The 72,089-nt window shown below is 39.2% G+C and overlaps 3 protein-coding genes across 17 annotated transcripts in view; 2 read left to right on the plus strand and 1 right to left on the minus strand.

The window, feature by feature from the left end:
- Positions 1–6,609, minus strand: part of celf5a (cugbp, Elav-like family member 5a) — a 235,816-nt gene extending 229,207 nt beyond the window's left edge. For 4 of the 14 annotated variants that reach the window (XM_055016603.1, XM_055016584.1, XM_055016582.1 and 1 more), the window contains exon 1: positions 6,166–6,608. In XM_055016603.1, coding sequence (XP_054872578.1) covers positions 6,166–6,523 — 358 coding nt within the window. In that variant the 5' untranslated portion in view covers positions 6,524–6,608. Of the gene's footprint in view, positions 1–6,165 lie in introns of all 14 variants that reach the window. The other 10 variants (XM_055016591.1, XM_055016596.1, XM_055016593.1 and 7 more) reach the window with 4 other exon arrangements.
- A 22,149-nt stretch (positions 6,610–28,758) lies between these two features.
- creb3l3a (cAMP responsive element binding protein 3-like 3a) lies at positions 28,759–35,703 on the plus strand. 2 transcript variants are annotated; one of them, XM_023289091.3, is made up of 10 exons: positions 28,759–28,919; positions 29,333–29,449; positions 29,627–29,873; positions 30,454–30,587; positions 32,128–32,241; positions 32,323–32,429; positions 32,933–33,001; positions 33,204–33,288; positions 34,267–34,360; positions 34,942–35,703. In XM_023289091.3, the coding sequence occupies exons 1-10, from the start codon at positions 28,899–28,901 to the stop codon at positions 35,256–35,258; spliced, it is 1,305 nt and encodes a 434-aa protein (XP_023144859.1). In that variant the 5' UTR covers positions 28,759–28,898; the 3' UTR covers positions 35,259–35,703. The 2 variants fall into 2 exon arrangements, with proteins under 2 accessions (XP_023144859.1, XP_023144860.1); XM_023289092.3 differs by having other exon boundaries at positions 29,630–29,873.
- Positions 35,704–46,023: 10,320 nt separating this feature from the next.
- On the plus strand, positions 46,024–49,023 carry rxfp3.2b (relaxin family peptide receptor 3.2b). The gene has a single exon (XM_023289093.3). The coding sequence runs from the start codon at positions 46,200–46,202 to the stop codon at positions 47,394–47,396; it is 1,197 nt and encodes a 398-aa protein (XP_023144861.2). The 5' UTR covers positions 46,024–46,199; the 3' UTR covers positions 47,397–49,023.
- The last annotated feature ends 23,066 nt before the right edge of the window (positions 49,024–72,089 follow it).

A 72,089-nucleotide genomic window follows, 5' to 3' on the forward strand; every position in this document is an offset into this window, starting at 1 on the left:
TTTTATTAGCACCAGCAGCAGTAGTAGTATTTAAATTACAAGTTACAAGAGGGATTTTCTCATGTCAAGAGCTTTCAGGTGATTATTTTATCTGCCAGACTTGCCCTCTGCCTCCTCCACCCTCCATCCATCCCGCCCTCTGGTGCCCAAATGGCACCGGAGCTGTCAGAGGGATCCTCCATGTCCCAAGCTGAACCATCACTCTACCCTCCCAGCGCCTGAGGATAAAAGCTACCATTTGTTTCTGCATCTTCGACAAACACTTCATCTTTCCCCCCTCCACTTATCCATCTGTCCAAACATCCATTGTTCTGTGCCATGTGTCTGTCTGTCATTTGCCTCGTGGACCCGGCTGCATACATGTGCCATCGTCCCCGTCCAATCTGTCTCTGTCACATTGGGCTGCATGACAGAGAGGGATTGGGTGACGGTGCTAAGTCATATCTGCAAAAGCTTTGCGTTCGCGTGCACTCGCAGGCAGATACATGTACAACATTTACGCATTGTTCATTCACACCAACATCAAAGGCTCAACCGTTTGGCAATCAGAGAGATGTGACAGCTTGACTAATCTGTGATTGTTTTTTGGCCAAAACACGGGGGTTAGCGAGCCCTCCAAGGGCACAGTACTATAAGGCAAGACAAATAACTTATTATTTTCCAGGCTTGTACAAGGCTTTATCGCATGAGTTCTCCTGAACCATTCCAAAATGGAGAGGGATTATCACAAAACATTGCATTAAAATCTCCTCTCTCCCCTCTCCCTTGTTATTTCATTTTCCTTCTAAAATGAATCTGTGCCCAGCCAGGCTCAAACACAACATTAAAGAGCTCATGCTATTCTAACAGAAACCACCGACCCCCTCCTGCCTCGCTCCCTCCTTTTTTTCCCCTCTGTGCCTTTATAACCCCCCTCATAAGAGTACACTCTGCTCTGTAGGCAATGGCACTCTCTGCTAAGCTACCCATACAAAATAGATAGGCTTCTATCCCTCTATTTAGACGAAGGAAATAGCTGACCTTTGTGCAGGAACAAGGAGGCGGTACACTCCTGCCAACTCTACCTTTAAAGAAGAATTGTGACCTGCAACACACTAAAAATATTGCAACTCAAAAATCCTACCTTTAAAAATGTGAAAATACCGTCAACACACTAAGCAGAGACTAAGGTTTCTTAATATTTTGTTTTTTAGAATTAATACATCAAAAGAGGTCGCCATCCAAAAATTTTTGAGATGCAAAAAACATATAAAGCGTTTTTACACACATACACCGATGCTAGCATGCCTTCCAACACAAAGCCCACAATGTAACACAAAGCTCAAAGTTAATGAAATGTACAGACACTATGGGTTTCATGAATGAATCTCTCTGATAAAGTTGCTCCCTGCTTTTCCCTCAGACCTCAAAGTGCATCTTTTCCATATCTGCCCCGGCTCCAGGCACCATTAAGAGCAAACGTATTCCACAAATGTCATGGAATAACAGCACTTCCAATACACTGGAAGTATAATATACTGCAAACCATAATGAATGTTGCATTGGTGCAGGAAATCAATCCATCTGAAAGGCTCTGTCGGGCAGGGATTAAGGGAGAAAGAAGTGGAGACAGAATAAAAGTCAGGTGAGTCTGGTGCGTGGACACTAACCTCCAGCAGAGCACGGCCTTGTCGGCATCTAAGATTACCAATCTCCTTGGGAAAGCAACAGAAAAAGAGCAGAGGAGAGGGGGAGGTAGCACTCCTCATCCTGAAGTCAAGGCCCATAGCGCCTGTCAGTACCAGTTGAGCTGCTGCATCTTTTATGAGGAAAGCCCTGTTGCTTATTACAATATTTACAGACGTTTAAAGATTGCGAGGGGAGTGTTGTTACTGCATTAGCTTGGCTCGGTGGCCTTCGCTCACTAGCCCTGACAGTAGATTTTATTCTAGATTTGGTAAATCGAATCACTGCACAAAACTGCAAGGAGACTGAGAATTGTTTGTATTTTTTCCTCGTGGCTCGGTGTTCACACACTCGAAACGGAATGGAATTTATTTCCTCTTAAAACCTTTATGAAATTGTTTAATTACATTAGCAGGAATACAATACTGTCAAAGGGCCCAAGTTGCACTCCTCTCTATTAAATCTGTAATGTTATCACAGCCTGTGGTGTATGTTCCATTCGTGTCACATCTACAGCTCTGTTTATGGTCTGTAAGTGAATTTATCCCATCTGTTTTCTCAGGGGTAATGCTGTCCTACAGCAGTGCCGTGATCTTTGACACTATCCATAAGGCACGCACAATATGGAGACGTGTAGATGCACTCACGCTTCCATAATATCAAACAGTAGAACGAGAGAAAGAGAGAGGCTTCAACAAAGCCAGAGCTTAGTTTAATCAATGCCATTCTCTTTAAGATACAACTTTATAACAGAAAACTGCAGTCTCATAGCACTATATCCCTTTGGTTTGGTGCATATTCTATGTTCCAACTATTCCTGTTTCCTTCCTTCCCTCCTATTTAACTCACAGAGAAACCTTATCCATCAGACTGGCTCAAGGGGGGGGGATAAAAACTTGAATAAATATTTCATTAGATTATTCTGTGATTTAATGTGCTTCTGCTTGGCTGGGGTCTACGGCAATATCTCCATCTATAAATGCATTAACACAATGATGCCAGACATGGACTTCATATTGATACTGCCTTGACCAGCAGATTGGAGCAGCATAGGGATTATTTTGTCTGTCTGCTCTGCTGAATCACACATTTGCATTCCATCTGATCTGAGTGCATGTTACTTCACTCAGAGGAGAGAATCTGTCTATAAACTGATGCTTTTCAAAGCTAAATTGGGGGAATAAACAAATAACAGATGTAGAGCATGCAGGACAAGCTAAAAAAGAGCATTGTTTTCTGCATATATGCATGTACGTGAATGACAAAGTGTGTGTTCTGCATGTGCTATAAGTAGAAGCTAATTAGAGTCAAAGGGAGAAGTTTTCACAGTCTGTGATAAATTCAACATCAGGAAATCCTCTACCTATTAATACCAATTGGGCGACAATAATTGGCAGGCCATCGACAGCGTGGGCAGAATTAATCATTTGAAGAGGCAGACTAGACTGAATTTTTAATTGGCAGAGGCAGCCACTGTTTAGGGAGGCAACCAGCTGATCACCCAAGAGACTGCTGCTTCAGACAATGCACATTTGCTAATCCTCTTGAGTCAAGTTATTATGGCCATGCATTATTATCACGCTTTACAAACTAATTCCATGTTTTCCCTCATGGATTACCAAGGGAAAAAATAGTTGCATAAGAGAAGAGGAAATAATAAACACACAGAGCACAATGTGGATGAACTGAAAATCAAAATGACAGAATAAGTGCTACAACTACAAATGAACAACACTTAGTATAATGAAAATAGTATGTGTGTGTGCGTGTGTGTGTGTGTCCATCAATGTCTTTGTGAGTCTGAATATGCCTCTCAGAGGATGCTGTCCTAATATTTCCATCAGGATGCAAACGCCATAATCCGTTTCTGGTTAATAACACAATTAACTATAAAATAACCTCATCAGAGATCATTCACACATTAGTTTGATTATGTATTGTTAATTGTGCAGCCAGACTTCATTACAATTCTAAGTCACTTAATTTGACAGAAGTAGCTAAAATGAATTAGTTGTTTGTAAATGAATGATTAAGGGTAAATACTCACTTTGAGTAGAACATTTAAAATTCATCCTTTTCACTTAAATCAAAGAGATGACGTAGTCTAGCTTCATGCAACCAAGGTAATGTTCTGGATTTTTAAAAAATTATTAATTAAACTGAATACATTTCCACAAAACTCATGATTGACGTAAAAGTTCAATGGATTATTTTTCCTTTTTTAAAAAAGGGATTTCTCTTTGTTACAAGTCTCTTTTGAGTTTATGTTTTGCATTTCAAACTGGGAGATGATCATACAGAGTCTCACTGAAAGCAAGCCTACAACTCAATTACAGATTTAAAAAAAAAGAAAGAAAAGAACAATTTGATTCTCATTCTTTCTGCTTCACCACCAGGAGAAGAGTGATGCAATAAAGTGATGATGCTTAGTGTAATAAGAAGAAAAAAATCTGAGCAAATGTTTCAAATGTGAGAAACAAGCAATTAATTTGCTTTATTAATTAAAAAATGACGACTAATAATCAGCTTTGTGTGATAAATATTTCACTTGAATCTTATGCACATCTCCCTAAATCAGTATTTTTGTCGTTGCATGTAATGGAAACATGTTCTGCATGTGTTATATGTCAAAGAGGCTCTTTTCTCTGACACCGTGATGAGGTGACAATCACTCAGGAGCCAGATACTGCAATCATTATGCAAGACAGGGCAATGACATTTCAGCATATGCATGCACACACACACACAAAAAACAAACTACATAGCAATGAATGGCCAATGAGTGCTCTGGAGGAAAAAATGTCTTCCTTTTCTACAAGCTGACAACATCAGCTGCAGGAGCTGCATGAAACACAGGACTAACAGAAGCTGTGATAGTTCAGTCTAACTGCAGCTACATTGGGCATTAAACCTTCTCAAGCATTTTGTGATGAGAACAGGGACTCAGTGCTGCATGTTAGTGGTGGCAACCTTTGTAATAATAACAAAATTAATATCTTTCGATGGTGATTTCATACAAGACATAACGTAGTGTGCAATGTTTGCAAATGGCATTTACATTACTGTCATACATTATCATTTGTCTTTTCTAAATGTCACTGCAATAAAAGGCTTATCTCCTGCACTAACATCCTTCACATATCAACATCTGCTCTGCAGGAATGCAAGATGAAGAATCCCAGAGAGGAGAAGCAGAATTATGAAAAATAAGAGGCTTTCTGCAGCAGTGTTGTTGCAAAAATGGTTGTCACGGCTGCTGTGTGTTTTGGGTCTGTGAGTCCTGTGGGGCAGCTTTAGAAGCACACAGATTAAATCGCAAGAAAAGCCATAAAAGTTCTGCAAATGCAATAAATATGCCATAATCTTTGTGGTTCTCCCATTGGAGCATGAGTATGGTGTTAAAATTACAGTCACAGTCAAACTAATAATTATGATGCAGTCATGATTATCATAAAAGCATGAATGTCATTTTGTTATTCCAACCAGCACAAAATGTTTTCCTGTGAGCGCAAACAACTAAATTAAAGTTGGTGTATAAGTGTTGATGGGTATTGATGACGATGATAATGATGATGGTGACGTCTGCATTGCGTGGATCAACGTGGGAAGGGGGAGTGGTGGGGGGGTGGCACCTATTGTGAAATGGTTTTCCCACCCAGGCAGTGATCTGCACACCGTATATTCTTCCTAACCAAGTTCATTATGGGAAATGGAAGTTGTCACTGTACATATAAATACACGTATAAAGCCAGCTGAGTGGATTTCCACCTCCTGCCTCTCCCTCAGCCTCCCCTGTAAGCAGCGCAGCATCACTGCTCCTCTCTGCGCGGCGACGTCCGTCATCTTGTGACAGTTCTTGCGCCCTTTGGAGACATCGTAGTATTGAACTGATTCCACCGTGTCGGGTTAGATTTTGCGCCCAGCCCGCTCCATTCCCACATGGGGGAGATGTTAAAGAAAGCATATGGATGAATAAATGATGCCGCCCCTCCGCAAAAAGATGGGACTGGCAGGGGAAGGCTCTTTAAAAATGCATCCTTTCCGAGCGCCTCTGCCCCACTTAGGAGCGCGTTAAGAAAATACTCCTCACTTGCAATAAAATAAAACAAATCCTGACACTGAGAGCACTCTTTTACAGCTTTGTGTAAACCTCCCTTTCTGGGAGGGGAATCTCAAATATAGAATTCTCTTATTAATGCTTAGAAAATTTGTCCAAAATAAAGAAAGAAAGAAAAAATGACAAGAACTTGCAGTTTTACGCACAACAATCACAACTGGGACAAAATTCCAAACCACATGAATGTTGGTTGAAGCAGTGATGAGGAGGATGATACAGACAAAATGTTTAGGCAGGTCATTCCTGGGCTAAAGCTGATGAAATGTAAGAATAAAAGTGGCACATACACGCATTTCGGCACAAATCAGTGGAATAGGTGCAGGTAATAGGGAATAATTAAGGTTCATATGGGCCTCGCGGCCATTCGAGGGGCGACACATTACCTTTGTGCATGCCGGTGTATCGGTCCTTGAGAACTGTCAGTTCGTGGATTTTCCCAAACTGTTCAAACAGGGGTTTCAGGTCTTTTTCCTCCAAGTTCCGCGGTATCTGCCCGATAAACAGCTTAATGGCATCTTGGTCTTTCATGTTGCCGCTCTCCGGATGAATTGAAATGGGTTCTGACCCGTTCATGGGTTTCGGGAATGTGATCTGAGGGTAGTGGTGCTGATGTGGGAGAAGTAGTAGTGGTTGCTGGCTCGGTGGTGCCCCCGGTCCGGTGAAAACCAGGCTGGAGTGAGCGGGCTGGGGCTGCTGTGGATGATGCTGCCTTCTTGTTTCAGTCTGAGTGAATCTGGCCATTCTGAGCTGGGAGCAGAGTGGATAATAATGACAACACACACACACACACACACACACACACACACGCACACACACTGTGAGAGAGCAAGCACTCAGCTGGAAACCAGGCTGACTTTCTATCCGATACACACAACACACATACACACAACACACACACACACACACACACACACACACACACACACACACACACACACACACACACACACACACACACACACACACACACACACACACACACACACATACACACACGCACACATAGTAAGGCAAAAAAAAAGGAAGAGGAGGGGGTGATATTGGTTAGAATAAGCGCACCAGACCGATATGAGACACTCTGGAGCGACACCCAGTGGCATCTATGAAGCACTTCAACTCCGGAAAGCGTATGGGTCATAGAATTGCATGATTTCTTTTTTTAAATTTCTTCAAACTAGCCTTTTTTAATCAGTCGATGAAGAACTAACCCTTTAATTTAGTGAACCATAATGGAAAATATTCCCCTGCAGATATCCCGGTTCATACCCACAGTAGAAAAAGCACCAGTAAATTATTCAGGGACTATATGAATGATTTTCTTGTGTTTAAGAAAATATTTCTATAGCATAGTTACAAAGTGCTTTACAATAATACAAATGACAAATCAGATAAACAGTGAAAACAGCATCTCTGTATAGCCCATCCAAGACAACAGCCGCCATGACAACGTGCTCCTGTGAAGACAGGACCTAAATTTTGCATCACAAAAGCACAAACACTGCAGTTAAGACTCTGAAAGAGAGCTCTATCCAAGCAATCCAATTCATTCATGGTATTTTTTCTGACTGCAGTACATACCAAACCTGAGAACCAACAGTTGCACCAGTCCTGGAGAACAACCCAACCAATGCAACAGTGAAGCCAGACATGACAGTACTACAAATATTATAAATATTATAACTAATTATGGAGATGGTTACGACCAATTTAGATTTTTTTTAAGTATCCTGCACATTTCCTATTTTGAAAAATCATAATGTCTTCCAGTAAGCGTCCTTCATTTCAGATTGGGTTTAAAACCTTTCCTTTTTGATGAAGTTTACAGTATGCTACTAAAGGCCAAGTCTGCTTGAGGATTTCCCATAATGCACTTCTACTCTCCATACATTTATATGCCACCACTGCATGTCTCTGATTTTGCATCTTTTACTCCCACAGTTTTTGTTTTGTCGTCTTTGCAACTCAGCTCCAGAGCAACACATTTCTGATCTATTGTTTCTGCCCACACCAGCCTCCTCAGTGTTTTTTTTTATTCTGTTATACCTGGATTCTAAATGTCGTCCTTAAGCAACTTTCCTTTACCCTGCCCCAAACTAGTTGGAGCAGATGCTGCCCTCCCTGCACCTGGTTCTGCTGAAAGTTTCTTCCAGTTAATGAAGAATTTTTACTTCCCACCGTAACTAAAGAGAACCCCAAGAGGATTTGTTTGGTTTCCATCTGTAATCTAACTTAGTAAAATCTTTAACTTACTACGTGAAGTGCCTTGAAATGAGTTATATTATGAACTGGCTCTGTATAAATAAAACTGAACTGCAACTGAAATTCATTTTAAAACTTGATTTGAAGTAAATAGGAATTGGCAGTAATGTACACATAGGTCACACTAAATTCTTTCAAATTACTTAGAATCAATAATTCAGGTCCTGAGGTGCAAACTGAGCTTGAGTCTTTGAGGAAAAAGATAATGTGCAGTGAAGTTATTTCAGAACTTGAAGACAATTTAATTGACAACTGCAGAAATGTTGTAGATTTCTGAAGTGTGGGGAAGAAAAGCCTCAATTTATTTTCCACTTTTTCTGTGTTTCAATTCAGTCTAGTAATTAAGAAAATGTTCATATTCACAAATCATTTTGCAACGATCCATCATTTTCCAAGTCATAACGATAAAAAACTAATTAACAAATGGCATGTATGTCAAAGTAACCTTGGATACTAACTACAAATCTAAATGTTTGCTTTTTTTGTTTTTTTTTTGGGGGGGGGGGTGTCAGTGAGTGAACTATAAAATAAGGAAATTACTGATATGCAGGCCACTACTCCAGTAAGAAAAGCAGAGGATGGCTTTAATTTTTTTTAGGTGCATCTGGAAATTGACTAACATGTCTGTTGCAGTTATCGTTCATCATTGCTCATGACTAAACAACAAGATTTAAAAGGTCGATGATGCTAGGTCTGTATAAAAATGCATTTTTAAACTCAGCTCCACTTAGGCTTCAACATGTCAAGTGTTAGTCTTTTCAAAGTGAAATTCCCTATTTGATGTTTTTCTATCTACAACACTGCTCAGCAAGGAAGCATGATGTGGTAGAACCAAAAGAGTTTCTTCTTGCATTTGGCAAATGTGTGCTACTAATTTCTAATATTAGACTCTGCTCTCAAATTTTTGCACTGAATAAGGACTGTGGACTTGTTTTTTTTGTCCTCCATGTACTTGTGCTAGTAGGAGTCGTTTGACAGCCAGTGCTGAGAGGAGGAATGATTATAGAGATCAATAACTCTTTCACCGCTTTCATTGTACATTGCATGTACAGTTTTAATGAGCAATGGCATGTGATTGTTGTACAAAGACAGCGTCGAAAAAAATAGAACCAATCCTTCAATAGTTTTCAGGAAAAGAAATGATGAAATATAAATTGAGGTTGAAGGCCAATTTGACAATCACAGCCCATTCATTAATTTATGGTACAACATCCAAAAGAGCTGAGCCATCATCAACCTTTTTTTCCTCACCTGTTCTTTTCCTGCTATGACAAGTCAAAATGTCTGCTGTGGAAAAAAGTCTATCGGTCATCAGTTGGAGTCAAGGGACCAGCAGACATTAACCACAATTAAGAGACTTACTGTAAGTACTTTTCAAATAGCGTGCAGGCTAATCCCCCAAGAGACGGGTTATTTGCATCATTTGCCTTCTCTTTGCAGACACTGTCAATAGCACTCAGATTAAAATCCTTCATGAAAATAAAATACTGAAATCAGGACAACACTGACAAATAAATTTTTAAAAAAACCCTAAAGCACAACAGTGTAGGTGGACTTGCAATTTAGCCAACCTTTAAATAAAACACATCTGCAGGACAGATTTCTAATTACAGCCTATTTAACAGTGGATTAAATGAAGTGATATACTGTCAGTGACAGCAGGCTCAAGGCTGCAAGGTGAATCAATACTGCTGGCTGCTGCTGCTCCTCTTACTGTGGAGCGAACGGCACCACAGGGTGCCCTCCCAGAACTTTGACTTCCGAATATCTGCATCGCTGTGTGAGTGAATTGCCTTCAGCTGTCTCTGTTGTTCTGAGCTCAGCAGCACACCTGAAGAGCAAGCAAAGTCTCACTTCCAAAGGGGCCCGGTGTGGAGTAGAAACAGATTGGTCAACAAAGTTCAGGGTTGAGAGAAGTTTGGGGAAAAAAGACGTGAGCCATCCAGAGGAGATGGAAGTGAGGATCATTTCAGCTTTATGTAACTCTGCTTCAAAAAAAGAAACTTCTTTTTGCAAAAGTTCAGTAGGGAACGACATGAGCAGGCAGTGGCATACACTGACATTACTGGTCAATAAAACAGTGGGTGGTAGCTACACAGACACGAGGCCTTTTTCATTGTAAACTTGTTCTTTTGAAATGTGAACGTAATTCTTTGAAGCAGTAGGTCCCAGAACGCCATGTAAGTTACAGTTGCTGAAATTGCCGTTTGTTTTCGATTCAGGCTCCCAAATCAAAGTGTTATTTTATGCTCCGTTCATCGTGTTATAAATCGATCGATCAGAAGAGGCGGGGTACTGACTGAACGTGGCCGGTCATCTGAATGGGAGCCGGCAGAGATGGGATTGAGAGTAGATGTGTTTGGCGGATGGCTCAGCATGTTCGTCCGCTTACATCTGTGCTGAGGAAACAAACAGGGACGCAGTGCAGCTCGTATTGAATAAGAGCAGCGAGCTGTCATGGCACTGGGCTCAGCGGCCTCTGAGGGTGGTTGGTTGAGTGGCTATTTTTAGGGATGTGGTCAACGCAGGGGGAGGGGTATTGAGAACTTCCACTTCATGGTTTTTTTATTGACCAGTGCCATTAGTGTTTCGCCAAGCTGAAGGGGAAAGACAAGAAATCGATAAAGGTCACACTATTAGTGCGAACTAAAAAGTTACATACAATTTAACTTGCTGCCGTTTTATTCTGCTGCTTGTTAACCAGTCTGGACCCTGAGAAGGAGGCAGTCCGGCTCGATCTTGTTCAGCTTGGGAAGTCTGTGAGGCCCTGAGGGAGACGAAGGCAGCTCAGGGAGTCATTTTGCATTCTGTGTGCTCTTGTCGACATACAGTACAAAACTGACAGACGCACACATGCACAACTTCCTAATTATCCAACATTGTCCTTTCTCTACATTGAGAAACTCGCTTGCTTATTGTGCAAACAGCAATGCACAAAAAGCATGCAGCACTGCATACGAACGCGCAATTTAAAATTCAATATGCCATCTTGGTATGAAATGGAGTCAGTGAGCGAATTAGGAACTTGATATAATAACATGTGCAACACTTTGCTGTTAAGGGAAAAGCTCTTCTCTGCTTGGGCTGGCATGGTGGAAAAGTTTCTCAGTGCAGCTGTGGGTTAATAGGCGGTAAGAGTTAGAGGTGTCCCCCGGTGCCTAATTCACCATTGCACTCCGGTTATGCATTGCAAAGCATGCTTGTTCAACTGTAAGGTGTTGTTTGAGGAAATTAGGGTGTGATGTGATGATGGCGTATCACACTGGAGACAGTTTTATGGACCAGTGACTTAGCAGGCTGATGAGATGTGATAAAAGAGGCCTATACCGTGGAGTCAGGGTGCAGCACCTTCCTCTCCAGGCCTCAGGTCCCTGGACTAAAGGTAGAGGAGAACTCTTTGATATTGGTCAAAGCTTCTTCCACTGAGGAAAGACACTTCAGCATGACATTGGGTCTGTTGTCACTATTAAAGGGGTGAGAAAATAAATTAAAATTACGCTTAAATAATTGAAAAAGTGTAGCCCACTATGGTTTACTTAGCAGAAAGATTGAAGTGGTACTCTACTTTATCTGTTTGAAGCTCCACCGCTCTAAATGACAATATAAAAACTGCTGAACATTCTATACATTCAATATTCTTGTTGAGTATAAATAATCAGTAGACAGAGCTGAATTTCAAAGCACTGTGTGAGCATTCAAGCAACCTAGTCACCTTTTTTTAATTCCAGTTTGGGCATAAGAGTAGTCATTAGGAGAGACAAGGAAGAGAAATGCCTCTTTGAACTGTGCTCAGCTGCCTTAATAATCATCCGCTAAACAACCTTGCTTCACCCTCTATGGAATAAACTATTATTTTTCAGAGAATGTCAGATTTGAACTGCACCAGAGGGCTGTAAAAATAAAACTTTCTCTTTATCAAAATATACCCAAATATAGCCCAGAAACTCCAAGGAACTATCACACATTAAGATGTTGCTCAAATTCCTAATTATCCCCACAGACTTGAAATGTTATTTGATTCTGGTTGGTTTCTGGCAGCCGGCTGATTTGGTTCAAGCTCATTCTGGCTGTAAACAGACCCAAACCTAGTGTGCGACTTCCTCCTGCTTAATTGGTTCTGCTTTATCCACAGAGGGTGTGAAGAAGACAATTTTCTCCTGCTCAAGGTCCCTTGCTGAGCATTATACGACTTGAAGGGTAAGCGAAGAGCCAATCATTGGGAATAATTTTGACATATCGAAGATTAATTTTATCACCCAAACACTGCCTGCGAAAGGATCCTGTCGCCCACCGTGATTGTGATTTTGTTGTAAAGGGGAGAAATAGTCCGCCTGCAGAGCGATCCTGTCTGCTAATCTGAGTCACTGCTGTGATGTGAGTAGCCTCTGAGCTACCTCAATTTTAAGATTGTCTGGACTGCTGCTGTTTTAGTATTAATACAATTATCTCCAGAAAAACATCATTATATCAACTGGCCACATTATGTTCCAGCGGCTTTTCTGAATCCTGGATGCACTTGTGGCCATTTTGTGGACAGATAAATGCTTTTTCTTATGGTACAGAAGTATGTGGCTGGAAAAAACTAAATAAATGATGTAAAGTAACAAGTGAATCCTTGCTATATTGATGCAAGTGTCCAGGTTGATATATGAGATTGATAACAACCCAGTATCTTACAAAATCCTTCAAAAATAAATACAAATCTCTCCAAGAATTATGGAAAGTAGAGGCAATATTGAGACCTTGCAAATGTTCTGATGACAGCCTACATGAGCATGATTTTGAATAAGTTGCATAGTAGATTATGTGGATTAAATAGGCATTGCATTCTAGGGCACGTGCATGCCACCACAGCACAACAGCATATACCACGCAATGACAACAATAAAATCACCTACCTTGTATTGTGTAGGTCCCCTTCATTCCACCAAAAACATCTTTGATCCATCTTGATGCATTAACTCCATGAGACTTCCAAAGACTTTCTGTAAGTTGTGGAAGATGCATAGTCAGGCCCCCATGGATAGGACTTGATCTAGTACATTCCACCTATGCTCAGTTAGATTGGGAACTGGAGAAGTTGAAGCTCAAGTCAGCACCTTGAACTCTTTGTCATGTTCTTCAAAACATTTCTAAACCGTTTTGTTTGTTGTCCTACTGCACGCGATCTGCAACAATTTTTAGGTCGGTGCTACATGTCCAAGTAACATCCAGACGATGGACCTAAGAACCTCTCAGCAGAATGTCGCTATAAGCATCATAATACCTCCACTGGCTTGCTTTCTTTCCAGAGTACATCCTGCTGCAAACAACCAGACAAACAATGCAAACACCCCCAGCTGTCCACGTGATATAAAAGAAAACATGATTGATCAGACCAGGCTCCTTTCTTCTTCTTCTATTGTGTCATGGTCCAGTTCTGACACTGATGTGCCCATTGTAAGTAATAGAAGGGGTTAGCATGGGCACTCTGACCAGTCTGCAACTATACAGCTCCACACACAGCAAGCTATCATAGCCAGCATGAAGGTTTTCAGCAGTTTGTGCTCCAGCAGTTCTTCTGTGAGATCGGACCACATGAGCCAGTCTTTGCTTCCTCCCCATGATAACAGTGAATTTTCGGGTTTCGACTCACCGGTTGTCCTTCCTTGGAGAAATTTTGTTTTATACCAGCCACTGCACACCAGGAAAATTCCACAAGACCTGCTGTTTTAAAGATGTTCTAACTTGGTTGTCTGTTGCAAGGCAACATGAGAGGGTGGCATGGTGGTGCATGAAGAGGACAAATATTTTGTTGACAAGAGTGAGCTGGAAAAGCAGGAAGTAATAAATTCTCTCGTCTCCAAAACAAATAGCAGCCTCCAAATGTCAAAAATGGGATATAATCAAACAGTTACTCCTAATAAAGTAACAACAGTTGGTACACTGAGACAATGAGCTGCACTTAGAGTAGAAAGGTCCCCATTTCCTGTCCTTGTGTACTCCTATATATATAGGATGTGGGGGCTGTCTTCCCAGTTCAAACTGGCCAATCAGGTCAGAACTCAGGAGTGGGCTTGACAAATTTCACAGCAAATGCACAATTAAATAAAAATTCTTCCAACTGTAGTGCCTCACTTTATAGATCTGCAATCAGTCACTATTGCTGAACACTTAAAAAGACACAACATTTGTGCTTCTTTCAGTATTTACCTTAATTACCTTGAATTTCATCACAAAAGTATTGTCCAATCAAACCTGAGACCCCACCTACTCATGTATCAGACAAAATAAGGGATTTTGAGGTGTGGCTCCTCAGAACAAGATGGCTTCCACAAGGAACAAACTCTGGCAGGTAATTACTTTTACACCTTAATTTCTTCTTAATATGATGTTTTTTAGTCAAACAACTAAACTTAACTTTGAGGTGAAGTGCAGTTCTCTCATCACCCATTGGTATTAATACAATAAACAAACAAACAAAAAAACAACAAAATAGTGTGTGGATAATGGTGACCTTTTAACAAAAGGCTTGCATGTAGACAGTGAGGGAGCTACTGCATCCTAACACTAACCATTACAATTTGGATCTTGTCAAAGTAAGATATCGATGTTATTCACTTCCTTTGTCAGTGTGTTTTAATGTTTGGAAGATCTGTGTCTAAGAAAATACCAGTAACTCTTACTATTTTTAATTTGTACGTACAGTTTCTAACCACTGGGTGGAGACCCTGCTCCATTGTGATTTGTTCTCTGCTCCAACCAGTCATGTAAGGACACCTAAGTCTACATAATGACTAACCTATGGTAAATTGTTGCCAGTTCCCCTAAAGCTGTGTCTGAAATATCACATTTGTTAATAATCCAACTCTACAGAATTCATGCAGGACGTGTCAGCCTACAAACGAAGGAGGCTTAGTAGTTTGCTCTGGATATTTGGCCTCCTTAGTTGGCTGGTTATCTCTGTACTTTGGCACCACGTATGCAGCTGATTTTGGAAACATCTCCCGGATGAGGTGTCTAGGAGAAGTGCTGGAATAGGTAGTGGTGCTGGTAACTGATAGCATTTGAAATTGTGAAGTGTGTTTGGCCAAATTGAAATGAGGCTGTTTGAGGACCGCTGAACAGCTGTTAGGCCTCAAGGAGACATTGGTGAAAGATACCCAAGAACAGTCCTCACACACATTTGTCAATATCTGACGGATTTGAGAGTCATTCAAAACTGTATATTTGAGACTAATTCTTGAATGAGTATCATATTTCACTACAGTGGCATTACAAAACACAGCTTTATAGATCTTGTAGAACATGACTTAGTACATTTGCTTTTAAGTGACATTTAAATATTTCCATTCCATGTCATCTTTTACAAATATTTTTACTCAGAAACTGCTGTACTATTCATTGTGCTTTTTTTAAAAAGTTGTTTTAAAATACTCCAACCCTTCACAGGATAGATAAGTGTATAGAAAATGGATGAATGGATGTTTTAAACTACAATACATTGTTTTAGATTTGATTACCCAACTGAATAAATCTAACTTGGACATCAGAAAAGAAGATATTTCCTTTAACAGTTTAGTAATATAAAATCACATAGCACTCAAAGGGACCATTATTCTGTAGTGGGTACTTTTATTTTTAGATTTAATGTAGCTTATACTGGGAACTTACAAGCTTTTAGTACAGTATGATTTTCAATGCTGGACCTTTACTTGTATTGGAGAATCAGTGCAGTGTGTTGCTACTTTTAGTAAAGCAAAGAATAGACTAAAGTGAACTAAAGCAAAAACACTGAGCAAACAGCAAATATCAGTATTATATTCCCAAATGTCTTTCATGTAGCTGATGTCTGGGTAAAATAAATTCACTTTACCATTTTCACAGAAATGCACCTTGACGTTTTCTTTGGGTCTTTGCATTCATGTGGATGTTAGTTTGATATGAACCACTCACAGCAAGACAAGGCACCATGCCAAACTACAAAGACTGTTGAGAAAGAAATCGAGAAAGATGACAAACGGCTCGAGGCGTTGACCCAAGTCCCCACATCCCAGTCCAATTGAACATCCATGTGATGCACTGGAGCCATTCTGATTCACAGAGGCCCCATCCCAACACCCACAGCACCCAAAGGATCTGTTGCCAATGTTACAGTGCAGACACCATAGGACACTCCCAGGGGTCCAGTATGAACGCCCAGATGGGTTAGCGCTATTCTGGCAGCACAAGCGGGACCTACACAATATTAGGCAGCTGGTTTTAATATTGTGGCTCATCACTGTAAACTTCTGGCTTTTTCTTCAACTGTCCTGGATTAAAAGAAGTAAATGCTTTTCACCTTTAATTTGAAATTGACTGTTGGGTAGCATTGTAAATAAAGAGAGCAGAAGATGCAAAAACTTTAAATTAAGATTTTTAGTCCCAAAATCTATATTTTCTTGAAACAGTACAATTTTACTGTCCAACCTGTGTGACCCTGCACTGCTGTGAACAGTGGGATACGTTTCAAGACAGTTAACACATAACTTCAAACTTATTCTCACTTTGTTTTTAAAGTTCTGTTGGTACAAGTATTGTTTTGTCATTTGCCACAGTATGAAGTGAATTTACCTTTACTCCTCTAAATGTATTATTTTTATATCAAGACATTCCGCAATGTTTTCCTGAGGCACTACAATTATTTACCAAGAAAGCCATACAGATCATCATAAAAAATTTAAGTTGGTCTGATTTGTGGGAAGTTTTGTGGCATTCCGTTGCATTTCATCTATAAATATTACTGATATTATTACCTAATACCTTGTGCAATCATGTGCAGGTTTTCAAAAAGACAATGAATCATCAACTAGTATGTTGTTGTTTTGTTTTTTTTGGTTGTGTTGGTGGTGGAGTTGTTTTTTGTCTTTGTGTTGGTCCTGTGTTGAACTATGAACCTGTACAGGATGTTCCTCAGCTCGCATTCACTTTACACTGTATTCTTATAGCAATAAATACTGCAAGCAAGGGATGGATTTCTTTGCAGCTTTGGTGGTTCATATTATGAGGCAGTTACAATATTACTGTAAAAAGAATTACAGCAAAAATACAGCACATTTGCAATGATTATTGCACTCGTGAAAAAATATCAAGTCACCGTCACACAAAAAGTCATAAAATGCCACCTCTCAAAAATTTAAACCAAAAGGTTTATATGACATAAAAGGTGTTACTGGTAGTATGCATATTGCAAAAAATGAAAAAAAAAACAGTGAATGATCAAATAAAAGGCAGGACAAGAGACCAAAATTTCTGCCGCATGTTGCAGGCTAGACCCAAGGAAGAACTGAGATCAGAGCAGAGACTCCTAGGAAAGAAATGAAATGTTTGAAGTTATACAAAACTTGATCTATGGTCAAACATCAAACATTCTCTGAACCACAGGCACAGCTAAAGCACTGTTCAAAGCATCCCAAGTAGCAAAAAAATAGGCAAATAATTGAAACAAATTACCTGTGCTTCCTCAAAGGAGGTACAAGAAACAGATGGACATTCCTTTATATGCAAGGGATCTCAAGAAGACTACATAATTAATGAAAATGACCTCTATGAAATATAAAGACACTGAATTTTTGATGCCTGTAGTTTGAGCGACAGGCTGAACTGAGCGTAAATGCATGGGAGAAGTTCTGAACTTGTAACACCACAGAAAAAATGTGTTTTTAACCACAAATTGAAATTATGAAAAGAAAATTGCAGAGTATATCAAATTAGGTTCAACACTTGTGAATAAATAAGCAGTGTTCTCCACTCTGACAGAAGCTCATGAAAGTTTGATATTTAGTTTGGTTTGCTATGGGTCAAAACAAGGACTGACTGTGCTCTCACAGTAGGTTAGCAGATCTTGCACTCAGCCACTGCTGAGCTGGATTTTTAACTTCTAAACTCACACAAAGTACGTGCAGTATTTCCAGACAGGGGCTTGCTATATTGATGCACATTAGGGATTACTCATGGATTAGCAGTGCCATGCATTTCACTCACAGAATGAGATCAATATAACATTACATGCACTAACATTACATGAAAATGATACTACAATTAGTCCACACCATGTAAACTCATGTTCAGGGGTTGCACCGCTTACAAAATTGATTAGCGTTCCTGTTGACCACTGATACTATTGCACTGAAGTTGTTGTAGCATTAGTCTTCAGTAAGGGTCATGCAAAGTATGATTAGGGTTAGTTTAGTGCATCCTCGAGCCACGGTTTCCGGCCTGTCTGAAAAATCCTGATTACAAAACATAAAAAACTCCACTTTTTAATACTACACAGTCACATATATAATGTGTTTAGACACGAATGTCTTCAAGCAGAGTTAACCTTCAACATTCACGCCTTTAGTAATGTTCTAGAAACTTTACATAAAGCTTGGAATGATGTCAGTGATCTTATCTCCATCAAGCCATGATTTTTTCCCCCAGTTTTCCTGCTCAGGGTCATGGGGGTGGAGAACATCGCAGCACACATTAGCACACAGTAGGACACTTTGACCACACAAGGCGAACATAACAATCCCATTCACACTCGCATTCACACCCATGGGTAATTTTGTGTCTCGGATTCGCTTGACCTGCGTCTCTGATGCATGTGAGAGGAAACCGAAGCACCCAGAGGAAATGCAGACAAAGGTAGAACCTGCTCAAAAGTACTCTAACCGTGCTGAAAGTCACGCATCCTATTTATCCTTTTGTAACGATTTCATCTTTTGGCTATTGGAAGTCAGGAAGTGAAGCAGCATAAAAGCAACCTTTTGTGTTTGCAGCTTTTACTATGCGTCTACATTTTCTTCTTCCACCATTTGGGTATGTGGCAGCCCCTAGAACTGGTGTATTGGTCGTGTAATGCCCTCAGGCCAGAGACACAAAATGATGCAGGCACTCAGTGCCGTGCATCTGTGATGATTGCAACTATAGTTTCTCTGCCTGATTCTCTAGTCGCCACACCCTGAAAAAGGTGAAGGCCAGCATACAATAGTGTTTCTTTTACCATCTCCAGCACACTGACATAAATGGCTTTTACTTTTCAAACCTATATGGGACCTTAAGCTGGATTTTTATGCATTTTTGTAATTCTTCCACCCTCCTATAAATAATTCTTATATCTGCTAACTGTGGGAGGTCCCAAGACTGAGACGTGTCAACTTGTTATATCAGTCTGATTGATGTTTATGCAATATTGGATTTTACTGAAAAATGTTCACAATTCACAACTGGTTCAGATGCTCTACAGATCAAGCCTCCTGTATTAACAGCTAACTTAATGCATTCATTCACCACTTGGCCACTAGGGGGAGCTGCAATAAGTACAAATGCATTGCACCTGGTACTATTCAGTGTGTTGGTCTTACGAAAGACCAACACACTAATCAGGTGACATCATAGGGGATTTCAGAAATGGGACCTGGCAACCTCTCATGTCAGCCAATGGCTGCTTTACTGCCTTTAATCTAAAACCTTGTAAAGCTTTTAGTGGCTATAAACATTGCCAAATATTAAGAGTAATACAGGGTATACAGGTGCATCTCAAAAATTTGAACATCATGAAAAGTTCTAATTTATGTTGTAACTTAATTCAAAGAGATCAGCTTTCAAATATTCTGTATCCACTACATGCAAAGTGAAATATTCCAAGCCCTCAAGCCAAGTACAATGAAAGATGGCAGATTTCCCATTTGTGCCTCAAGCCTTTAAATCCGAAAAAAGAGCCAATAATAAATCAGCTCAAATAGACAAAATGGTAAAATCAGGGCTTTATGAAGGAAACAGTCAAGATACACATATTAATTCAAAATCAAATAAAATAACTTTAAGTGATCAAAAATATCACACAAGAAGTACTAACAAAAAATATCACAATGAGCTGAGTTGGATAATAGACCCAAAACTGTCAGGACCAACTTATAGCTTATAGCTCATGGATCTTACAAATCCAGTATCTCAGATTATTAGAATATTTCCTGCACTCAGTCGCATAGTCAGTCAGAGAATTTACAATACAGAAATGTCCAATTTCTGAAAAGCATGTTCATTTATGCTCTCAATACTTAGTTTGGCCTTTTTCAGCTCATCTATATTTTTCAGTGTTCTGGGTGTTTCTCAGGAGTGGCTTGATATCAAGAATGCTGCAGTTGTAGTCTGTGTTTGATGGCTCTTGATGCACTGACACCAGCCTCAGTCCTTGTGAAGCTTTCACGGGTAAATCGACTTTACTTGACAATCCTCTTCAGGTTACGGTCATCCCTGTTGCTTGTGCACCTCTTCCCTTCCAGTCAACTTCCCATTAATATGTTTCAATACAGTGATCTGCCGATAGCCAGCCTTTTCATCAGTGACCTTCTGTGTTTCTTGTCGAGGGTGTCCATGATTGTATTCTGGAAAATTTTCAAGTTAGCAGTTATCCCCACGATTGTGGTTGCATTTACTGAATATGACCAAGAGGTACTTACACAGTTTGAATAATAATTTACTCAAATCGGAAATTAAATATTCTAATGGCTTGAGATGCTGGGTTTCTGATTTTCATCAGGTATAATCCATTTTCATCAGAATGAAAACAACTTTACTCAGGCAGAAAGTGAGTCCCTCGGCGATGACGTCACAGTCTGTGTTTGTCATTTGACTGATGTTCCCACAAACATCGAGGGATTTACTTTTGTTCCAGTGAATATTTTTTGCTGCTAGGATTCGCTTTCTGACAAAAATGAGTGGACTGTTGAAGGCAGGACAAGTGAAAAAGACTGTGGAAGATGCAGGACGCTTCCAACGTGGTGGAGCGCAAGTGTCGGTCTGTGATCCACCATCAGGACAGGGTCAGCAAAAGAAGAGCTCATGAGATTGTTGTGCTTCCAAAAGTGTGGGCAAATTTACGTGACTGATGTGTGATTGTGTGATTGATTTCTAAGTGATGAGATCCATAAAAGTGAAGGATAAGTGTCATGATTTGTCATTTATTGAAAAATGTTAGCGTCCCCTGGTGGTGCTTCTGCGTAATTGCGTATTTCAAAAAAGACTAGCGGTGTTCATGTCTGTTAATGAAGCCGTGAAGAACATTAATGTTAGTCATCCATGTTTGACAGAATTCCTCCAATTTACTAGATTGATGAAACCAGCAATGCTATGCAAATCATGTCTAAAAAAGGCCAATTAAAGATGTACTACTGAATCACACCCATGTTCAAGCACCACAGTAAAAAGTTTAATTTGAGCCGACTACTAGACTAAATGCAACATTCATGTATGCACAAGATGTTTGCATTAACACCTCCACCAAATGTCACATCTGTCAGCTGAGCTGTTGTGTCATTTCTGGATTATACTCCATGTCATTACAGTACAGATTTTTTGATAGTTTGTTTTTTCCAGGGGAAAGTAATGTTTCCTGAGATTTTTTTTTTAAATTTTTATTTGCTACCTGGGAGGTCTTGCAGGGTGACAGGTCTTGTCAGAGTGGCATTTACTGTAATGATTGGCATTTGGTCTTCAGCATCTGTAAATCTCAGTGTGGTGCTGTTGTCAGAGGCTCATTAGCATATTTTTTCCTCCAGTTTTCAATTAGGAATACATTGTCTTTTGACCCTCATTTCAGATTTCTGGATTATGAAGCACAAGAGAGTAGAGCATTGAAATGGCAAATTCATAGTGCTCTGTCAAATGTCATAACGGCTCATCAACAACAGGCACTGTGCAGTTCATTCATTATGCAGGTTAAGCTTTGATTCACCCTGCAGGATCTCTGCATTGCACAAGGATGGCAACTATCCCTGGCTTTTAAAAAACATCCCACAGGAATGGGAAATGAAATTGTCTCACATACAGTATATTAATAAAAAAGTAGGTCTTGTACTAACCCTAAGTCAAATACCTGACTGCATCTCTCTAGACACCTTCAAATTAATATTTCAAAGTCTTGTCAGGCAGCTGACCTTATAGTTTGAAGACGACGTCTCTTGAGGCACAGGTGAAGACATTTGCACAGCAGTACAGTGTGCTCTTAACATTTATGAATCCCAACCGAACAACCACTTCTCACTCACACACGAGGGATGCACACAGAAATAAAAAGCTAGTTTATTTTGTGAAATGGTATAATAAAATATATGGTGAAAGTTAAAAGAAATTGTATAGCTTTTGTTAGCAGCTGTTTCCTTGCTGCCCCCAAAAAACTCCTGAACTGAGTCAAAGAACAGATATTTAACCAGAAATAAGCAATTTAGCTAAAAGACATCATTGTATTTTTTATTTTCCAATATCATTTGTGTGTTTTTTGGGTTTATCTGTGCAAAAACACTGAGAATATTGTCCTTGAACAAATCCAATGACTCTTTATTTACAACGACCTTGCAAATCTGGTTTGCTTGTCTGCAATGTGCATCTTATAAACTGCAAATATCGTAAGATCCGTAAATAATAGCATGGCCCTGATCTAATGTAACATTGAACAGGACAAAGAGCCCACCACTATGTAAGTGGTTCTGTAAGGCTGTTCTTGGGTACTCCTGAGTTTGAGTTAAATGCTGCATTGAAACCACAAATACTAATTTCATGGCATTAAAGAAAAAGTCAGGAGATCAACAGCATAATGGGAAGCATGATTATCTGTATAGTATATATCTGTATAATAATTTTGCAGTTAGTAGAGAGTTTTATAATGTCTTACCTCAACAGTAGCAGTCACATTTCCAAATTACAATTTGCAAATGTGGCGTGTCTATCACAGATTGAGGTTATAAATGTCTGGAGTAAATACTTAAGCTGAGAGTTAGAGACAAACATAGAAAAAGATAAATGGCAAGAACCAGGCAGCCTGGTGGCACATGAAACACTATGAAACTCTAAGGATGCTCAAACCAATATAAAACTGTGGCAGACTTTGACCTTAGCAATTTCCTACTGTACGCTTTCTCCATGATGGACGTTTCTTTTTAGAGAACCTGTTTTTGCAGAGCTGAGGTTTTCATAAGCAGCTTGTAGAGTAAGGGGAATTCTTGCCCTTTTGAACTGCCTTCCATTAGATAGCAGAGCAATAATGATTACGTGATGCTTCTTTTATGAAAACGCAATGGACTTGTCCTGGCAAGTTGCCTAACTGTGTGCCTTGTCATGTGACTGCTAGTTTATGATACCATCAGATCTCAAGACACTGATGTGGTGTTCTATTTAAAGGCCTTCATGCACATTTTCACTGTTGCTTAAAATGGTGTTTCATGAAAGTCTTTTCGGCTGCATCTTCCACCTACTCAACCTCAGCTATCTTTTGGTTGCTTTGTTAAATTACAGTAGATACGACAGAACTGTTTGCTATGTTCCCTCCATTTTATTGATCTTGTGTTGTCTATTCCATACTAATGCAGCAGAACTATGAATATATGGAAACGTATACAGAAAGTCCATCAATCATATGGATTTTCCCACATTTATGTACGGATGGATACATAAAGTCATACGGATTACAAACCACATATGTAGGGTAAAAGTTAAGTCAGTGGTCTACTACAGCCATTGTGTTGTGCTTTAAAGTTGCAAAGCTTTAGCCCTTAATACATTTTTCAGTGCATCAGATTTGGATGGGCAAACATTGTCATCTGTGGCTGATTCTCTGAAGTAGATTCCTCAGGTTCTAAAATGTTCCTCCACCTTGGTGTCTCACACACAGACTATAAAGTGCAGTGCATCATTTTTTTTAAAAAGAAAATGTTAATATCTAAAACATGCTGCTACTATTTTTGCATCAGATACAAATTTTCTATTTTCCAAAATTTTCCTTTGATAAAAAGTTTGATAAACTTCTAGTATGTCAAGCTTTGCCCCCTGGAGTAGGTTGCTTGTTGGTCACAGCACACTATTGGCTCAAGTTCTATTGTTTTATTCCATCAAGCCAGCAAAATACAATTGTTTTGTTAGTTATTGTTGCACTGTTTTCTATTAAAAATGAGGTTGTTGGCATATCTTCCAGCAAAGTGTAGCCAAAACAGGTGCTTCTCAGCAAAACAGCAAATTTCTTGAGTACAAAAGGGGTGCTGGAACACACTGCTTAATTCACAGCCTCGTACAGTATCCTACTAATTAGACAGGTCCTTTCTTGTGCAATAAAACCAATAATCCTGGTCCACCAGGACCAAGCAGCCTCTTTGTGTTTTTGCTTATTATTAGCTGTTTTTACAGTATACTTAGACTTTTTTGACACTATTTTTGCCTGTAAATATCAGCAATTTTGTCACCTTATTTTTTCGACAAGCACGATTTGCAAGTTTTTTGCACATTCTTTTGTATATTGGTTTCATTATCTTTCTTGAATGTAACATTTGAGCTACTGGATACCTTGAATTTCCCCAAGGGTAAGAATAAAGTATCCATCCGTCTGTTCATCCATCCATCCATCCTCTGCCTCAATTGCTTGAGTACCTCAAGGTTCAATTCTAGGATACGTTTTATTCTCCCTGTACATGCTACCCTAGGGCTCTTCCATAGACACAAGTTATCATTCCACTGCTATGCTGATGACACCCAAATTTACCTCCCTATTACCATCGACGACACCACCACCATTGCACCCATCTTAGCCTGTCTCCAGAAGGTAAAGTGGTTGATGTCCAAAAACTATTGACAACCGAGTGACAATAAGACTGAAGTGATTGTGTTTGGTCATCCCCACCAAACAGCCATCTGTGACCGCTGGCAGTGAGCCTTCAGGCCCATGGCAAGAATCTTGGTGTCGTCTTTCATTTCACCCTGACATGTGACAAACAGATTAATTGTGTTGTGGAACATTGTGCCACTGAAAGCCATTCTCTGTCTCAGTGACATGCAGACTGCCAGCACTGCATTAGTCTCCTCAAGGCTAGATAATTGAAAGCCACTGTTTCTGAGTGTTGCCCACTCCTGTCTGTCTCGTCTGCAGCTAATGCAGAATGCTGCTGAAAGGCTTTTAACTGAGTGGGTGGAAAATAGAAAAAAAGATACTCCAGTGCTTGTATCTCTATACTGGCTAACAGTTAAATACAGAAGTGATTTTGGGGTTCTTATATTTGTTTATAAAGCTGTGCTCAGGTTGGCTCCCTCCTCAACCCAAAGTCCTCTTCAGAACAGCTGCTGTTAAATGTTCTACAATCTAGTCATGTTGGTAGTGTTGGTTCCACAGCCTTGGAACAGCCTTCTTCTTTTAATCAAATCCTCCTTCTGCTCTGATATTTTCAAGAAAAATCTGAAGATGTACATGTTTTAATGTCCTTTGCCTGCTCCCAACTGTCCTAATATTTGATATTTAATATTTTAGATGCCAATCTCTCCTGTTTTATCCATTTTGGTATTGTATTGTATTTTAAAATTTGATTTTGCTCATTTTATCCTGTGTTCATGTTTTGTGCATAATTTTGTCGCTGCCTGTCTGATAACATGGACAACGATTTGGTCAGCTCTGGATGTTTTAAATGTGCTATATATGTACATTTGATTAGTTTTGATAATATTGCACCACTACTGTGTCTTCATCAAAGTGGACAAAGACATAAAAGCAAACATCACAGCATATTTTTTTCTCTCAAGATTACCAAGAACCAGCCTGAACTGCCTTGTCTGGTGATTACTGTAAACTATACACCAGCTGAAGAACATTCCTTCATCCTTTCGTGCTTCCGCCACCACTTATCCAGTCCTACACACCTAATGGCACCTCCAACTGCAATACATGATGTCTGTAAGTGATTAAATGATGGTCACTGGCAGTGACCTCACTCTACCGTTTTTCATGGCAGTGACTCAGAGAAGATACACGGATGACATTTTGATGAAGGGAACAAACCGTTTCCCGAGAGAACTCACTTGTGGTCAGACTGGTGTGCAAGTTTTCATGCTGGTGGGAAGCTTTAAGATTTGATCGAATAGTGTGACATTTTGGCAAACATGCTTTTTGACCTTCTTGCAAAGAGTTGGTTGATAGGATCAAGGACACTTTTATGTCTGTGCAGTAAATATATAATAAAAGCCAGCAGCCACTTAGCTATTAGCACAAAAGGATTGGATCAAGGAGGAAACAACAAACCTGCATCTGTTTAAATTTAAACAAAGGCTGCCTACCATCTCCTCAAAATCTAAATTAGAAATACTGCACATAAAGCAAACTCTGAATTAACCAATTAACACAAATCAAGAAGCACAAAGTTGCCCAACACAGTTCTATTTGTGCTCCTGTTTTTTTTTTTTTGTTTTTTTTTTTATTCTGTTCTGTTTGTTTTCTCTCAGTGAAAATTCATAGAGGTCTCCATCTAGGAATTGATTCTTTTTTTTGTGCAGGCTTTTTTTTTTGTTCGTTTTTTTGTTAACTCAAGTAGTTGCTGTTGACTCTGAGTTTTGGTGAAAAAATAATTAGACCCCTTAAACAAATCACATAGATAATAGAAGATGCAAATTGCTTCTATGTAATTATGTTTTCACCCACTTCTTTGCAGTGCAATCATGGTTTTAAGCCTCCTAAGAACCCGAGGCTCTATGGCATCCACTCTGATTGTTCTATTCCATTCATTTAGGCAATCAGCTACTTGTTTTAAATAATGCTGTGGTATAAAAAAAAATGTAAAAACAAATGATAAAAAGCCCAATGTTTCTCATGTTTCTCTCTGAAAAAAAAAGTTTCTTGCAAGTGATAGTTGACAGTGTTATTATTTCCAGTCTGACAACACAACAATCCTCTTGTCTTACTGTTCCAATGAATGAGCAAAGAGAAAATTATGAAAAAGCCAAGCAGCGTTTGTCAGACTACAGGGTTTTGATGGCAACAGCTCTGAAAATGAAGATGTACTTGGGGGCTATGGTTGACAAGGACTTATTTCAATTCAATTCAATTTTATTTATATAGCGCCAATTACAGTCAAATTGTCTTGAGACGCTTTACAGCGTTATTTGTGTGTCATTTCTGAATAAGAGGATTTAAAAGCCAGCAAACAAGCAAAAGCACAATTTACTGACTCAACAAGCAGTAGCAAATGTCTATTCTGAATGGCGCGATGCTCAAGATATCATCTAAGTAGAATCCCTTATACAGTTATCTCTACCTTTATTTACTGCCTCGACGTTGCCGCTATCAACATGCAAGTAGTATTCCCGGTCAAATTCCCAGTGTCAAGATCCAATAAGTGTACACTTTTCTGGGGAAAAAACATCTTGTTGTGGTCAATGCTGGAGAAAAGGAGAAAAAGGCTTCAAAAATCTGAAAACTTTAAAAGTTCATTTGTGCAGAATCTTGACATGTTGGCTAAGAAGGTTGCAAAAAAAATGTTGTAGATTAAACATCTGACCATCAGCTTTGAACTGCAAAACAGTAAAACGGTGTGCAATAACCACAAACCAGTGACTGTGATCAATGATTACTGTGCTGATAATTTGGGTTTGGTGGATGTCAGTGTGTTATAGAGGGTTTGTGTAAAATTAGATGGTTTTAAACATGGAATGCATTGGTCTCTTTTCACAGGGAAATGATTTATTCTTTTGGTTTTTGTTTTTTAAAACATGATTTTCTGACTAAATGCTAAATTATTAAAAAATTTATTATGAATAAAAAATGTGTTGTAATCAGTTTGCTATTGTCAACTATGTGCCCATTTATTCTACAAATAAATGACTCTTGCAATCCAGTACCCTTAAGAATTGCCATAACACACTACTCTACAGTTTGCTTTACTTCATCAAGCAACTAAATGTAGCTTGTTCTTTTTTTAATTAACCAATATGATTTGAGACACAAACATAACACATAATAACTAAATAAACAACATTGTAACACTGTAAAAAAAAAAAATCTGTAAAACAAAAATAAAACATGTTAGAAATGGTTGATTCCTGTAATGTGTAAACTGTGAAAAAACAGCAAATATCTGTTTTGTTGATTTAAATACAGTTAAATGGTGTAATTTATGGTCACACCTTGTGAAAGAACTAATTACTATTTTTAAGAGAGATTATGCACAGTTTTGCCAGTTTTTTTGTTGTTAGTTTTTTTTACAGTTAACCTGTAAATTGATAGTTTGTTCTGTTATTCAAAAAAACAGAGAAAATCTGGAAACTAACATTTAAAAATTGATATACCATTTTTCAGTCCTTAATATACAGAATTGGTCTTTAATAATTTTTGTAATGGAAAATATCTATGAAAATAATAATATATTTTGCTACTTTAAAAGTAATTTTATGGTCAAACAATGTAAAAGAACAAATTACCATTTGTAAAAAATACAGATATTTGATATGGACATCATGTAGAGATACATGGGAATGAATACTTACTTTAGTTCTGTGATTTCACATGCAAATATGTGTAATTAATAGTTAAAAACTATTTAAAAGTCTTCATTTTTTTGCTGTGCAGATTTTTAGAAACACTCTGATTCTGTAATATCTTTAAGGTTAGTGCTGTTGACTTGTTTTTGAAAGCGCTATTTATTTTCAGTGTGTTATGAATATATGCTAAAGGTCAGAGCTATCCTTATGTCAATACGCTATCAAAAAAAATAAGAGAAAAGGAAACTTTGACCTTTCTGGTGTTTTGCATCTTCGCGGTGACTTCATGTCCTCTGGCTCCATTTAGACTGAGTTGTGTAGTTAGGTAGTCATATATTCTGGACTACCAATCAGGTTGCTCTTCTCATAGCCAATGAGGGCAAAGAGAGCTGGTCGGCTGGGTGTGTTGTGTTGGAGTTTAAACTTTGGACTTGAGAAGAAGAGCTGAGAGATTCAGTGGAGACTCTTTAGGACGGGAGACAAAGTTCCACAACAAAGTTAATTGGATTTTGGCTGGATCTCTGTCGTTCTGGGCTCTTCTTTGGTTTTCCACCTGAGCAGGGAAGCTATGGAGCACTACCACGAACAGGTACAAGTTTAAATGTTGTCATTGCATTGCAGTTTGTCAAATGTAGGTTATTGTGACAGAGGAAACTGGAAAGTCCCACAGAGCAAAGTTCAAACTTTAGAACAAACTACGTGAAGGTCTTAAATCCAAATTAGTACACAAGTGCTTATTTTAGATTGGCATTAAAAAGACAAAAAAAAATTTAAAAGTATCGTTTATTTGTTGAAAAATTTAAAATGATATCTGATGGAATAGTGGAGCATGTTGTCCAGTACATTGTGTTCAGGGAGGATCATGGTGGCAATAAAACACCAGTCCCCAGCTGTGGCAGTGTACCAAACCTTCGTTGTTTTGTTGTTTGTGCTTCTGAAAAACATGACAAATTGCTGTAAAGTATCGGGTTGTTGTCATTATATGTTATGATCCCACTTCAGGGCTGTGACGGCACTGAGCTGCTTGACTGGCTGTTTGATCAAAACGAAGGAATCCTCCGTCATGTGGAAACCGGACACCATAGCAACCATCACTCTTGGCCAATCCAGAACCCCAATGTGTGTGAGATTGTCTGTAATAATGTCTCTTTTATGTGCTACAGAAGCTTCCCACCTCCTGTATATTTCCTTCCTTGATGTACTCTGTAGGTCTGTGTTTTCCAAAGACTGCCACCTTGTTATCGTCTGACGCTCACAGACAGAATAATGATAGCACTTGTGGGGTTTTTCACCCAGCAGATACTGCAGGTGGACGAACAGGGAGATGATTACTTTCTAAATGCCCTCCTGAGTGGAAGTGAGTCTGTGTCAGCCTCGCCACTCTGGTCCCCGTCTCCTAGTGACAGTGGGATCAGTGAGGACCCTCCTTCAGACCAGATGGACAGTCCTGGGCGTCCTGAAAGTCCTCCTGGGGACAATCAGTCCTTTGGCATCAAACCCCCAACCAAGGCAGCTTTGGAAGCCAATGTCTCCATTGACCTCAGTAAGTCACTGTTTTGTTTGTTTGTTTGTTTGTCTTACTTTTAATCTATCATTATTTGGTCGAAAATTGGTTGAAATTGTGAAAAACATCTGTCGCAAGCCCCCAGTGTCCAAATAGAAATCATTAAACGTAGTATTTCTTTTCACCAAGAGTCCAAAACCCTAAAGAATTCAGTTACAAAACAGGAAAATATTCACATTTGTTTGAAAACTCACTGAATCATCATTTCATTCTGATAAAATCATAATAAGTAGTGTATCCATTCATGTTTATTAGTAAGGAATGATCAAAGGAAAAGGGTTGAATTTGAAATACTGCTCACGAATCCCAACATAACGGAGGATAAAGCAGGAGATCATACATTATTTATGCTTGTGTACAAAAGAATACAAATTATGGAAGATGCTTGCGTTATTGCTGGCGCTATTGTTCACATGTTGAGGATCAGCACACTTTTCAGGCTCCAAATGTCTTTTTTGTTGTTGGTTTTATCACAGAATCCAAATAGTGACGCTCACATACGTTACTGATCTCTGTTTGCATGTGCTCAATGTGTTTCATTGTGTCTGTGTGGGTGCAGACGGCTGGGACCTCGGCTTCGCAACAGGCAAGACGAGGATTACACAATATCCTTCTGATGTACACAGACCGCAGCTGTCCTCCGGCTTCCCGCTAACTGTCAAAGATCTGCTGCTATCTGGCACACCGGAGCCAGTAAGTGTGTCCTGGTTGTGTTTGATAGGGAAGGTGCTGCCCCAGTGTCTTATGGGTGGTTTTTTTGTATGTCTCTGCCTGCTTGACTCCTGCTGTTTGCCTTTTCGTGTGCATGAGTGAGTTGTGCCTGTGTACTTTGATGGAAACAAGCGAATGACTTCACTCCCTGAAATCATAAATTCACCAAGGGACAAGGCCCTTTGGAAATGCAAATGAAATTTCTATTTTTAACACTTTTGTGTGGTAGAAGATTTGCTGAACATGCAGCAAATTGGGCCTGTTTTTGAGATGAAAACATAAATGATTTAAGTTAGTTTTCACCGAATTCCCCATGATTGACCGTCTTACAGTTTCACAGTTTGTTTTTTTAAATATTACCACTTTTCATAAAATTATTTGAAGCACTACGATTTGGAAAACCATTACTTTTCTTTTAGCCCAGTAACAATATTGTGTAACTCCTCCATTTGGGACCACTTTTGGAGTGTTTTCACTGATCATGCCTGCTCAGTGCATGCTCCAATATTGGCCATAATTGTAAAACTTTTTATATTTTTACTCATAAAGTATGCCTCTAACTGGGACCATGGTCTATATTTTTAAAGCTCCTATTAGTGCTCATCACAGGAAAAAAAAAAAAAAAAATCTGCCTCTTACAGTGAAAATTAAAAGTTTTATGGAATAAAAAAAAATGGATATTTTTTGACCAAATTTACACCATCATGTAATTGATTTGTATTGTTCTGTCACAGCAGGGTTGTACCATTAAAAACCACATGTACATATAAATGAGTGTGCAGAATTTCAGGACTCCAGCTATATTATTTCTCAAGTTATGACACTTCTTAGATGTTTTCACAAAGAAAATGATGCAAAAATCAATATGACCCCCACTCTGAAAGATTTTACACGTGTTTTACTTAATAACATAGGTATGCACAAAAAATCTGACAAATATGAGATGGCATGAACTTTTTTTAAAATTTGGTGAACTTAAGTGGAATGACTCTATTCTGATGTAGTTGATATTTACCAAAATGAGTTGATTCATATGATTTTTTGACATTAGAACCTCATCAAAGTGTGGAGAATTTGCAGTTATATAGGCTTGCTAACTTGCATTTTGTGGTGAGAAAGCTCATTTCTCCAACATATTAAATATTCTCACTATCATTTAGTTCCCAAGGAAAAATATTTCTACCATCAGGTTGGGATCACCACAAGCAGAATAACATATCGGAGCTTCTGAAACTTGAGGGTATGTGGGGGAGTGGATTTTAGCTCACTCTGGGTTTTGATCCCATCTTCTCAGCCCACTTTAAGGTGAAGGAGAGAGTGGCAGAATACAGCTTAGGTTCTCACACCATAATTGCTTTGAGGTAACCATGAAATGAGAGTGACGAAGGTGGACTGATAGTCATTTACCTGCTTCCTGTGACGCTCCAGGGAGAGAGAGAGAGGAGTAAGAGGGGAGTCAGAGAGGAAGTTTAATCAAACATCTGTGGTGATGTGTTAAATATTAGTATTCGTTTCTCACCAGCAACCCCCACAGCCATCCCAGAAGTCCATTCAAGAGTTGGTTCTCAATGAAGATGAGAAGAAGCTTTTAGCGAAGGAGGGGGTCACTCTTCCCAGCCAGCTACCTCTCACAAAGGTAAACTGCTAAACAATAAAAACAGCTGCTCCGAGAGTTTATACCACAGAGATTCACGATAATAATTCTTCTGTTAATCAGTATGAAGAACGGATTCTGAAGAAAATACGCAGAAAGATTCGCAACAAGCAGTCGGCCCAGGAGAGCAGGAAGAAGAAGAAGGAATACATTGATGGTCTGGAGAGCAGGTGAGGTTCTAATTAACACAAGAGCAACAGGAGAAATTATGGTTTTTTTGCATGTTTTAGCATGTTAACAATAAATCCAATTACATGATAATCTTTTTCCGAGGCATGAAGCAATTGCTTGATTATTTTCCTGTTGTATCCTGAAGGCAGCCCTCGGTCATTCCATTTCAGCAGAGCATGAATGTCACCTTGCCTCAGCGTGATTTCATTCTGGCCTTTGTCATCTATCATTCCCCTCTTTCCTCCGTGTCAACCGGCACTCTGTCATGTTAAATGTCAAATGGTAGCAAATGTTGTTTTAACAATAAAAGCATTTTGAAAAGCAAAAAAACTATCTTGAGACTTGCTTGATAATCTATTTTATCGTTGATTTTCTGTCGAAGTCTCAGTCTTCTATTGCTACAGGTAAATATATTTATGAACAGAGACATGTTTGGAAAAGATTCTGGAATAATGAAAACATAATATAAGACAAACAGTAGATTTGACAATATCCCCTCCAGGATGGCTGCTTGCAATGCACACAACCAGGAACTGCAGAGAAAAGTGTCGCAGCTGGAGAAATGCAACATGTGAGTGATTTTAAAGCAATACTTCCCTTTAAATTTCCTTCCTCTGTAGTCTCTGGGTGATGTTTGTTATGACATTTCTCCTACTCAGAAAGTGCCTTGAGGCATTTTTCATACATTTCTCTTCCCTCAACCTCTTGTTAATCCAGTTATTTCTGTCTTTCTCTTTTCATGTTTCTCCTTTTCCCTGCATTGCTCTACACAGGTCTCTAATGGAGCAGCTGCGCAGGCTGCAGGCTCTGGTCATGAATTCATCCAACAAGCCGGCCCAGACTGGGACATGTGTACTGGTAAAGGAGTCATCTGTGTGGTTGCCAGCCACATCAACAAACAGCCCAGATATGAGTTTAATTTTAAAAAATTACATATATAGCGAGCCAATCTACTATTACCGTCGGGTTAGCCATCGAGAAATCTAGATATGTGCACAATAGACAAAACAGCACAAAGAGCAAAGAAAAAATTTCCATAAATAGAAGTGAAATGAAGCTATTTACTGTCTTTGATTACTACATTAGAATAAACTTGAGGCAAAATAGGTGGAGATGAAACTTAAAAAATGGAGCATTAATCTATAAACAGGAGTGGCAGAATACTTTTGATACTCACACTCAGAATACTCATAATGAGCCAAACAACCATTACAGTTGGATTAACCACTGAGAGAGGCCCGTCTAGATACATACACAATGGACAGGACAGTACAAGAGGCAAAGAACCCATAAATAGAAGTAAACAGTCTGACCTGAAGCCATTTACTGTCTACATTGGAATAAACCTGAGGCAAAATGAGTGAAGAGGAACTTTAAAAACTTATTTTTGAATGTATAAATGTGAGTTGCAGAATACTTTGCTTCACAAGACACAACATAGAAACACTCACCATATGACTTTCCATTTAAAAAGTCATATTCATAAGAAACCAAGCAACCATTACAGCTGGCTTAGCCATTGAGAAATCTAGATATGTGCACAATGAATTAAGAAACCAAAAATAAAAGTACACAGTCTGAACTGAAGCTATTCACTGTCCTTGATCACTACTTTAGAATAAAACCTGAGGCCAACCTGTAAAAGCTTTACTTTGAATCTATAAATATGAGTTGCAGAATACTTTGCTTCACAAGACACACCATAAAAGTAAATCATCACTGTTTCTGGACCTGGAAGCACATTCCCCCGTATTCCATTCATGCCACTGGCCATTTAATAGTTCAACAAAGCAGAAAACATCTTTTATCTAACTCTCTTTTTCATGGCATTCTCAGGTGCTTCTGCTGTCCTTCTCCCTGATCCTGTTCCCCAGCCTCAAGCCGTTCTCTGACACCAAGGTCAGCCAAGGAGACTTCAGTCCAGTCAGAAGTGAGTAACCTTCAGCACCAAGCAGCCTTGTGCAGCAAGCACCCACTAATCCAGCACCTCTCTGTCACAGCTGCAGAGCTTGTTAGAACTGCAGTCTCACCCGCTGCTGGAAAGGTTCTCATCTGCCGAGCCTCACAGCTTGCTCCGCCTGTCTGAGGATTTGCTGTCGACTTAAAACATTAAAGATTAGCGGCAGTGCACAGAGGGCCGGGGCTGTGTCTTATCATTTAGGTTATTAAGCTATCGGTCTGTCAACAGTTTCTAGTAAATTACCATTCATTTTTACCTTATTACCAAATTTATCAGCACAAAACCCACAAAAAATGTTCAATTTTGAAGCAAGATTAGGATTTCCACAGCAGTAAGGTGTAATTTGTTGCAATAAGTCGTTTCATTGGCTCGGAATAGCAAACAATGCTGCACTTTCTCTGACGGCTGAAGTCTGCAAGTTTTTAATGTTTTTGGCTTGAATTTGAAGTACTCGAAAATGTGACACACAGTTGCTTATCATAATTCCAGCTTAGACACAGAGCTGCCCACAGAGACTTGGCCCTTATTTATTCCCTCTTATTCTCCCACAGTCCAGTCACGGTCCCTGCAGAACCTTCAGGCCTCCCGTGTGCTGCACGTCGCTGACTCCCCGTTCTCCACCGAGGAGGAATCGGAGCCTCTGCACCGACATTTCTCAGGAGACCGAGGATTGGAAGATATCACGGCACTGATGGGAAAGCTGGGAGTGAACCAAGAACAGTCCACCGTGGAGTCCATGTCTCGAAACAGCAGTCAGGAGGACGGAATGGGTCATTTCCAGGTAGACCCAATTACCGGTCACATAGCTACTGTGACCCTGAATCCCCACCGCTCTGCCCACCTACAACCAAATGCTGATGACATGTAAGGGAAATAAATAAAGTAGCGTATATAAACGTCCCAAATTGTCCTCCTTCTAATGGTAGAGGTGGCAATTATCAGGGAATTTTGTTTACACAAACAGGGAAATTAAGTTTTAATCATTCCTGTTTTGCCTTTAATACATGTTTAGTCTGTATGTGTTTTCCTTATTTGTGACGCTGTTTTATATCAATATATGCATTTGAATCTTACAATTGCCAGTTAACATGGACTCTATGTGCTTTGCCTTCTGGCTTTGATAAATTGCCAGTGTAAATTTGTGTTAGAGACAGTCGAAAACTGGGTAAATGCAGCTGCGATGGTGTGTACAGTTTTGATCTAAATGGATAATTTCTGAAATGTTAAAGGAATTTGAAAGCATGTTTTCTCTGAAGAGATTGAATTTGTTCATGGATGAAACTGCCTCCAAATAAAAAGATGTCAACACAAGATCACACTGTGAATCGTGGATTCATTCTCTGTAAGACGTTTTCGAGCTCTAATAAATAAAAAGCAGCTCAGAGCACACAGTGTACCATCTCGTGTGACAGTTCTGCCCGGAAAGATCCAATGACTTGGCAAGCCGAGTGTCAGAGGGCTCGTACAGTAGTTTGATGGCAGTGGACATGTTTCACAGAGAGGGACGCTGAAAACTGGGCCAAAGGTGGGACAGATGTCCTCTTATCTCATGAGTCAGACTTCTTACTCAATAATTGACATGTTGATATATTTTCCCATGAAGGCAGGCTGTGGTTTGTGTCCACAGTGATGATTCACTCTGGGACTCATCACTGCCAACCACACAGTCATGGGATGTCTGTGTTCTGCCATTTGAGCCAGAATTCCATCCGACATTTTGATCTGACATTATCTGAGATCGTCCAGACCCAGCTTCGTGGTGGGCATCGAGACTCAGTGACGGCATTATTTGGACCAGCTGTAGAAAATATCTGGTATTTTTTTTAACTGAACGACATTCTAAAAAACAAAAACAAGCCACCATGATTCACATTCACATAACATATTTAATCCAAAACAGGATGATATGACAACACTTCTTTTGCTTGGTAAGAACAGAATAGAACATTCTTCACCTTAAACACTGGCTAAAATTTAAAAATAGATCTGTATTTCATAACTTACCAAAATGCAAAAGGGAATTTTGCAGCCTCCACACTGCTTTTGCTCAGTTGGAGCTCATCTTACAAGCTCCTAGTATGTTGTTGACGTCTGTGGCTGATCAAATCTGCTAATTGACTGGAGTTCCTGCAATTTGCTCAAGTGACGTGAAATGTCAATTCAATCTAATTCAATTTTATTTATATCGTGCCAGTTACAGGTCAAATTGTCTCAAGACGCTTTACAGAACTAATATGACTGAACCCCCAGAGCAAGCCCTTAGACCACAGTGGCAAGAAAAAACTCCCTTGTAACGGGAAGAAACCTTGAGCAGAACACTGCTTTTTATATGGAGGACGCATCTGCCTGCTAGCCGGCAGGTTGAGAGGGACAGTAACATCTACCAAAGCATTATTGCTTCCTCCAGCAGGATAATGCACCCTGCCAGACCACAAAAAGAGCTCAAGGAGAAAGCACCAAGAGCTGAACTTGACCTCCAGACTTCCAAGATGACTCTAAATGTGATCCATGAGATGCACCGGAACAAGCCTGATCCATGGAGGCACCAACCTAAAACCCACAGGACCCAAAGTTTCAGCTGTCAAAGTCATGCACCCAGAAACCACAGAAGATCTCCAAAGATTCACAGCTGTTTTGTGACACAAAGGAATTACCCAATATTATTTAGGTGGTTTCAGTGTTGTGACTGATTGGTGGAACACTGTAGTCTGGAAATATGAATTTACTGGTAATTTAAGTTTCTGAGATATTCCAGTCTGGACCAGAGTGCTGCAGTGCAATAGTATGAATACTTTTGGTGAAAAACTGTATGAAATTGTGCGCCGTTATCCCCACATTTGAATGACTGTAGAATGTTACCTCCAGCTATGACAGCTGGCATTTCTGTCTGCCTTGGAGTGTGGCCTTCAAATATGGACACATGCCGCATGAAATTAACTAGTCTGGCTCCAAGCAATCCCAAACTTTAAGTAGCAGTTTGTGGTTTTTTTTCATTAAGACAAAAGACAAAACCAGTTTCCCACAACATCAAATTCTACTGTTCAGTGTCTCATCTGTGTGGCCTGAGGCTTTCATTCTACCAGTACGGCAAACCTGATTAATTGTCACCTGTCAGTTTATTAATGGCAGACTTAGCTCTGGGCTTGTCGGACATTTACCATCTGTAAAAGAGTTGACTGTATTCTCTAAACTCCCTATTTAAAGCAAACAGGGCTTTAATTTGAACCACGGTGATAAGGGGTGATAACCTATAAACCTTCAATATGCTACATGTCAGCATAAAGCGGTGAGCTAGCTGACTCGGCGTCTCTTTTCCCCTTTTGTCTTTTATTTGACTCTGCCTTCCTTCGTCTTTAATCAGGGTGAAAGTCTCCTGAACATGAGTGTCTCTAATCAGCACCTTAACCCATCGCTTTGATTAACCAGATCCCTACGGAGCCGGGAGGGTTTGTCTGTATACGTCTGCCCCCACTGAGTTTTGGTTTGAGGTAATGTAAGAAAGACTGTCTATCAAAGAGACCGCTCATCATCATCTTCTTTTTTTTAATCTACAAATGGGTTTTTTTCTTTCAAGGTGGGAGGCTGATCTGGACAAACTTATTGTGTTTGGAGTAGGATTCCTAGAGCACCTCTAAACTTTCTTATTAGCAAAATTGCTTTTCCAATGTCAGGGAGAGAAGAAGCAAATTTAAAACAACAAACCACCACAAAGCTAAAGAGGCCACAGTTTGATCGATATTTCACATCTTAACAAAAGTCTCAGAACAATTAAAGTTTAATTTCTTTTGTTTTCTTTCTTGGTTTTATAGGCAGCATGCTAAGTGCTTTCCTGCATTTTCAGAGCAATTTACACTGAGGGCGATCTTTTAAAAGGGGTACAAGAAAAGGCCGTCCAAAATTAGCGACTTGTTTTGGTACATTTAGATAGATAATGACTAAATTAGTGACATCTAAAACAAACGGCTAGGCACTGTAAGTGGTTAGGCAGTGAAATAAAACTCTTAAACTCTAATCACACAGTACTCAGTTTAATCTCTAACACCAAATGGGGTGCATGAAAAGTCATTATGCTGGCAAGATAAGATGCAAAATGTAGCAGATTTTGCTTTCAGCTAAGCTTACTGAAAACCTAATTTTATCTTCTCCACATTTTTTGCAGTCTCTTAAAGCCACTCATTTCCATATTTAATGTAAGTTCTCCAAATATCAGCCGTGTACAACGTCGCGACCCAAAGCTCACGTCAGCACAGGAGATTATCGGTGACACTGGCCTGACATGCATTTTCCTTTAATCATGGTCTCTTTGCTTTGTTGAAACTAAATGGTTAAATATGAATAATCGTACTGAATTCTTTTTAAAGAAAACACACCTCTAATACATTTTATTTAACATACAATTAACATAATCTGGTGAAAACAGTTGGGGTTTTTTTTTGTAGGGACATATTACTCGATCTCAGCCACTAATTTGAATCAGAGTGAATTCGTGCATGACTTAATAGGATACGCAGACTTCTGACATTTGTGCAGCTCAATCGAAAATAATAAATTAGGAAATGACACATACACAATTGCACATATGGAATTGGTATTAATTAATTGGGTGAGCTGGAAAATGTAATTAAATTATGAATTACAGATGGAATCAAATGAAGCGTAAATGCAGTTCAAAGGAAGATCAGCCAACAGGGCCGTATGGTGTAAATTTGTATTAAGTCAGATTACTTCAGTTACATTCCATAATCATGGAAATTTACATTTGGATTCTTTCACATCCATAATACAATAATGTTCTAGTAATCACATATACTATTTGGGTATATGTGTGTGTGTGTGTGTGTGTGTGTGTGTGTGTGTGTGTGTGTGTGTGTGTCTGCAGCAAAGGATAATTTTCTGTGAATATGTGTATATTTTGGGCTGTTTTATGATATTTTGAGGATATTTTCATGGATAAAAACAATGAAACTACGCATAATATGTCATAATAAGTTGAGAGATGTTTATAGATATTACACACTGATTAAAACACATTTATTCAACTTTGCTGCTGTGAAAATGTCTGTAATTAAACAAGATATTTCATACTCATCAAACAAATCAATGCAAAGTTATACAATGGAAATAAAATCCAATGTATGAAAAAACAGCCGAAGACTTGATGCTACAATCTTTTGCTATTTTCATACACATCATAGCAGCCTGCGAAGATACACTTTGTTCCAACACAAAGTCCCTGCAGAGAAGCTGCAAACACAAGATGTTGTGTACAGCTTAATTGTTATATATCTCAGTTTGCGGGAGCCAACTGCAAACAAACAGTCTGTGTGGATTCATCCATCCAGTTCTGTCTCATTTGTTGGGCTCTGTAGAAAAATTTTGTTAACTCTGTGAACAGCTGGGTTTGGCCAGAGAGGCTCTCAGTTTCAAATTGACACATTGACAGCCTAACTTTTAACAAGGACACACATTCAAGGATGAACCAAACACAAGTGATTGACAAATACATAATAAAACAACTGTTGCAGCTGCGATTGAGCTGGAAATAGAATCAGTAATGTTGGGAGCATATTTCTCTACAAACTGTTAGTGCAGCTGTTTCTTCCCATATTTAGCTGAAAAAGATTAAATTAACCATGACAGTATAGTTGTGGGCGTGGACTGTAGCGGAAATAAATCATGATACTTGCTTTAAGAATGCTATGAAAGCACAGAGAGTCTGATCGTGTCTAGAAGTCATTGTAATTACTTCTCACTGCACCTCTGATCACTATCAGAGCTTCATGCTACAAACTTCACTGTGAGAGGGAGCATTTTAAATCAGCCTTGGATCCAGCTACCTTACTGAGATGCTTGGCAATTTAACATAATGTATGACTGGTACACTCTTAATCTGCATTATAGAGGTAATAAGTCATAGGCAATATTATTAGCTCCCACTGTTAGGAAGAGAATTATGTAGATGTTGACTGGTTGGCGAAACTGAATGAGATTCTGAGAGAGGGGACATTAGTTTTCCAGTTGGAATCATTAGAAATAACAGGTTGCACTTCACTTCCTTCAGAACACATCCAATCTAATAAAAGTGCCTTTGGATGGAGGTGTGGGGGAGCTGATGAAGGTGAGTCATCACAGTCTTACACATAAACAATCGCAAAGCAAACAAATAGAGGTTTTATTAATAGGGCGCTGTGTCACCCCAGAGATAGAGACTCAAACTGTAATGAAAACTGAACCAAAGGAAAGCTCCAGTCTTTACAAATACTAGTACAAGTATGTGTATCAGTGTAATCTCTACAGAGAGAAACAACAGCAGTGTATTTTTATCACAGAGTGCAAAGGTGAGACTTAGAGGTAGGTCTGCTTAAAGCTGCAGGAGGCAGAAATCTGGAAAAGACAAGAAAAAAACATGGCATGAATCGAAAATATTCCATTCTCCTTCTGCAGCTCTCCTTTCTGCAAGAATTTCTTTTATGGTTAACAAAGTTTTCATATTATAGGCTGATCCCACCAGCTGAGAACATGCTAATCTGCTAAAACACAACACTGATTTGGTGCTTAGCCCAGAATTCAAGCCTCTCCCAAGTAAAATTCTTCAACCTAACCAACTGCGCTACCACATCCTGCCTCCACTGTGGACTTATTTATATTATCTTAATTTGGCTCTGGGTGACAAGATTTGTGATTGGCTAAAATCTTTGGTAAATTTTGTAAAGCCTGACATCAGAAGTCTAGTTTCCTCTTAGACCACTTGAATTGCCATATACTGAAAGGTTAGTATAGGATTTTTGACCAATGATGCCTAAAAAATACTGCCAACCCCAGCTTTAAAACAGACTCTTTTCAATGAGAACTGATTCTTTCACTTAGAATATTGAACAGATTTACTCACATTTTTAAGAATGGATAAAATTGGACTTTCGTTTCCGTGTTCTGAATGAATAACAGAACCAACCTTTAGGGAGAAATGGGGACTAGACTTTAAAAAGGCATGCATTTAAGCAGTGATTTTGAGGTGTAGAATAGCTGCTGAAAGGAGCAGACTGAGTTGGTTCGGCCATCTGATTAGGATGCCTCAGGGGCGGCTTCCTTTGGAGGTTTTCCAAGCACGTCTGAGAGGAGACCTCAGGGTAGACCTAGACCTTGCCAAGGGAATTACATATCTCATCTGACCTGGGAATGCCTCAGGATCCCCCTGGAGGAGCTGGAAAACATTGCTGAGAAGATGGACATCCTGAATGACCTGCTTCACCTGCTGCCACTGCAACCAGACCCCGGATCAGCAGAAAAAAATAGATGGATGGATGTTGAGGTGTCTGGTGGTAAATTAATGTCTCGCACCCAAATTACATCCTGAGAGTTGCATCAAATATTAGCCTCACAGATGACGATTTGAATTTGTTCATTCTCTACTCTGGACTACTAATGATTCTCAAGGTGATCATGACTCTGTGTGAACTGGTTTCCATATGCCCCAACATGAGACGTTCATGTCATCAGTATTCAGTAAGTATTACCTTTCGGCCCATTGGGACGGCACAGTAACCCGTTCATTCATTCAAGGAGATGTTCTGAATTCCACACACAGTGACATCAAAACACATCCATCTAATCACGCTTTCGTGTTTTAATGATTCTGTCAAGCAGGATGAATGAAGAGTCAGAGACATTCTCATGGGTCAGTAAGACACCTTAGTCATTAGTAATAAAGAGAAGAAGAGTTTGTCATTCTGGCAGCCTTTATGGTTGCTTGCTCACTGCAGTCAGATTTGTATGAACAGTTGGAACTGACTCTCACTTCACACTTACATCTTTTCAGTAAATGAGAGACACAACAAATAGGACAGTTAACTGTGACACTGCTGCAGTCCAAGCACAACACAAAGTTTAGCTGATGATGATGACTTCCTTCATCAACAACGTCTCCCTATTTTACAGGAATGATGTGCAAATCAGATCTTCAGAAGAAATTCAGTTTAGCATTTGCACAAATGGTCAGTTACCAGGTGGCATGTTTTTTACTAACACTAAGACGGAAGACTGAGACGGCATCAGCAGCTGTCTTTACTGCACTGTTGGTTGAAGATATCAGTACTTTGGCATTGTGTATATTTGCAAGTACCGTCACAGTCTTGAAAACTGCTCAAGCTGGACACAAAAATAAAACCATGACCCACATTTGGTGCAATTCAGTGCCATTCCTGATGGTCATGTTGGTGTCATGGTTGCAATATAGGACACAAACTAACTGTGAGGCACCTTATTCAACACTTCATTTTAACAAGAACTGCAGATATTAAATCTATGACTGTCTTCAGGAATTTAGGTGGTTTTGTTCTAAGTGTTGGCTGAACTTGGACTTTCATCAGTGATGTCCATCTATTCTACAAGAATGATGTGCAAATCATACATCACCACTTGCACATGTCGTAAATAGATTATCACAGGCCATGTGTTATCTCTTTCTTTTACGAACTCTCAGACAACGGAATAAGACAGCATTAACAACTGCCACTGATGAACTGACAGCTGAAGATAGCAGTACAGTGATATTTATTCTTGCAAGCACTCTAACATTGTTTTTGAATATCGCTCAAGCTGGATGCAAAAGTTAAGTAGAGCCCAAGTCCACATTTTAGTGCAATTCAATGCCATACTTGTATGTCATGCTGATATTTTGGCAGGGAAGCAAACTGTGCAACACCTCATTCACCATTTCACTGTGGAAGTGTCCGCATTAGCAAACATCGTGCAATTATTAAATCTATGACTCTTCAGGAATTTAAGTGGTTTTGTGCCAAGCGTTGGCTGACCTCAGACATTCTTTAGTGACATTTGTCTATTTTAGAAGCATGATATGCAGGCATCTCTCTCTTCACAAGTAATCCAGTTTGCCATTTGCAGATGTTGTCAGTTGATTACCACAGGGCATGTTTAAGCTCTTTCTTTAAATGCTCAGATTAAAGAATAATACTGCATCAGCTGCTGTCAGATGTAGGTATCAGAACAGTTGCATAATTTATTCTTGCAAGCAAACATTTTTTTTTGAAAACGGCTCTAATGAAAATTAGATAGAGACATGGTTCACATTTTGGTGCAACTCAGTGCCATGCTATGCCATGTTATCCCCAATAGAGGACCTCACGAATGAAATAAACTGTGCGACACCTCATTCACCACTTAACCGTGGGTGTATCCACATTAGCAAACATTGTTCAATCGGAAATCTATGACTCTCTTTCAGAATTTATGTGGTTTTGTGCCTAGAATTGCCTGCATTTTGCTTTTTATCACTGATCTTGTATCTTCAGTCATACCTGATAAAACTTCCCGATGCACCAAAACATCACCAATTCACCCCACAACTTCCCCATGTCACATGCAACACTGCAATGCTTTGAGAGGCAACGTCATATGCCCCATCAGCACAACTGGTGCTCCTGTGAAGTTCCTGATTTGTGGTTGCAGTTGTGTACAGGATACAAACAGCACCAGGAGCAATATGAAAAGTTCATTCTGACTGGCCAAACAAGTCCATTCATATTTCAAAGTGCAAAGTCTGCAGAAGTAACTTCTTTACAGCCTGGCTGAGGGTTCCATGTGAGGTAACAGAAGAAAGGTTGCACTGCATAACCTTGAAGTAGGGGGAAATTAAACGTATTTATGCAGATCAGAGTACTTTACATCACCTCAAGCAGCCACTGATGACTTTATTCAGATTTCATATACAGAGTTAATATGAAGTGTCCTTCATACCTGCATAATTACTCGAGGAGAAGAGAAGTGGTTGGTGCAACCCTGTGAAATGACAGGTGCTTGTTATGGAGTTTTTTCAGACTTAAACACTTAGAACATTAAACCAGGCGCACTGTCAGTGTCTGCGCATTTGGAGGGTTCAGGATCGTAAAGATGACAAGAAGCAGGTCGCAACGGATTAAAAGTCTGCAGTCTCTTTCTTGTTTTTCATCCTGTCGTGTCTTACAGGGAAGGAATACTTAAAGACAAGGTAATAAGGTAATACACAAGTCGTAGTTGTCGTTTCAGTAGTTTTTGGGCAACTAGGTTTTACTTCAAACAGTCAGTTCTCCTGAGGCCCACCTGGACTTCAGTGTTGGAAAGATGACAGCAGGTACAACAGGTGGTGCAACACGTTTCCCCTCTCGATGCCAACTATCAGCCAGCAAGGACTGAAGAAAAGTTACTTTTGATCACAACAGGTTGGCAGCACAGTGAGTGATAGTAGAAGCACACATTACAGTCTGGATGGACACAGAAAATTGCCTCATGAGGTTATACAAAGCAAACCAATGATGAACCAGATATTCTTTTATATTGAGTCTGTCAGGAATACAACAAGTTGTAATTAAGTTAAATGTTTCACTGTCTGTAATTAACTCTTGTGGGATCATATGTTTAAGATTATTATTGCTTATGATTTGTGCTAAGATTTTCTGCAAAACAATATTCATTGTTCTGTATATAACGACTTGATTGTTTGTTGAGAAAATAATCTCTCAGGGAATTTAGATTTTGTTGAATAGTTATGATGTGAGTTAATTTTATTTCACTAAATAAAATCTGATGAAGTGGATAGATAGATAGATAGATAGATAGATAGATAGATAGATAGATAGATAGATAGATAGATAGATAGATAGATAGATAGATAGATAGATAGATAGATAGATAGATAGATATGTCTCAGCACCAAAAAAGAAAGAAAATACTGTAAATCAATGGAAAATAACCCTTTTTAAAAAAAACTGCAATCATTTTCTATAATTAAAATATATTTTCTAGTCTCATTTTCAATGACTAAATATACTTTGGGGGATTTTTCATCTTTTAAAAAAGTTATATACATGTGTAAAACAATGAAATTGTTTGTATAATAACAGATACATGATGAAAACACATTTTATCAGCAGGTTTGTTGTGAAAACATCCGTAATTATAGAAGATTTCTCTCATTTATCAAACAAATCAGTGTAAACTTAAGGAGCCAATACTTCTTTTTCTTCTAATTGTATCCTGTTTTTGCAGAATTACACTGGAATTTGAAATTGCATCTATCAAATAAAAATGAATGAAATATTTGTGAATTAATGATACATCTGCAAATGTGTTTTAACTGTCTTTGCATTTAAAAAATATTATTTATCCAGGGTGACAGGTTTTAATGTTGTTTTTTAAAAAATAAAGAAAAAAAATCTGTAAATTGGAAAGAACAAAAATAAACATGTAAAATCAGTCTATTTTGAATATATTTGTAGATATACATATTTAAATGCTGTGTCCTTGATCCTTGTCCTTCACCTCCTCAACAGATGTGAAGACGCACCACTGCTGACAGCCAGATTTCCTCTCCGCACTTTTTTTTTTAGATTTTACGCACATCTTTTGTCTCCACGTCTCCCAAAGCTTCCCCCTGAAACCGGCTGAGCACAAGCAGGTCCCGGTGTCGTGTCAAATACATTACGCTTCACCCCTGACGGACATTCTGGAGACTTTGAAGTGGCTGCGCTTATCGGAGAGCGGATTCGCTCTGCTCCAATCATCCGGCGTCGACCGCGCGACTGAGCCTTGCGCGTTCACGTGGAGCCTATAAACGGACGTGGCGCGCAGGGAGCTGTGAGTTGTCTTAGAGCTCTGAGAGGAGGATAATCACGGCAGAGGATGGCATCTGCAGCGCTGTGGGATATAACCTGACAGATACAACAGGGATGCTGAAAATACCATCTGCATGTTTTTTCTCTTTCTCTCTCCTGCCCACCTTTACCATCTGAGCTGATGTGTGAGAAAGAGTCCTGCCATGAATGAGACTGGAGTTCAAACACTGGCTCCAGAGCCATGTGAGCAGCAGATACTACAGGAGGACACCAGTGGAAACTGCAGCGGAGGTTCCACCGGCAACCTGTCGCTGCACTGCTGGCTGCAGCTCCTCACCAGGGAGTCTATCATGGAGTTTCAAGGAGACGGCTCCAGTGTGGTGGTGCGTGTCATGATAGCATGTGTGTACTCTATAGTCTGTGCACTGGGGCTGGTAGGAAACTCACTGGCTCTGTATCTGCTGCACTCACGTTACAGGCAGAAGCAGTCGTCCATTAACTGCTTTGTGATGGGACTGGCTATCACTGATCTACAGTTTGTGTTGACTTTACCTTTCTGGGCAGTGGACACGGCTCTGGACTTCCGCTGGCCGTTTGGCCGAGTGATGTGCAAAATCATCAGCTCTGTCACAACCATGAACATGTACGCCAGCGTATTCTTCCTCACAGCTATGAGCGTGGCACGTTACTACTCTATCTCCTCTGCCATGAAGATGCACAGCCGGCGGGCAGCAGCCGCCAGGGCCAAGTGGACGAGCCTGTGCATCTGGGCAGTGTCTCTGCTGGCCACTTTGCCACATGCCATCTACTCCACCAGCGCCCAGGTGTCAGATGAGGAGCTCTGCCTGGTGAGGTTCCCAGACTCGGGCAGCTGGGATCCCCAGCTTCTATTAGGTCTCTACCAGCTGCAAAAGGTCCTGCTGGGCTTCCTTATTCCTCTGATAATAATCACTGTCTGCTACCTGCTGCTGCTTCGCTTCATCCTGAGTCGACGCATCGCAGGTGTAGCAGGTCCAGAAGTGAAGCAAGGCCGGCAGAATCGGCGCTCTAAAGTCACCAAATCGATTGCAATTGTGGTTCTGTCCTTCTTTCTGTGCTGGCTTCCCAATCAGGCCCTGACGCTGTGGGGAGTGCTCATAAAGTTTGACCTCGTGCCCTTCAGCAAGGCTTTCTACAACGTGCAGGCCTACGCATTCCCCCTGACAGTGTGCTTGGCACACACCAACAGCTGCCTCAACCCTGTGCTCTACTGCCTGATTCGCCGGGAGTTTCGTGCAGGCCTCAAGGAACTTCTCCTCTACGCCACTCCGTCCTTCAGGAGTTTGACCCATCTGCTGCGTCGCAAGGCCAAAGTGGCAGAGGCACCACCTGTTCTAGTTTTGGTTCAAATGGACGTCTGAGTGGGATGACAAAGGAGTAAATGACTAACTCACAGAGCAGACTACTCTATTGTACTGTTTATCTGGAGGTGTTTACTGTGAGGGTGCATTTATTTCAACCCTGTCAACACAGGAAGTTCCATTTCTCTGTAGCTTTTGAAAACAACGTAACAGTAACGGTTGACACAGTGGGATGTGCCCCTGCTGTGTTCTTCAAGATTTGCTCTGCTGCAGATCTGTTCATTGTTACAGTGGTTGTCTGTTTCGCTCTCTGGTTATTGGTCACAAACATGTGTAGATCTTAATCACAGATCAGACTTAAATTATGTCTAATGATGAAGTTTTTGGTGCAATGTGTACATTCTCTCATACTGTAAGATATAAATGGAGAAAATTAAATCCAAACACATAAAAATAGGCCACTAAAAGACAACAGAAGAGTAACTGAAAAGTCTGTGGACACATATTAGTGGAAAGCCTGAAAAAAAATGGAGAAAAGGTGTCTGTGCAGTTTATTTTTCTGGGTTGTGAAGAATAGTTGTTGTTTGGTGCATCGTCTTGGGGCAACAGTTTCTCCCTGAATCGTGAAAGTATAGAAGACAAGTAGAAGGTACGCCAATGTATCAAAGGCTTCAGTGTAACGAGTGTAAAATAAGTGCTATGATTGTGGAAACCTTTAAGGATACTGGGTGGGGGGAGATTCGTGTTAGATTTTTACCCTCGTGCAACAAATCCTACACTTCTCAGATGTGAGCTCAGACTGTTGTATGCTCACTATTTCTCCCTTTTATTGCTTTCACTCACCATATACAGCTGCACACACACTCATAGCTGCAGATGTGACAGCTGGGACAACATGATGAATAATTTAGAGTTCCCATATAATTTGCAGCACATTCAAACCAGGCCATTCATTCATAAAAATAAGGCATTTCTCAATGGACGGACCATCCATGGCAGCACCAGCATGTCCCTCCCTCTGTTAAATTAGTCATTCTGCAGGAGCACATAACTACATTACATGTCATGATGTGATCCTCTGTGAATACGGTGTCACTCTTGTATCTGTGACTGTGACCATAATCATGATATTTTCTAGAAAGATTTGATGTATTAATGGACAATTATATTGACTGACACGCTGTAAATAAAATGAACATGAAAATAAAAGAAACTTCAGCTTCCGCTGTGTGGGATAATTGGGCCAATCCATTTTAGAATTCAGATCACATACATGGGGAGATAAATTAGGCAACAGAGGTGCAGAGAATCTGAAAAATAAAGTGGCGCTAATCTTGATGTAAAACAATCCTATGCAGGCGGGAGGGCATCAGTCAGCAGAGACCCACTTCTCTGTTCTTTTATTAATGAGATCTAATGTTTTCATTCAGTGTTTGCGCAGCACCTCTTCAGTCGCTAACAACATCAGCACCGTGCTGCAGAAATAATCAGTAAACAAAGGTGCTGACGGAAGTGCTGTTAACTGGAATTGCTGTCAGATAAAGGAGGAAGCCTTTCCTAATCCAATCTGATGAGCTGGGATAAAATCAGATTTTCACTATTCAGCAAAGCCCTTCTGAAAAGGTGTACAGTAAAGCCGACTCCAAATATTTTAACATCAATACTAAATAAAATATTATGCTGTGGATTTGAATTGTTCTCTTGTCTTTCACATGTTTTTGTGCACCCTAAAGCTTATGTTTAGTATTAAATGTTATATTGGAGTGTGATAAAATCCTGGAAACAAAAGCTTGATTGATGATATCTGCCCCAGACAACCAGAGCGCCAGAAGGTCCCAGTTAATTTATGGTAATGTGATTTAATGCTAATTTGTGTGGGCATACTGCCAGTTCATTAAAATATAAGGGCATTAGTGGTTCTGCTTTATGACCTCATCTCCATGTTCAAACTTACATGTTAAAAACTATACTACAACCTTTTGTTCTTATTTCAATATACGTTGTTCTTACATGGCGCATTTTCCTGAATACATTTTTGAAGAAGTCACTGTAAACTGGGTGACACAGCAAAACTCAAGTCAGATAATATTCCGACCAGTGTTGTGTTGGTTTCCGGGGCTCTGGGCAAAATATCAGTATTTGTATTCTGCTGTGTTTGAAAGCAACCTGGCAAATACACAAAGCACCAAGAGAGATAGGAGGGGGCTCAACAGAGGCCCCAGTTCAATTTTTGCTCCAAAGCTCTCAGTAGGTTAACCTTGACACGATGGGAACAAAATTATTTTCAGCAAAAAACAGTCAGTGACTTGTGGAACCTTGAGTCAGTACAGTCAGTCGGAGAAGACCTCGAAAGAACCCAACTTTATTGAATGTTTAACGTAATGATGCTGTTCAACCTAAATCTTTCAGGCTGTCATACATGCAGCATAGAAGCCAAGATAAGCTGAAATATCTGCTAGAAAGCTGGAAAAAAGATAAATTATCTGTTCTTACCAGGAATTCTGATAACAGAGCTTTTCTTGAACAGTGTTGTTTGAGCTATACGAGCATAAAGAGCACATTCAGAAGACTTTGTATTAGACCAAGTCCTCTGTCCTGACATGAGCACATTTTAAAATCTGTATGCTTCACAACATTTGTCCTGAAAAGCTACTCATATCAAAACCAGGGGCTTATCTTTGTAAGTTTGATCCACTGTTTTCCGAAAGCTCACTTTTGTAATTGCCCACACCAGCATGACAGAGACTTGTACTATTAGCATGTGTATCCTGGAAAGCCTGCCTGGCATTCCACGGAGAATAGTTTGAGAGTTAGCCTCATTCCAATTAAAACCAGCAAGCCTTCTGGCCAGCAGCCAAATGACCAATAATGAAAACCGAATATGCAGCGCTCATGAAATGATAATGAACGAGTGGCATGTAGATGAAAAACTCTGGCATTTATGTATTATTTTTAAAAGATCTTTTATCCCCAGACAGTAGCTGGAGGCAGCAAATGCAGTAAGTTTGGGCTGCTTTTGAGTGCATCTGACCTATATTTTGCCAGGCCTCATTATTTTTGTTTTGTGTGGGCAACCACGTACACAAAGACAATTTTCAGTCAACAGCTCAGCTTGGCAACAAAATAAAGGTTCGCTGGATTTATATTAGTTTAATAAACCTGAGTAGCATGTTCTGCATATAGACAGACTTAGATGATGGATATATCACAGGCCCTGTAACAAGCCAGAGGTGATTCAGAGATAACATTGCATTTCAAGTAAATAAATGTTCACATCAACACCAAAGAGGAAATGAAACAACTTCTAAACCTTTCTAACAATGAAAGGATAAAGCTGCCTGTGTAGCAGGCCATAGAGGACTCGCTGACTCATAGGCTTTGAGCTCTTATTTTTATCACTGCTCAGTTTATCTTTTATATTACATAATGCTTAGAACTGAGGGATTTTCTTGCAGAAAAAGCCCTCACATCTGAGTTCAAAGCATATTTAACAGGTCATACAGTATTCCAAAGTATTTTTTTCTGCCCGTCTTTCATCTCTTTCTCACTCACTTACAAGGTAAAGTACTACCACTAATACATAAAAGTGAAGTTGTACACCGACCGTTTATTGAGTTTTAACAGGAAGCTAATAAACCTATCATCATATCATTCATGTCAGGCTGTTTGATCAATACCCATCTATGTCCCCCCTCAGGACTGGAAGTGGTAGTAGAAGGTTGTGCACCACCCTCGGTGCTGACCTTTCGCTGAGGCCTAATGATAGCCAAACAACACCTGCATCTTTAGAATATTTAATTGTCCCTCATTAGGAGTAAACAAGCACAGAGTCGACAGAGCCAGAGCGACTTTTTCCACCATGGATAGGATATGTTAGAAAAAGGTGAGACACATAGTGTGTTAATGCCACATAATCTACATCAAAAGCTCCTGAGGTGAAAGAAACCCCATATAGCTAAATCGATTACCTACCATCAATACATGTAAAGCAATAAACTGGGCTGCTCCTGAACAGAGCTGCACTGTCACATATGCAGGAGATATAGTCCTCATTTGTTCACAGTAAGAAAGTAGAGCACATGGAGGATGCTGAAAAACATTGACAGCAAAAGGGGATTACATTCACCTTTAACTCTCTGAATCCCAAAACCTGCCATGGAGTTTGAAAGGCATGCTGTCTTTTCACACTCACCAAAATGACATCATCTGTCACAGATATAAACTGCAAAAGCAGAAAGAATCCATTTGATTTTCAACTTTCTGATGGTCGTTGAACTAATCATGTGTGAGATGCAGTTCCATCAGGAACAAACACCAAATCAAGGCTCAAAATCATTATATTTCATCAAAATCTATTGATCCAACATGTCTTATTTAAAATTGTTAGAAATTTACCATTTGCTCTAACCGGATTTAGTAAAAGACTAAAAAAAAATCTGCATTCCTTGATGCAACTGAGAAGCTTTAGTCAACTGAGAAAAAATTAGTGACCTTTTACCAAAACTCAGCTGAACTGCAGGCAGTGTTAGTAATAAGTAGTAGTAGTTAGTAGTAAAAAAAAAAAAAAAGTGTCTCAAACAATTTTTTTTTGTCAATATTGGTAACGCTGTGGATACGAGTGAAAACGGGACTCAGTGTTTTTTCAATTTTCATGAACTACATAAACCAAGAAATTCAACTTTAGCTTTAACTTTTTCTTTTTCATGATGTACGGTATGATGTCCGTTTTATGCTGGACAAAAGACAATCTGAGGTCCCCCTGCTCCCAGCCATGACTGTTCTGTTACCGTAAAGGTCCAGGACTTTATATTGCAGTAGAAATTGAGCCCATAGTGAGGAAAAATTGGACAGAGACATAAAAAGACCCCAGAAACTGGTTGAGGTTCTGAGAATTAATCAAAGTCAGTGTGTGCAAAGACAAACCTTTATTACACCCCTTCCTATTTCTCTTTCTTTGATCCTTTCCTTTTTCCTTGTCTCCCATTTTTAATAAACTTTTCTGATCTATTAATTCGAAGTGACAGCCTGTTTGTATGTTAAGCACTCATTTAGGAACATTTATCTCTGAAAGAACTCTAAAATGAGAATTGCACCCCTAATAAAGGTATGTGCTCACTTTTCTATCACATGTCAGCCAGGAAATCATTTCCTGCAGGTCATAACTCATCAATCATTCAAAGCTGCAACTTACTCTTTGTGGAAGCCGCTTTCATTTCCCAAATATGTATTTCCTACATTTGGGATTTCAGACACATCTCTATTCAGTCAACTAATCTTTGAGTGGCCCCATTTATTCTGGTCATATCCACTTGCACAGTCACAGCCATACCATCAAGTCCATCACTGGATTCAATTTATTCCCCCAAAGCAACAGAATGTGGTTACCTCTCTGGCTATTAAGAGGTCTCATGAGTGCTAAGCGATAACACAGAGTTAATATTCGTTACTGACTCTCCTCCCCCTTTCCTGCTATGCTAGAATAGCTCCACTTATACATTTCTCAATTCTCAGTCTGCCAGTTTTTCTGCCAAAAGGGCTCATTGCCCATTGTGTGCATTGCCTGGCTGGGATTTAAGCAAACAAGGACAATTAAACCATTTTCATTTAGCCAACTTTGATTACTCATTTTGCTGCTGCTGCCCACACAGAGAGCTTGAGACTGAAGATTATCCTTTGGAGAATGAGTGCAAATAGACTCTTGTTTGCACAGTCATGTATAAAAGTAAGTACATGGAAACTGATGACCTTTTGACATATTGAGACAAGCAAACGTTTGATCCTGTTTGAAACAGTATCTATACATAAAAGAGGTGTACTTGAACACAACCTTGTGGAAAATTAGCTTTTAAAATGATTTATTTAACAAAAATATGATTTCTTCAATGAAAAAATGGCCTCAGAGGCTAGTATTGCCCTTCGGCAGAAATAACTTTTCATCCAGTGTCTGACATCAGCTTACTGAAATTTTGGACCACTCATACAACAAAAATACCCTCAACTGTAGGATATTTAAGGATTTCTTGCTTGTAACTGAACCTTTGAAGAATAGAACATGAAAAGCTGCCTTTGGTCTCCAAAAAAACAAGTTTACTGTCATTGTGGAACAATTCCATCTTTGTCTGAAACACATAATTCCAAGATGCCTCTTGTATGTTCACTGGCATACTGTAGTTTTGCTTTAAGTTTGTTTTGTTTTGGGGTTTTTTGACAGAAAAAGCTTCCTCCTGGCATGCCTCGGGTCATATTCGTGGAATCTCTTTCTGATTGTAGATGCATGTGCCTCAGCATCAACAGGTGCTAGAGTTACTTGGAGATCCTGCGAAGAAACTTTGAGAATCGTGGAGACTTTGTTTTTGCATCAAACAAACCGTTCTTGGGGAAATTTTGCCCAGATTGCCAGATACACTGACATTTATTTCAGATGGAAACGTCTTCCTAGACTTACAGGAATTCAAAGCTTGTATGTGACATGTAGATTTATGAGACTGACCACCACAAAATGTCAATTCAATGCATCGTATTTTGAGTACATTATATTTATTAATAGACAGGGTTTCAAAGTGGAGACTTGCCTGTCCAAATACATCAAAAAAGCCAACAACTTCCATTTGCTTTTTCACATGACTGTATCTTATCAGTGGAATTCAAAAATGATATCTCTCCGTAAATTTTGCTCTTTTCTCTTGACTTGTCTAACTCTCTGTTTGTTTGAGTCACTCAAACATCTTGGCAGCTTTCATATACTGCAGGCATCACTGAGAGATAAGATTCAAGAAACATGATGTCTTTTATTGCCCCACAGGGGAAACAAGTCAATGCCAAGCAACTGCTCTTTGAACTTGAAATCCCAGCAGATTAACGAGGGAGGGTTGAGTTATAGTGTCGCTCAGTGAGGATCCCGAAAATAGATCACAAAATGTCCCAGGTAAGTCGGAGGTTACATTCACCGGGAAGCCTTAGGTTCAACGTCAATGTGTAAGTAGAAAAGATGTTCTCAGTGATGCTTTTTTTAGTGGTATAACATGTGTATGTGTTTGAAAGTGGAAAACAAGAAGTCTGCCTTTATTTTCTTGTCAAGTCTTTTGCCATAGACACATAAAATAACGGTGCAGAGGTTCATTTAGGAAGAAATGCAGAGTAAAGTTTAGAATGGAGATGTGACTTCGAAAAAGATCAAGACTCTGAAATCATGCAAATGTCTTTGTGGTGATTTTTAGCAGCTGGAAACTTTACTTTGATCATCACCCTCATTGAGCGTTTTTGCAAACGAACATTTGCTTATTAAACAGAAAGTACAGATGTAGCTGAAACCATTGTCATTCATTTTGCAGATGTTTTTACACGATGATGGGGCTAGTTGAAAGAGCATAACTGAAGTTACTGCAATTTATCCCATGGGGGACATAAATGTGTGCACTGAATGTTTCGGCACTTTTTCACATTTCACTTATAACCACAAATGTCAAATTCATGTTGGTTCCAAGGGGCAGGGAAGTCTGGGAGAGAAAGAGATCATTAGAATTCATCTTCAGGACACCATGAAGGTCTGTGCAAAATTTCATGGCACTCCTATCTAATAGTTGTCAAGACGTCTCACTATAAATAAAAAATGTCAACACGCTGGTGGTGCTGGGGTGAAAGAGGATCACAGGGGATGTCATTCATCCAGAAATGTCTCTACTGTGAGATAGTCTCAATCAAAATGATGGACCAGATGACTGACAGACTGACGTTTCCATCCCAGCCGACAAAATAGGCTGAAGCCTTTTGAATTTAATACACGTTCAGTCACAAAATTTTACTGACCTGCATTGGTTTCCCCCCCCAAAAAATTACCAGCAACACTTTTAGTGACTCCTTCACCGCAACACTGACAAACACCAAGAAGAAAAAACACATTAGCCCTATTCTTAGATCCCTGCACTGGCTTCCTGTTAAACAGTAGAAGTGGATTTAAAGGCCTAACTTCTTATCGAGAAGTCTCTGAATGTTCTGGGACCAACACATATCAGAGAATATGTTCGTTTTTCAAAACTACAGGGACTTTTCACAGTTTCTTCACAGTTAGTGGTGGCCAGAGTTCAGACTAGACATGGTGAAATGGCATTTGGTCATTATTGTGTCCACTTCTGGAACCAGCTCTTCTTGGGACTTAAATTTGCCCCACAGCTGAAGACAGTTCATTTAAGTTTCATCTTAAAGCCTAAAAATGCCAGTACTTTTCTTAAAGTTGTGGTAACTTTTGTTCACTTAGTTTCAATTCCCCCCCCCCCTTTTTTTTATTTAATTGGATATTCCTATATATTGTTTTATATTATTAGTAGTATACATTTTATTTTTTCTATGCTTTTACTTTTCCTATTTTGTATCTTTTTTCCTGCTGTTTTAGTCAATCAGTTATTAATTATTCTATATTATTTCTGTGCACTTTATTCATCTTATCGCAGAAAGGAAAACAAAATAGACAGAACATCCCTTTTTCTACCTGGACAGGAAGTGTAGGGAGGAAGTGAGGTCATAAGGCCGACACACCTGTGAGTTAAGCTGCTGCTAACAAAGGAAGCATGAAGAACAACAGAGAGATTTCAAGAAGAATTTATCACCTTCTGGCCAAATTAGCTTAACAAATAATATATTGAAGTAAACAGAATAGTTTTGGAACACTTCCTGGTCCATAAGAAACTGATGGATATCAACTGACCTGAGGAGCAGGACTGGATATGAATTGTTCCACCTCTTCAGTTGCTTCAAAAGCTCCTTGGATGTCGGTATCTTTCGTTGGACCATGGTTCAGATAAGTCTTGTGTTTTTTTCCCTCCTCTTTCTTTTGCTTTAGTGTAGTGCGCACAATCTATCACATTAATCTCCCCTAAGGAGGGTTCCTTTACCAACACTACCGGACAGAAAAGTTACCTGCAACCCTCAAAACTGAACTGAAAAGCACCGAAATGATCATTCTTGAACTGGCATTAATTGGAAGTTTCCTTAAGTAATTAAGAGGCTTCATATTTTCTTCATCATGATATTGAGACAGAATGACTTTTTCAGATTTTTTTTGTTGATATTCTGTAGCGTGAACAAGCTGTAATCCTTGATATTTTTGTATTTGCTTCTAATTTTGGTTTAATGAAATGCGATTGTTATTATTACTATTACTATTACTATTATTATTATTATTATTAGTAGTAGTAGTAGTAGTAGTAGTAGCAGTAGTAGTATTATCATTATCATCATCATTATCAACAACAACAACTTTATTTAAATAGCACTTTTTTGAAAGAATGAGAAATACCAGGGAGGCAAAAGTGTAGAAATAGAGTTAAACATAGTAAAAGATTTCCAAAGTGAATCAATACAACACTAAAATGCCCCATCTAAGTAAGGAAACGAATGAAATGTAGTTGCTGGTTTTGCTTTTTCTTCTGGTGCTTTGTAGTTTTGTAGTGTAGGAGTTCAGCTATCCAGGCTTTCCCTCTGATTAGTTATGAAAATATCTATAGAAGTGGCAGGTGGAGAAGAGCCTTTAGTCCCCTGTCTAGTGCCTAAAACTATTTAAATATTAAGGATACCACTATGATACAAACTTGCCTCTACGGTTTTTGTTTTATCTCATTTAATTACTTGAGTTTTATTCTGTTGTATTTTGTATGTTTTTCCCTTACATGGCTCTCTTTTCCTTTCCCTGTAAACTACTTCTATGATGAGGTGTTGTATAAATAAACTTGGCTGCCTGCTTGCTCGGTGATCTCGGTCACATTAGCTGCTGCAGTTTCTGACCTTTCCCTGCTGCTGATGATCTTGAGAAACAATAGAATCTCCAAATAACTAGCCAGTGATTCCGACTTTATCGGTTCTCTGCTGCCATGTAATGAAACAGAGGTCAGTGCACAAAAAAAAGAGGTTTAGATGCACCAAACCAAAGCAGGACAGATACTGTCACCCATGTCTGGGTTCATTATTATCACACACACAAGGCGAAGCTGTGGAGGGAGGAGGAGAGAGTCCATATCAGTCTGATCCTGCTGCAGGTATGCTTGTCAGGTATGAAAAACACATTCTGACATCTTGTCATTTTGTCACCTTGTTGGTAAAAAAAAAAAAAACTAATAGATGTTGAACGTGATTATGTTAAAGAAGATGATTAGTTACAGTATGTATTTACAGCCAAATTAGCAGCATAGCTTCAGCACCATCTGATGGTGTTCATGGAATTTTGTACAGGAATCCATGGCTGTCAGAGGGTGAATTCTACTGACTTTAATGGAATCTGGGTGTTCCTCTTGAACCATCATGAGACAGACAGTTGTGGATTTGAGTGGCTTGTCTCGACAAGCACACAGTGAGAGGAGTTATTTTGGAGCCATAACAATCACATTAATTCTTCCCATTAAAAATATTTTATTTTACACTTGGATTGCAGTCGATATCATCACATGGTTCCAATGTCTTGAGTTAGCCTTTTCAAAACGGATCTCCATTATGCTGTAGAAAAAGAAAAAAAAAATCTAGCAGCAAGAGTGCCTGAAAAAATACTTTGCTTTTTGCATGCACATCTATCTAATTTATTTGCCCCTATAAATAAATTATTGATATATCATTTGGAAAAAGTAACTGAAATTTTATGATATGATATAAAAAATGAATACATTATATATTATATTTGTTTTGCAGTCAGTATGATCGTATGGTTCAAATGTCTTGAGTTACCCTTTCCAAAGAGACCTCAGTTATGCTGTTTTTTTTTTTTTTAATCCCATATTAAAAAAAAAAAACTGGAAAATCTAGCAGCAAGACTGCTGAAAAAAATATGTTAAATGGTGAAATACTGTAATGTTTAAAATCTGTAAAAATGTTGAAAATAAAAGCAAATATATTTTTTAAATGTTTTTTTGTGGATTTAAATATGGAAAAACAGTGCAATGTTAGTGACACAGATTGTAAAAAAAAAAAAAAACAAAAACCCCAAAAAACACTTTACTATCTCTAAAATTACACATTTTTTATGTGAATATTATTTACAGTTTTGGCCTGTTTTTTTCCACTCAGCATATAAATTAATAAATTTTTATGTGATTTTGCTGAATGTTATGTGATTTTTTTTTAAGTGGAAAAATCTGCAAAAGCAACAATGAATTGTCCAAAAATGTACAGTTAAAAAGTGTTTAAAGAAAAATTCCAGGGTACTGAGCCACTGCTGCTGCTGTTGCATCATCATCATTCTAATCATCATCATGCACCGTGGGTCACTGCTACCACCCACAGGTACTCAAACAATGTTGTGTCCTATGATTTAACGCAGCACTCTGATGTAGTTTCAAGGGACCTGAACGAGAATCAGCTTGACACAGCAGGAATTGTATTTGTAAAAGTGTATGGCTTTTGTAACTACGATAAATAGAATCATTCATTCAGAGGTCAGAGAGCAGGACTAGCACAGCTGCCTCTCATATATAATGTGTTTCAGGTGCAGCTGAGAAAGATTTATTAGACTATTGGTAAAATATCCACACACACACTTACCTCGTGTACGTGCTGTGGAGTTGTCTTGTACAACTTGTTTAGTGAAAGACTAAACATTTGAAGGTTATTTTCAGACCTTCTTGGGCTTTGTCAACATGTACAAAGGCATGTTTTTAAACGCAGCTTCCTCTGTGTATTTTGGCCTTTTGTTCACCTGTGAATGTAGCTTCAGGTCACCGAAAATGGACCTTTCAGAAAACTCCTTCCAGAGTGAAGATTTTCAGAAAATTTGCAGTGTTGACATGTAGACAAGAAGAAACATAGACTTTTGAAAAATGATGGAAGAGACACCCATGTTCACTGTCTGATTTGGTCCCATCAGATAATCACATGACTTTACAGCCAAGCAAGCAACACGCTGCTTCCTGTTTACACCCAGTCTACGTCTATGGTCATATGATATACATTTTCAGGCCTGTTGGTAGGAAAAGTGAAACCATCATTCTTGTTTTTTGAATGACAACATTCTATTGTGGATGTAACCTCGGGTGAGTTCAAATATCTATCTTTCCATCATATGTAGTATGCAAAAAAAAAAGATTCAGCATGTCCCAACACATGGAACACAGATGTAATATAACAAAAAATACTTGGATGTTCTATTACATGCATAGTTTTCTGCCCATAATCCCCTATACAGGCATGTCATGGTGTCTAATGCAAGTATAAACAAGTTTGAGCTGGCAAAAGTGCACAGACAGATAATGGATTATTTTGCACAACAGACTGTGAAGGTCAAAGGGTAAGGTGCAATGTTTTGACAAAATAGTTTGTCCCAGTTGGATGCATACTGGGTGGAACAGTACATACTTAGTAAGGACAGCTGCAGCACAAAAAAACTTGAAGCAAAATAACAAGTATGCGATTTGGAACGCAACCCAAATTCATATCCAACGTCTATCCATTTTTGTCTGCTTATCCGGGGTCTCGCTGGCTGCATGCTAAGTATTGCATTCCAGACATCCCTCTCCATAACAATGTCTTCAGGCTCCATCTTGGGGCTCCCGAAGCATTGCCAGGGCAGATGAGATATGTAATCCCTGCAGCGAGTTCGCGGTCTGCCCCGAGGTCTCCTCCCAGCTGGACATGCCTGGAAAACCTCCAGAGAAAGTGGTCCAGGAGGCATCCTGATCGGACGCCTGAACCACCTCAGCTGGCATGTTTCAATGCCAAGGAGCAGCGACTCCACTCTGAGCTCCATCTGGATGTCGGAGCTCCTCTTCTTATCTCTTAGGCTCAGCTCTGCCACCCCGCAGAGGAAACTCATTTCAGCCACTTGTATTTGCCGTCTCGTGCTTTCAGTCTCTGTCATAGTTCAACAATGCTGGCCTACTGGCTCAGAATTTCATGCATTTGGAAAATGTTCAGACGCTGACAGGTAGCTGAATCTGCAACAGGTTTTCAGCACTTTCAACACTACACTATAATACAAATAAAATAACGCTATTTTCTCGCTTATCATCCTCCACTGTTGCAGGCCAGGCATTCTTGTGTACCGCTGAATTGTAAAACTGAAAAAACAACAGGGTTGCCGCAGTCATTCAGCTCATACTGCAGCAAGTAATATTGAGCTGCCTAACCTTTGCCCCAACGCCGTTTTTGGAAAGAGGTCTGAGAGTCCTTGAATTTCCTGATGGGGCTACTAAGATAAAGAAGAATTCACAAGTTTAGATTCCTCCAGAGACTGAGAGCCCTGCAATGTAGGTCAGACATTATCTTGCTGTGAATCACATTTCAGCTGTCCTCATGAGACTCAGCAGTAAAAATCTATATCTCTCTACCTCTTTAACCATTTATCTGTCTCTCTATTGCACTTTATTTATGTGAAAGTGGTTCAGCTGCAAGAAATCAAATATTTCACTGGGATATAGCAGTATGTGTAGCTAAATATTCACAACCAAGCTCGTACTGCGGCTATGATGCACTGTCAGCTTAAAAAATATTGTGTATTTTTCATTCACGTCAGTATCACTAAGGAGGTAAAAACACGTGTCAAAAGGAAAAAGATCCAAAAAAAAAAATCCCTAAAATTCCTTTTTGTTGGCTAAATAAAACACCCACAGACAACATTATTCCCTGCTGGGGAACAAGATGGCCAAAATGTGTTTAAAAAAAAATAAAAAATCCAAAACAGTACATGAGCTGCCACAAACTCACATCAAAACATTTGTTGTGGATTTGTTTGTCATTTCTTGAGAGAGGTTGACACTGCAGTGTGTTGACATTTTGCATCTGCCTCTCTGTACAGTTCCTTTCATTGTTAGTCTGCTGTTCCTGCACTGAATTCAAATCAGCCTTCCTATACGCTAAAGACTTGGGAAGCATGTAAGCTGGTGTTAGTATTTCCAGTTTTACCTCACTGACATTGACCTTATCGTTCAATCTGCATTCTCCTACTGTCATATAAGATCCTGACTAAGTTATGGCAAGTGCAAACTCAGCTCCAAGGACATAATTGGCAGTTTTTTGTGGGATGTAATGCAGCATGAAGGAGCAGCCAACTGCTAGATGAAAAGCTGCACGCAATCCACTGCACCCTCCTTAGCAAAATAGCCAATTTAACTTCTCCCACATCGAGGTTGCTGTTAGCGTAGTGGAAACAGGTCAAATACCTTGTACTTGTGAGGTATTTCAGACAAAGCAGCTCCTCAAGGACTAACTCCTGGTAATAAGCCACACTTCTGGTTACTATAGTAATCAAGGGCATTGCCACATCAACCAGGACTGATAGCTTCAGGACTGTAACTTAAATGATGTCATTTTAATGGACTATTGGGGAAAACATTTCATGTCCTCTGTAGCTGCATCTGTATGGACTCCTTATACATCCATACCAAGAGAAATCTGTGTGTGTGTTTTGTTTTTGGTATGTTGATTAATGCAATTAAAAGTGGCCTGAAGAGTGTAATGAGCATCATATTCTGACATACAAAGAAGCTCTTAGCATTACTTAATCTCTATAATCGGTGATACGCGTTGAATTAACCTTAACAGTGTAAACATCTAAAAATTCTTGTGAGGCAGACAAGCTGCATGAAGCTTATTATTGCACTTTGTGTTCTGTTAAATAAAAAGAGAAGAACATTACAAGCCAACATGATGGGCAAAAAATAAAGTCAGCTTCCTCTTCCTATTGTCTGACCTGGCCTGTATGAATAAGTGGAAATTACTTTCCAATGCAAATGAGCGTTTTAAAAATTAGAGCACCATAGAGAAATTGAATGAAAGAATAGCAGCACAGCAGGAACAAGCAAGCAGGCAGCTGTAGGGTGGGGGAAATCATTCAGATTTAGACACAGCAAAGCATAAAACAATCAGAAAGCAATTTTATTCTTTGCAAAGTTTGAAACGACAACATTCAATTATTCTGTCTGATGCATTGGTCTGTCTGAAATGCAGCATGCTGGCTAGCAGCATGATATAATATTACAGGGGATTATTTCAGTTTTCCCTTCAGCAAAAAGAGAAAAACAGATTTCTAAATTGTTTACCTTTACGTCTTGTATTTGTGTTCCTTTTTATTACATTTTATCTCAGGCAGAATCACCTTAGTCCCTGTGTTTGTGTAGCGCGTAGACTCAGCATCACTGTTTGTATAAAGACAACACCGGTACACCTGCAAGCGACTGTCTTTTCATCCCTCTTTCTCTGACACTCTGTTTTTCTAAGATAATAAAAAAAATACAAAGGATTACAGGTAAATAAAGGAAAATGTCATCCCTTAAACCTGAAAATGTGCGAAGAATTCAACACACCACCACCTTAAGTAAAGTTGGTTGTCTGTTGATCTGAGGTTTCTGGCCAGTTTGACGTTAGAAACGGACTTTTTTCTCATATTAATCTAATCAACTGTGTTTCTGCACTTTGTACATGACAAACTTCAGATGAGGAACAAAGCAAGCACTCAAGAAAAATAAGAGCGCTTATTAGTCTCTGCCAAACACCTTTGAAAAAGGTTTGTCAGGGTTTTAATAACAGATAATAAATTGTTTACTCTTGATTTGTCAGTCAGCTGAAATCCATCATAATTTTTGGTGCTCAAGCTGCAAAAATGCTCCTTATCATTTCTCTTCTCTCCATTTAAAAAGACTCACATTCTCATCGGTATCTAGTTACAGGTAAATCTGGGTTATGTTTTTTATTGTTCAATTCTAAAGTCTTCACTGACTCCCAGTCAGCCATAGAATAGATATTAAAGTTCTGCTACTGGTCTATAAGTCACTGAATTATATACATCCAGAATACATTAATGACATGTTAATGGAATATAAACCCAGTAGGGCTCTGAAATCTATGGACTCAGTTCAAACATTAGAGCCCAGAGTTCAAACCAAACATGGTGAAGCAGTATTTAGCTGTTCAAAAATGGGACAAGCTACCAAGGGAACTGAGGTCAGCACTAAACGCTCATATTTTCAAATCCAAGTTAAAAATGTCTCTATTTTCATGTGCTCATGGGTGAGCTCTTTTAAATCACTGACATTTTAACATTTTATCTGCAGTTTGTTCTGTTAATAACATTAATGTAAATAATTATTTTTGCTGCATTCATATTTTCTAGTTTTTTTATTGTATTGTAATCAGATTTTATTTTAGTTTAAATTGTATATTTTAATTCTTGGTATTTTTTGTTTGTTTGTTTGTAAAGCACATTGAGCTACTCCTGTGTCTGAAATGCGATCTAAATAAAAATGCCTTGCCTTGCCATTGTTTGCCTAGAAGTGGTCAAACACTTGTCCATTGGAAAGGCCTTGCTGTTTAATTAGATCAGAAGACAGATTAATGCTGGAGGCAGATAAACACCTTCACAATCTGTCAATAGTCCAATAATGCATTTTAAAGTAGTAGCATTTGTAATTTTGTCATTAAAACAAATCCATTCGTCACCTATAAACATCTTCAGGGTTGCTTATTGGAAAAGTCGGAACTCTTAAAGTGTGACTGACAGGAGGAGAAGGTATGTTTTCTTCTAAGTCAACAGCAGGAAGCAATTAGATGCAAATCCACCTGGGACTGCAATTAGACACAAAGATGTGTCGCACCAAGTCAAAGCTTTTCTGTTTGAAGAAAAGAATTCTTGCATACAGAGACAAAAGGAGGGGGGAAAAGGAAGCTGGAAGGAAATAACAGGCAGAAACGCAATTTCTGTAGAGCTCTGAGTTCATTAAGAGGCTGAGCTGAGTGCAAACACAGACACACTTACAGCAGCCCCGACTACCGGAAATTACATATCTATACAAGGTAATTTGCAACAGTAATACAATTTGAAGAAAGCGCCGTGTCGACTTGCTTCTGTTTCTCATTAACATAATGATGAAATGTTGTTAATCAATGGCAAGAAGCAGAGCTGTTAATCCTATCAGTAAAAGGATCTTATTTATTTGCTCCTGGAATCTCAGTCGTACTTACTGACACCTTGTAAAACACTTAATGATTAATATAGGCACTTAGGAAAACACCATGTTTTAGTTGAATACATGAAACGTCTGATGAGATTTGAATCGTGAAATAAAACATTTAACCTAAACCACAATCTTCTCCTGACCGAGACGTGTTTTTTGTGGGGGGGATTTTGGCTCAACTACATTAGTGAGCCTGGACGTGGTCCCAGTCTCTAGAATCAAAGTCCTGCAGCCTGCACACTTAGGAATAGTATGCACATGGGAGAAGTTTGGCTTCTGAGCTGAAAGGCTTTAGGAAGACAGATGACATAGCATACAGAGCAATAAAGTCCATACAGAGGTGAGGTTTTGGCAGATGAAAGAGTCAAATGCAATGACTTTATTGCAGAACTTTAGGGTGTGTGTCCCATGTGAAACCAAAGTCCAATGTTGACTTAATACTTTTTAGCTTTGCTTACTTATTACTTTCTGTTTATTTTATTTTATATAGATTTTCAGTTTGATGGCAGTTGTAGACAGTAAAACTACTCGGCTAGGTTGAGGCAAAAATTGTGGTTTTGTATTTAAATAAACCCTTTCCCAACATTAACCACATGTTCAACAGCTATTCTAGCAGAAAGTCCAGCAGACAGCCTTGATGGCAAATTTCTCTCATTTACATGGGATAGTGTTGCTAAATAACATAAAAGTGGACACTGCAGTTTTACGGCATTCTTCTTTGCTGTACTGCTCAAGCTCTGTCAGGTTGCATGGGAATCATTGGCGAACAGCCCTTTTCAAGTCCAGCCACAAATTTTTAATTGGATTGAGGTCTGGACTCTGACTGGCCACTCCAGAATGTTAACTTTGTTGTCTTGAAACTATTTCTGTGCAGCCTTGGCTGTATGCTTTGTGTCATTGTCTTGCTTGAAAACAAATCTCTTCCCAAGTTGCAGTTCTCTTGCAGACTGCATCAGGTTGTCCTCCAGTATTCCCCCTATGCTTTTCGGTGTTTTTTGCTGTTGAGGAGCATCCCCACATCATGATGATGCTGCCACCCCAGTGCTTCATGCTGGAGAACGTGTATTTGTGATAATGTGCAGTGTTTGGTCTTTGCCAAACATAGCATCTAGTCTGATGGCTAACAAACTCAGTCTGATTGATCTCATCAGACCAAAGGACCTTCTTCCAGTTGACCTCAGAGTCTCTCACATGCCTTCTGGAAAACTCCAGTTGAGAGTCAATATGAGCTTTTTTCAACAATGGTTTCTCTGTTACTCTACCGTAATGCTTTGCCTGGTGAAGAACAGGCTACAGTTGTTATCTCAGACAATGTAGCTTGAAATTCAATTAGAGGTGTCATAGATTCTCTATCCTCAAGATAAATTATAGGAATTGAGACATTCTCAAAGACGGCTTAAGATCAGTTTCCAGGTCACAGGCAGGAGGATGCTGGAGACAGAAGAAGAGGCGGCATGAAATGGAGAAATAAGAAAAGTCTAGGGCTGCACAGTGGCGTAGTGGTTAGCACTTTCGCCTTGCAGCAAGAAGGTCCCTGGTTCGCGTCCCGGCTTTCCCGGGATCTTTCTGCATGGAGTTTGCATGTTCTCCCTGTGCATGCGTGGGTTTTCTCCGGGTACTCCGGCTTCCTCCCACAGTCCAAAAATATGCTGAGGTTAATTGATTATTCTAAATTGCCCGTAGGTGTGAATGTGAGAGTGATTGTTTGTCTTTGTATGTGGCCCTGCGACAGACTGGTGACCTGTCTAGGGTGTCCCCTGCCTTCACCTGAGTCAGCTGGGATAGACTCCAGCCCCCCATGACCCTAGTGAGGATTAAGCGGTGTATAGATAATGGATGGATGGAAGAAAAGTCTATGTTCTGTTATTAGCTTGTTTGTTGTTAGCTTGCTGATGGCTCGCATGTGTACAGTTGGTCCATGCATTGAATGTTTTTTGTGTGAATCAGTAGCACAGGGATAAGGAGCTACGATGCAAATATTAGCTCCACTGTCATCTCAACACATCTTTTACAGAAAGACTGGAAAACACATGAATAGATAACAAGACAAAAATAAATGGATTGTGTCGGACATCAGTCCTGCTGTATTTTCTGCCCCATTTGTTGAGGAATTGTTGGTCTGTTTTCACTGGATATATATAGAAAATCCATACTTATGATGAAAAAGCTAAAGATCAAATAATTGGTATCATTTTTGCACCATTCTGTGATAGTGGTCCACCTCTGTGACTTTTGGACTAAGGTTATGATTATAGGAAAGAAAACGCTTGCAAACACTCTATTTGTAGAGCAATATTTTTTTTAATGACACTGGTGTAAAAATTACTGCTGTCAGCTGTCAAAAAGATTACTGGGATGGCCATTTTCTTTCGTTCCTAATGCATCACATCCAGTAGCAGCTTTTAACCTTTTCCCATATGAGTAATGACTTTGTGACTGACTCACTCTGTTGAGATTCTGAAGGTGTTAATTAAAGCCTGTTTAAACTGACAACATCCGATTACCGACACCTTGTTAGTGGAGATCCTTGTCAGTGGCTGTCATGGTGTTCGGGAATCAAACACAGTACCATTCATCAACAGCATCATTGTACACTTCCAGTGACTCCACTTGTGCCTGGCTCCACCTCATAACAATTTCACATGAAAGGGGTGTTGTGAATACTGCATTCATTAAGGGAAGATGTGAAGAAATAGAGCCGTGATGGCCGTGAGTGCTCCACTCTAACCCTGAATTAACATGTTTTATTATCTGGGGAGAAACACGGGTGCAGACGAAACACGTAAAAAGCGGCTGTCAGATAATTTCATTTCACTGAGTGCCTGGCATAGCAAAAATGAAATTTCTATGCAAAGTACAGTCTTGTATTGGACGGTATTTGCTATTCATAGAAATCTACAGTCCTTGGTAGGTTTCTTAGAGAATTGCTATTTAGCCTGTCAAGGTGCTGGCTGCTTGACTGGGTGAAAATTGAACCCTCTGGCTATGATAATGTTTGAATCTGGTATCCTCTGCACCGTTATCCTTTCCTTTATGAATGTGAGAGAAAGATGCCCACAAATACATTTGAAAAGAAGGAATTAGAACTGAAAGAAAATAGGTTAGGAAACTGAGAAGGCCATCAGAGTAAGCACCGGAAACATTTAGTAAAGTTAAGTTATGACAGGAGAAGACAAAGAATGAGGTCAATGTTGTATATCTCTGTTCCTTGACAGTGTAAATAATGATAAATAATGAAATAAACTGTAATGTTTCTGGTTTTAAATGAATTGTGTTCTCATTTCATCACTCATACTACCTTATCTCATACAGCATTTTCTTTGAAGTAATAAATGAGGTAGTGGGGCGATTGGAAAAATTCCTTGACCTCCTGCAGTTTGTTTACTCAGCTAAGAGGGAAGCTGGGGATGCTGCCATCACTCCGCTTAATCTCCCCTCTCTGGAAGGTTTAAATTTCCTTGCAACACTTATATGTTGGCCCTTCTTCAGCATTTAATATGATGCATCCTCATATGTTGGCAGAAAAAATCACTGACCCACTTTAGGCACGATATTATAGAATGGATGGATCTTTGGGTAGTCCAAAAAAATTTAATTTGTGTCTGAATAGCTGCAAGTATCAATTTACACCTACATGTCACCGTTTTGTAAAATGAAAAGAACAGTAAGGCCCGTTTTTCTCAGGAGGGAACCTTCGTTCTCTATTTGCACAGCAGTCATGCTTCTGATATCTTACACTTTCTGCAGACAGCATGGCTTAGTAACCAGCCCACCACAAAATCAAAATGTGGAATGCAACACAGGTGCGGATAACACAAGCCATCCATTCAAAAGTAGGAAGTAAAATCGCCAGAGTGGAATCATCACCACAGGAGCAAATCTCTCAGGAAGTGTCTCAGCCAAAATGTATGAAAACCAAGTTCAATGGAATTGGACTGAATGGGGCTTTTGTAGCTGTTAGAGCTCAGCTTCAAAACTGAGCAGACTGCATCCAAACATACAGCCTCTAAAATACAGTTACATAATGATTACTGGGGATTTAAAATACATTAGCTATGCATTGGGTCCTTATTATATGTTTGCATCCTCCTTCACAGGTATAAATCAACAGCTTGCAACATTCAGTGTCTCAGCTTTCTCAGCATTTAATCTCAAAATAACACTTGTGTTGTTTTTGTTTTACCAGCTTCCAGTGGTCCACTGAGACTGTCAGCAAAGATGCTGGGATTTTAGCGGCTTGCACAAATGGATTTTGCTTTGGTGATTGTGAACACTCAGGCCAAATGCTGAGTCTTGAATAATTTTTTTTGACGCTTACATCTGAAACTTGATGTTTCAAGTCAGTAGTTTGAAGTAGTGTGAAAATGACCTGCTTTTAAAACCATTGTGAAGGATAGTTGCAATAGAAACTGGTGCAATTCATCCAGAAGGACAGAATGGAATCTATTTTTAACTGCAGTGCTTAAAATTGAGGTACATTAACAGATATTCTTCCTTGAAGCTGCTTGTGTGAGAGGACACAGCTCTTGCCAAGCCTCTGGCACAGCAATCTCTTCAGCAGTTCAAAAACATTGTTGGCACATTCTGCATGGGAATGGTGGGAAATGATGAGCGCGACCTCTACCTGATTTGCAACCAAATGGAGCTGCTCTGAAAGTCGTTAGAGTTCAGCATCAAATACCGAGACAGCTGATAAAAGATGTATTGGACAAATACAACAACTCTGCTGCTGGAATGCTAACATGAATAAAGAACACTTTAATCACCAAAGAATGCATGTCTGTATGCATGAACTAACTTGACTAACTCCCTCCCGAGGCACAAAATAAATTTAAACTATGGTCATTCCACGTCAAACCAACACATTTTTGACTGATTTTTACTCAAGAATCTTTGAACCTGAAATCTGGATATTTGTAAAGATATCTGTGAAATTTTATCTATTTTCCAATATACTTTTTTAAAATTGCCCGTCGACTCAGTTTTAGCACATTTTTTACATATTAAAATTTGAGGCTATGTTTGAATTGAATATTTCAATCCCACTTCGTAAGTGGTTTTGAGGACATTTATCATAGAATTTTGAGTCATTTCTTTGGAAATTATCACTGCTTTATGGCATCAGGATGACAGCAGTATAATACATCCAAATACAGAGATCTGGTGGGAAATATTCATGCCTTGACATATATTTAATGGTAATTTGATGTCCTTATGAAAGCAAGACTTTAGTGGTAAATTTATTCTCATGGTCAATTTGGAAATTGTTTGATCAAAATAGGTTCTTTTGTTTCATGTTCCACTGGGAATTAATTTGGTTTTCAAGACCAAAGTCACAAGATGTGGAAAGTTGAAATATATGTACATGTATATTTGCAGGAAGCGCTTAAGAGTTTACCTTCAAGCATCTCTTCCAATAAGTACAAGAATTAAATGAGTATAAAAAGTAAAGCAGCAATTCACTTGGTTTCTCCAAATGGGATTTCGAAAGTTTAAAATATGCCAATAAAAAAAAACAATACATATTTTCTTGGTTATATTTTGACAAACATTTTGAAACTCCAGAACTCTGTTGTACTTGGATTGGGCTATTTAGCAATATTTTTTGTTTCTGTGGTACAGCTTGTCATACCTGCCTGATCAGTTATGAGAATTTGTGACCAAGTATTTCATATTAAAAAGTATTCGATGTATTTTATTTTGTAATATTGTCGAATGGAACTGCACGTGGTTCAGAAAATATCCCTAGTTGAGTTCTGCATTATTAGGCTTTTTTTGTTAATGTGGCCTCAAAGATGGGCCTTTTCATGACAAATTCATTTCATTTTCACATTTTAACTAACTCATAATCAGAGAATATTTGATCTACTTGTCCATCTTTGTAGATTCAGAATCAATGGCATGATAAGACATAACGGTGAAAATATCTGGCTTATATCTTCTGAGATATTGTGACTCATAGCCTCAAGTCAGTGTGCAAAAAAGATGCTGAAAGTGGGTTGATGGGCAACTTAAAAATGCATATATCTAAGAAAATATTTGATATATGTCAAGCTAAAAATTCACAAATATTACTTTAAATATCCATCCATCCATTATCTATACACTTCTTAATCCTCACTAGGGTCATGGGGGGCTGGAGTCTATCCCAGCTGACTCAGGTGAAGGCAGGGGACACCTTAGACAGGTCACCAGTCTGTCACAGGGCTACATACAGAGACAAACAATCACTCTCACATTCACACCTACGAGCAATTTAGAATGATCAATTAACCTCAGCATATTTTTGGACTGTGGGAGGAAGCCGGAGTACCCGGAGAAAACCCACGCATGCACAGGGAGAACATGCAAACTCCATGCAGAAAGATCCCGGGAAACCCGGGACGCGAACCAGGGATCTTCTTGCTGCAAGGCGAAAGTGCTAACCACTACACCACTGTGCAGCCCCACTTTAAATATCCATAGTTTCCAAAAAGGTTTCAGGCAAATCAAAGATGGTCGAGTAGAAGCCTCTTCTGTGATTTGAGTTGGAATAACCCACTCGTCTCCACACTAAACATGGTTTCTGAAGTGTTGGTTGCATAGAGAAGTGTGACTGTGACAGCATGAAGTATGACTAGGCAACTATGACTAACTGTACTCCTACCAATGCAGCTAAATTTAGCAGCTGTGTGTAAAATAATTATGCAGAAGAAACTTCATTTTTAGAAATGTCTGTCAAGCTTTACTCTTCTACTTGGTTTCATGCTTTAAAATTTCAGTTTAAATAACATTTTGCCATAAACTAAGCAGCCCACACTGACAAACATAAACGTGTCATAAATCTTTAGGTATAAAATCCAATATATTCATTTAGCAACAACTTTAAGCACAGAAATCTGTTGTTACATGCATAAAATATGACTACATCCAACAAGCAGGCATAATTTTCTACCGCCATCAGACCAAAAGTTTTACCTACAATCACATAATTTTCCTATAATCAGCCCGATATTGTTGATGAAAGTGTGACGGCTGGCTGAGGGCGCTGCTCAGCCTTGGTGGAGGTTTGCTCTAAATTGAGTGCATGCACCGTTCAGTTCTGAGATGCACTGTGACCAACGGAGAGGCACAGTCAGAGGTAAGACCCCCTGCCCCGATCCCGTCAATAACAACAATGTGACCAATTCTGCGAAATGGAAAACAACAATCTGCTTGCTGAGATGCAAGAATAACAATAATTTTTTCAAAAAGAGGATTGAGGCTGAGTGTAGCTGCAGAAGTCGTGTCCTGTTCAGTGTTTGTGGCTTGATAAGTACGTGTCGTGGCGGAAACATGGAAATAAGGACGCAGAGAAGAAATGCCCCTCAGTGGAGCTGGTTTAGTTCCCCTGTGACGTTAGCTTGTCCATCTTGTTGCCAGCTGCAGAACAGTAATTTGTGTCCTTTTTGTGTGTGTGTGTGTGTGTGTGTGTGTGTGTGTGTGTGTGTGTGTGTGTGTGTGTATGTGTGTGTGTGTGTGTGTGTGTGTGTGTGTGTGTGTGTGTGTGCTTCACAAATGCATTAACACTATATGAAGACCTTCAACCGAGGCCATCAGCCAAACTAAATGAACATGTCTGATAAGATAGGGTTGGAGAGTCTAGCTTTAATGCGTCAGACAGTGAACTGTCATTCGGGAAAGAATATTTGCCTTACATTTGTATTCACAGTCTGATAATGATCAAAAATCATATTCCATTATCTGTGTTTTTTTAATTTATTGGTCAAAAAGAAGAGAGAAAACGCCTCGGAGTCTGTTGCCCTGCGTTTACGTTTCTGTCTGGCTGATAAATCAATTTATTCTCACAGCA

This window comes from Amphiprion ocellaris, chromosome 2 (genome assembly GCF_022539595.1).
Source record: "Amphiprion ocellaris isolate individual 3 ecotype Okinawa chromosome 2, ASM2253959v1, whole genome shotgun sequence".
Taxonomy (NCBI): domain Eukaryota; kingdom Metazoa; phylum Chordata; class Actinopteri; family Pomacentridae; genus Amphiprion; species Amphiprion ocellaris.

Coding starts and splice junctions, on each gene's coding strand:
- creb3l3a (XM_023289091.3), top strand. CDS start 28,899: ATGGAGCACTACCACGAACAG. Junction 32,430..32,932: donor ATTGATGGTCTGGAGAGCAG/GTGAGGTTCTAA, acceptor TATCCCCTCCAG/GATGGCTGCTTGCAATGCAC. Junction 33,289..34,266: donor AGACTGGGACATGTGTACTG/GTAAAGGAGTCA, acceptor TGGCATTCTCAG/GTGCTTCTGCTGTCCTTCTC.
- rxfp3.2b (XM_023289093.3), top strand. CDS start 46,200: ATGAATGAGACTGGAGTTCAAACACTGGCTCCAGAGCCATGTGAGCAG.